Raw genomic sequence first — 72,089 nt, 5'->3', positions numbered from 1 at the left:
TCAAATCTAAGCTGTCTGAAGTGTTTTTACAAAGTTATCAACATTTTTATGTTTGACGTTCCGGAATCGACCTTATCTCAGGCTGAAAACGCGTTTTACGCATTGTGCCATAACTTTGCATAAAGCTTCAGCACATGAAATTTTCACCACCCACTATAACAGAAAGGGTCTTTGTAGTAGTTGCAGATCAAATCTAAGCTGTCTGAAGTGTTTTTCCAAAGTTATCAACATTTTTATGTTTCTCCTTCCTGAACCCACCATATATCAGGCTGAAAATGCGTTTTCTGCATTGTGCCATAACTTTGCAGGGAAGCTTCAGATCATGAAATGTTCATTTCCCACTATAGCAGAAAGGGTCTTTCTAGTAGTTGCACATCAAATCTAAGCTGTCTGTAGTATTTTTCCGAAGTTATCAACATTTTTATGTTTGGCGTTCCGGAATCGACCTTATCTCAGGCTGAAAACGCGTTTTCTGCATTGTGCCATAACTTTGCAGGGAAGCTTCAGAACAAAAATTTTCCACCTCCCACTATAGCAGAAAGGGTCTTTCTAGTAGTTGCACATCAAATCTAAGCTGTTTGAAGTGTTTTTCCAAAGTTATCAACATTTTTATGTTTGGCGTTCCGGAATCAACCTTATCTCAGGCTGAAAACGCGTTTTCTGCATTGTGCCATAACTTTGCAGGGAAGCTTCAGAACATGACATTTTCACATCCCACTATAGCATAAAGGGTCTCTCTAGTAGTTGCACATCAAATCTAAGCTGTCTGAAGTGTTTTTCCAAAGTTATCAACATTTTTATGTTTGGCGTTCTGAAATCAACCTCATCTCAGGCTGAAAACGAGTTTTACGCATTGTGCCATAACTTTGCAGCGAAGCTTCAGAACATGAAATTTTAACCTCCCACTATAGCAGAAAGGTTCTTTCTAGTAGTTGCACATCAAATCTAAGCTGTCTGAAGTGTTTTTCCAAAGTTATCAACATTTTTATGTTTGCCGTTCTGAAATCAACCTCATCTCAGGCTGAAAACGAGTTTTACGCATTGTGCCATAACTTTGCAGCGAAGCTTCAGAACATGAAATTTTCACCTCCCACTATAGCAGAAAGGGTCTTTCTCGTAGTTGCACATCAAATCTAAGCTGTCTGAAGTGTTTTTCGAAAGTTTTCAACAGTTTTATGTTTGGTGTTCCTGAATCGACCTTTTCTCAGGCTGAAAACGCGTTTTCTGAATTGTGCCATAACTTTGCAGGGAAGCTTCAGAACATGAAATTTTCACCTCCCACTATAGCAGAAAGGGTCTTTCTAGTAGTTGCACATCAAATCTAAGCAGTACGAAGTGTTTTTCCAAAGTTATCAACATTTTTATGTTTGGCGTACCAGAATCTATCTTATCTCAGGCTGAAGACGTGTTTTCTGCATTGTGCCGTAACTTTGAAGGGAAACCTCATAACATGAAATTTTCCACCTCCCGCTATAGTAGAAAGGGCCTTTCTAGTAGTTGCACATAAAATCTAAGCTGTCTGAAGTGTCTTTTCAAAGTTATCAACACTATTATGTTTGGTGTTCCGGAATCGACCTTATCTCAGGCTGAAAACGCGTTTTACGCATGGTGCCATAACTTTGCAGGGAAGCTTCAGAACATGACATTTTAAACTTCCACAATAGCAGAAAGGGTCTTTCTAGTAGTTTCACATCAAAGCTAAGCTGTCTGAAGTGTTTTCCCAAAGTTATCAACATTTTTATGTTTGGCGTTCCGGAATCGACCTTATCTCAGGCTGAAAACGCGTTTCCTGCATTGTCGCATAACTTTGCAGGGAAGCTTCAGATCATCGAATATTTACCACCCACTATATCAGAAAGGGTCTTTCTAGTAGTTGCACATCAAATCTAAGCTGTTTGAAGTGTTTTTCCAAAGTTATCAACATTTTTATGTTTGGCGTTCCGGAATCAACCTTATCTCAGGCTGAAAACGCGTTTTACGCATTGTGCCATAACTTTGCAGGAAAGCTTCAGAACATGAAATTTTCAGCTCCCACTATAGCAGAAATGGTCTTTCTAGTACTTGCACATCAAATCTAAGCTGTCTGAAGTGTTTTTCCGAAGTTATTAACATTTTTATGTTTGGCGTTCCGGAATTGACCTTATGTGAGGCTGAAAACCCGTTTTCTGCATTGTGACATAACTTTGCAGGGAAGCTTCAGAACATGAAATTTTCACCTCCCACGATTGCAGAAAGGGTCTTTCTAGTAGTTGCACATCAAATCGAAGCTGTTTGAATTGTTTTTCCAAAGTTATCAACATTTTTATGTTTGGCGTTCTGGAACCCACCTTATCTCAGGCTGAAAACGCGTTTTCTGCATTGTGCCATAACTTTGCAGGGAAGCTTCAGAACATGAAATTTCTACATCCCACTATAGCAGAAAGGGTCTTTCTAGTTGTTGCACATCATATCTAAGCTGTCTAAAGAGTTTTTCCAAAGTTATCAACATTTTTATGTTTGGCGTTCCGGAATCGACCTTATCTCAGGCAGAAAACGCGTTTTACGCATTGTGCCATAACTTTGGTGGGAAGCTTCAGATCATCGAATATTCACCACCCACTATAGCAGAAACGGTCTTTCTAGTAGTTGCACATCAAATCTAAGCTGTATGAAGTGTTTTTCCAGAATTATGAACATGTTTATGTTTGGTGTTCCGGAATCAACCTTATCTGAGGCTGAAAATGCGTTTGACGCATTGTGCCATAACTTTGCAGGAAAGCTTCAGATCATGAAATTTTCAACTCCCACTATAGCAGAAAGTGTCTTTCTAGTAGTTGCACATCAAATCTAAGCTGTCTGAAGTGTTTTTCCAGAATTATGAACATGTTTATGTTTGGCGTTACGGAATCGACCTTATCTCAGACTGAAAACGGATTTTACGCATTACGCCATAACTTTGGAGGGAAGCTTCAGAACATCGAATTTTCAATACCCACTATATCAGAAAGGGTCTTTCTAGTAGTTGCACATCAAATCTAAGCAGTCTGAAGTGTTTTTCCAAAGTTATCAACATTTTTATGTTTGGCGTACCGGAATCGACCTTATCTCAGGCTGAAAACGCGTTTTCTGCATTGTGCCATAACTTTGCAGGGAAGCTTCAGAACATGAAATTTTAAACTTGCGCTATAGCAGAAAAGGTCTTTCTAGTAGTTGTACATCAAATTTATGCTGTCTGAAGTGTTTTTCCAAAGTTATCCACATTTTAATGTTTGGCGTTCTGGAATCGACCTTATCTCAGGCTGAAAACGCGTTTTACGCATTGTGCCTCAAATTTGCATAAAGCTTCAGGACATGAAATTTTAACCTCCCACTATAGCAGTAAGGGTCTTTCTAGTAGTTGCACATCGAATGTAAGCTGTCTGAAGTGTCTTTTCAAAGTTATCAACATTCTTATGTTTGGCGTTCCGGAACCCACCTTATCTCAGGCTGAAAACGCGTTTTCTCCATTGTGCCATAACTTTGCAGGGAAGCTTCAGAACATGAAATTTTCACCTCCCACTATAGCAGAAAGGGTATTTCTAGTACTTGCACATCAAATCTAAGCTGTCTGAAGTGTATTTCAAAAGTTATCAACTTTTTTATGTTTGGCGTTCCGGAATCGACCTTATCTCAGGCTGAATACGCGTTTTCTGCATTGTGCCATAACTTTGCAGGAAAGCCTCAGAACATGAAATTTTCACCTCCCGCTATAGCAGAAAGGGTCTTTCTAGTAGTTGCACATCAAATCTAAGCTGTCTGAAGTGTATTTCCAAAGTTATCAACATTTTTATGTTTGGCGTTCTGGAATCGACCTTATCTCAGGCTGAAAACGCGTTTCCTGCATTGTGGCATAGCTTTGCAGGGAAGCTTCAGAACATGAAATTTTCATTTCCCACTGTAGCAGAAAGGGTCTTTCTAGTAGTTGCTCATCAAACCTTAGCTGTCTGAAGTGTTCTTCCAAAGTTCTCAACATTTTTATGTTTGGTGTTCTGAAATCAACCTCATCTCTGGCTGAAAACGCGTTTTACGCATTGTGCCATAACTTTGCAGGGAAGCTTCAGAACATGATATTTTCACCTCCCACTATAGCAGAAAGGGTCTTTCTCGTAGTTGCACATCAAATATAAGCTGTCTTGAAGTGTTTTTCTACAGTTATCAACATTTTTACGTTTGGCCTTCGGGAACCCACCTTATCTCAGGCTGAAAACGCGTTTTACGCATTGTGCAATAACTATGCAGGGAAGTTTCAGAACATGAAATTTTCACCTCCCACTATAGCAGAAAGGGTCTTTCTCGTACTTGCACATCAAATCTAAGCTGTCTGAAGTGTTTTTCGGACGTTTTCAAAATTTTTATGTTTGGCGTTCCGGAACCCACCTTATCTCAGGCTGTAAACGCGTTTTCTGCATTGCGCCATAACTTTGGAGGGAAGCTTCAGAACATGAAATTTTAACCTGCCACTATTGCAGAAAGGGTCCTTCTAGTAGTTGCACATCAAATCTAACCTGTCTGAAGTGTTTTTCCAAAGTTATCAACATTCTTATGTTTGGCGTTCCGGAAACAACCTTATCTCAGGGTGAAAACGCTTTTTCTGCATGGTGTCATCACTTTGCAGGAAAGCTGCAGAATATGAAATTTTCACCTCCCACTATAGCAGAAAGGGTCTTTCTCGTAGTTGCACAACAAATCTAAGCTGTCTGAAGTGCTTTTCGAAAGTTATCAACATTTTTTTGTTTGGCGTTCCGGATCGCACCTTATTGAAAACGCATTTTCTGCATTGTGCCATAACTTTGCAGGGAAACTTCAGAACATGAAATTTTCACCTCCCACTATAGCAGAAATGGTCTTTCTAGTAGTTGCACATCAAATCTAAGCGGTCTGATGTGTTGTTCCAAAGTTATCAACATTTTTATGTTTGGCGTTCCGGAACTCTCCTTATCTCACGCTTAAAACGTGTTTTCTGCATTGTGCCATAACTTTGCAGGGAAGCTTTAGAACATGAAATATTCACTTGCCGCTATAGTAGAAAGGGTCTTTCTAGTAGTTGCACATCAAATCTAAGCTGTCTGTAGAGTTTTTCCTGAGTTATCAACATTTTTATGTTTGGCGTTCCGGAATCGACCTTATCTCAGGCAGAAAACGTGTTTTCTGCATTGTGCCATAACTTTGCAGGGAAGCTTTAGAACATGAAATTTTCACCTCCCACTAGAGCAGAAAGGGTATTTCTAGTAGTTGCACAACAAATCTAAGCTGTCCGAAGTGTTTTTCGAAAGTTATCAACATTTTTATGTTTGGCGTTCCGGAATCGACCTTATCTCAGGATGAAAACGCGTTTTCTGCATTGTGCATAAACTTTTCAGGGAAGCTTCAGAATATGAAATTTTCACGTCCCACTATAGCAGAAAGGGTATTTCTAGTAGTTGCACATCAAATCTAAGCTGTCTGTAGAGTTTTTCCTGAGTTATCACCAATTTTATGTTTGGCGTTCCGGAAACAACCTTATCTCAGGCTGAAAACGCGTTTTCTGCATGGTGTCATCACTTTGCAGGAAAGCTGCAGAATATGAAATTTTCACCTCCCACTATAGCAGAACGGGTCTTTCTTGTAGTTGCACAACAAATCTAAGCTGTCTGAAGTGCTTTTCGAAAGTTATCAACATTTTTTTGTTTGGCGTTCCGGATCGCACCTTATTGAAAACGCATTTTCTACATTGTGCCATAACTTTGCAGGGAAACTTCAGAACATGAAATTTTCACCTCCCACTATAGCAGAAATGGTCTTTCTAGTAGTTGCACATCAAATCTAAGCGGTCTGATGTGTTGTTCCAAAGTTATCAACATTTTTATGTTTGGCGTTCCGGAACTCTCCTTATCTCACGCTTAAAACGTGTTTTCTGCATTGTGCCATAACTTTGCAGGGAAGCTTTAGAACAAGAAATATTCACTTGCCGCTATAGTAGAAAGGGTATTTCTAGTAGTTGCACATCAAATCTAAGCTGTCTGAAGTGTTTTTCCAAAGTTTTCAACATTTTTATGTTTGGCGTTCCGGAACCCACCTTATCTCAGGCTGTAAACGCGTTTTCTGCATTGCGCCATAACTTTGCAGGGAAGCTTTAGAACATGAAATTTTCACCTCCCACTATAGCAGAAAGGGTCTTTCTCGTAGTTGCACATCAAATCTAAGCTGCCTGATGTGTTTTTCGAAAGTTTTCAACATTTTTATGTTTGGTGTTCCTGAATCGACCTTATCTCAGGCCGAAAACGCGTTTTCTGCATTGTGCCATAACTTTGCAGGGAAGCTTCAGAACATGAAAGTTTCACCTCCCACTATAGCAGAAAGGGTCTTTCCAGTTGTTGCACATCAAATCTTAGCTGTCTGATGAGTTGTTCCAAAGTTATCAACATTTTTATATTTGGCGTTCCGGAACTCACCTTATCTCACGCTTTAAACGCGTTTTCTGCATTGTGCCATAACTTTGCAGGGAAGCTTCAGAACATGAAATTCTGACCAAACAATATAGCAGAAAGGGTCTTTCTAGTAGTTGCGCATCAAATCTAAGCTGTCTGAAGTGTTTTTCCAAAGTTATCAACATTTTTATGTTTGGCGTTCCGGAGCCCACCTTATCTCAGGCTTAAAACGCATTTTACGCATTGTGCCATAACTTTGCATAAAGCTTCAGAACATGAAATTTTCACCTCCCACTATAGCAGAAAGGGTCTGTCTTGTAGTTGCACATCAAATCTCAGCTGTCTGAAATGTTTTTCCAAAGTTATCAACATTTTTATTTTTGGCGTTCCGGAATCGACCTCATCTCAGGTTGAAAACGCGTTTTACGCATTGTGCCATAACTTTGGTGGGAAGCTTCAGATCATCGAATTTTCACCACCCACTATATCAGAAAGGGTCTTTCTAGTAGTTGCACATAAAATCGAAGCAGTCTGAAGTGTTTTTCCAAAGTTATCAACATTTTTATGTTTGGCGTACCGGAATCTATCTTATCTCAGGCTGAAGACGTGTTTTCTGCATTGTGCCATAACTTTGCAGGCAAGATTCAGAACATGAAATTTTCACATCCCACAATAGCAGAAATGGTCTTTCTAGGAGTTGCACATCAAATCTAAGCTGTCTGAAGTGTTTATCCAAAGTTATCAACATTTTTATGTTTGGCGTTCCGGAATCGACCTTATCTCAGCCTGAAAACGCGTTTTCTGCATTGTGCCATAACTTTGCAGGGAAGCTTCAGAACATGAAATTTTAAACTTGCGCTATAGCAGAAAAGGTCTTTCTCGTGGTTGTACATCAAATCTAAGCTGTCTGAATTTTTTTCCAAAGTTATCAACAATTTAATGTTTGGCGTTCCGGAATTGACCTTATCTCAGGCTGAAAACGCGTTTTACGCATTGTGCCATAACTTTGCATAAAGCTTCAGAACATGAAATTTTCACCTCCCACTATCACAGAAAGGGTCTTTCAAGTAGTTGCAGATCAAATCTAAGCTGTCTGAAATGTTTTTCCAAAGTTATCAACATTTTTATGTTTGCCGTTCTGGAACCCACCTTATCTCAGGCAGAAAACGTGTTTTCTGCATTGTGCCATAACTTTGCAGGGAAGCTTTAGAACATGAAATTTTCACCTCCCACTATAGCAGAAAGGGTCTTTCTCGTAGTTGCACATCAAATCTAAGCTGCCTGATGTGTTTTTCGAAAGTTTTCAACATTTTTATGTTTGGTGTTCCTGAATCGACCTTATCTCAGGCCGAAAACGCGTTTTCTGCATTGTGCCATAACTTTGCAGGGAAGCTTCAGAACATGAAAGTTTCACCTCCCACTATAGCAGAAAGGGTCTTTCCAGTTGTTGCACATCAAATCTTAGCTGTCTGATGAGTTGTTCCAAAGTTATCAACATTTTTATATTTGGCGTTCCGGAACTCACCTTATCTCACGCTTTAAACGCGTTTTCTGCATTGTGCCATAACTTTGCAGGGAAGCTTCAGAACATGAAATTCTGACCAAACAATATAGCAGAAAGGGTCTTTCTAGTAGTTGCGCATCAAATCTAAGCTGTCTGAAGTGTTTTTCCAAAGTTATCAACATTTTTATGTTTGGCGTTCCGGAGCCCACCTTATCTCAGGCTTAAAACGCATTTTACGCATTGTGCCATAACTTTGCATAAAGCTTCAGAACATGAAATTTTCACCTCCCACTATAGCAGAAAGGGTCTGTCTTGTAGTTGCACATCAAATCTCAGCTGTCTGAAATGTTTTTCCAAAGTTATCAACATTTTTATTTTTGGCGTTCCGGAATCGACCTCATCTCAGGTTGAAAACGCGTTTTACGCATTGTGCCATAACTTTGGTGGGAAGCTTCAGATCATCGAATTTTCACCACCCACTATATCAGAAAGGGTCTTTCTAGTAGTTGCACATAAAATCGAAGCAGTCTGAAGTGTTTTTCCAAAGTTATCAACATTTTTATGTTTGGCGTACCGGAATCTATCTTATCTCAGGCTGAAGACGTGTTTTCTGCATTGTGCCATAACTTTGCAGGCAAGATTCAGAACATGAAATTTTCACATCCCACAATAGCAGAAATGGTCTTTCTAGGAGTTGCACATCAAATCTAAGCTGTCTGAAGTGTTTATCCAAAGTTATCAACATTTTTATGTTTGGCGTTCCGGAATCGACCTTATCTCAGCCTGAAAACGCGTTTTCTGCATTGTGCCATAACTTTGCAGGGAAGCTTCAGAACATGAAATTTTAAACTTGCGCTATAGCAGAAAAGGTCTTTCTCGTGGTTGTACATCAAATCTAAGCTGTCTGAATTTTTTTCCAAAGTTATCAACAATTTAATGTTTGGCGTTCCGGAATTGACCTTATCTCAGGCTGAAAACGCGTTTTACGCATTGTGCCATAACTTTGCATAAAGCTTCAGAACATGAAATTTTCACCTCCCACTATCACAGAAAGGGTCTTTCAAGTAGTTGCAGATCAAATCTAAGCTGTCTGAAATGTTTTTCCAAAGTTATCAACATTTTTATGTTTGCCGTTCTGGAACCCACCTTATCTCAGTCTGAAAACGTGTTTTCTGCATTGTGCCATAACTTTGCAGGGAAGCTTCAGAACATCAAATTTTCACCTCCCACTATAGTAGAAACGGTCTTTCTAGTAGTTGCACATCAAATCTAAGCTGTCTGAAGTGTTTTTCCAAAGTTATCAACATTTTAATGTTTGTCGTTCCGGAATCGACCTTATCTCAGGCTGAAAACGCGTTTTACGCATTGTGCCATAACTTTGCATAAAGCTTCAGAACATGAAATTTTCACCTCCCACTATCACAGAAAGGGTCTTTCAAGTAGTTGCAGATCAAATCTAAGCTGTCCGAAGTGTTTTTCCAAACTTTTCAACATTTTTACGTTTGGCGTTCGGGAACCCACCTTATCTCAAGCTGAAAACGCGTTTTCTGCATTGTGCCATAACTTTGCAGGAAACTTCAGAATATGAAATTTTAACCTCCCACTATAGCAGAAAGGGTCTTTCTAGTAGTTGCACATCAAATCTAAGCAGTCTGAAGTGTCTTTCATAAGTTATCAACATTTTTTTGTTTGGCGTTCCAGAATCGACCTTATCTCAGGCTGAAAACGTCTTTTACACATTGTTTCATAACTTTGCAGGGAAGCTTCAGAACATCAAATTTTCTCCTCCCACTCTAGTAGAAAGGGTCTTTCTAGTAGTTGCACATCAAATCTAAGCTGTCTGAAGTGTTTTTCCAAAGTTATCAACATTTTTATGTTTGGCGTTCCGGAATCGACCTTATCTCAGGCTGAAAACGCGTTTTACGCATTGTGCCATAACTTTGCAGGGAAGCTTCAGAACATGAAATTTTCAAATCCCACTATAGCAGAAAGGGTCTTTCGAGTAGTTGCACATCAAATCTAAGCTGTCTGAAGTGTTCTTCCAAAGTATCAACATTTTTATGTTTGGCGTTCCGGAACCCACCTTATCTCAGGCTGTGAGCGCGTTTTCTGCATTGTGGCATAACTTTGGAGGAAAGCTTCAGAACATGAAATTTTAAACTTGCGCTATAGCAGAAAAGGTCTTTCTCGTGGTTGTACATCAAATCTAAGCTGTCTGAATTTTTTTCCAAAGTTATCAACAATTTAATGTTTGGCGTTCCGGAATTGACCTTATCTCAGGCTGAAAACGCGTTTTACGCATTGTGCCATAACTTTGCATAAAGCTTCAGAACATGAAATTTTCACCTCCCACTATCACAGAAAGGGTCTTTCAAGTAGTTGCAGATCAAATCTAAGCTGTCCGAAGTGTTTTTCCAAACTTTTCAACATTTTTACGTTTGGCGTTCGGGAACCCACCTTATCTCAAGCTGAAAACGCGTTTTCTGCATTGTGCCATAACTTTGCAGGAAACTTCAGAATATGAAATTTTAACCTCCCACTATAGCAGAAAGGGTCTTTCTAGTAGTTGCAGATCAAATCTAAGCTGTCTGAAATGTTTTTCCAAAGTTATCAACATTTTTATGTTTGCCGTTCTGGAACCCACCTTATCTCAGTCTGAAAACGTGTTTTCTGCATTGTGCCATAACTTTGCAGGGAAGCCTCAGAACATGAAATTTTCACCTACCGCTATAGTAGAAAGGGTCTTTCTAGTAGTTGCACATCAAATCTAAGCAGTCTGAAGTGTCTTTCATAAGTTATCAACATTTTTTTGTTTGGCGTTCCAGAATCGACCTTATCTCAGGCTGAAAACGTCTTTTACACATTGTTTCATAACTTTGCAGGGAAGCTTCAGAACATCAAATTTTCTCCTCCCACTCTAGTAGAAAGGGTCTTTCTAGTAGTTGCACATCAAATCTAAGCTGTCTGAAGTGTTTTTCCAAAGTTATCAACATTTTTATGTTTGGCGTTCCGGAATCGACCTTATCTCAGGCTGAAAACGCGTTTTACGCATTGTGCCATAACTTTGCAGGGAAGCTTCAGAACATGAAATTTTCAAATCCCACTATAGCAGAAAGGGTCTTTCGAGTAGTTGCACATCAAATCTAAGCTGTCTGAAGTGTTCTTCCAAAGTATCAACATTTTTATGTTTGGCGTTCCGGAACCCACCTTATCTCAGGCTGTGAGCGCGTTTTCTGCATTGTGGCATAACTTTGGAGGAAAGCTTCAGAACATGAAATTTTAAACTTGCGCTATAGCAGAAAAGGTCTTTCTCGTGGTTGTACATCAAATCTAAGCTGTCTGAATTTTTTTCCAAAGTTATCAACAATTTAATGTTTGGCGTTCCGGAATTGACCTTATCTCAGGCTGAAAACGCGTTTTACGCATTGTGCCATAACTTTGCATAAAGCTTCAGAACATGAAATTTTCACCTCCCACTATCACAGAAAGGGTCTTTCAAGTAGTTGCAGATCAAATCTAAGCTGTCCGAAGTGTTTTTCCAAACTTTTCAACATTTTTACGTTTGGCGTTCGGGAACCCACCTTATCTCAAGCTGAAAACGCGTTTTCTGCATTGTGCCATAACTTTGCAGGAAACTTCAGAATATGAAATTTTAACCTCCCACTATAGCAGAAAGGGTCTTTCTAGTAGTTGCAGATCAAATCTAAGCTGTCTGAAATGTTTTTCCAAAGTTATCAACATTTTTATGTTTGCCGTTCTGGAACCCACCTTATCTCAGTCTGAAAACGTGTTTTCTGCATTGTGCCATAACTTTGCAGGGAAGCCTCAGAACATGAAATTTTCACCTACCGCTATAGTAGAAAGGGTCTTTCTAGTAGTTGCACATCAAATCTAAGCAGTCTGAAGTGTCTTTCATAAGTTATCAACATTTTTTTGTTTGGCGTTCCAGAATCGACCTTATCTCAGGCTGAAAACGTCTTTTACACATTGTTTCATAACTTTGCAGGGAAGCTTCAGAACATCAAATTTTCACCTCCCACTATAGTAGAAAGGGTCTTTCTAGTAGTTGCACATCAAATCTAAGCTGTCTGAAGTGTTTTTCCAAAGTTATCAACATTTTTATGTTTGGCGTTCCGGAATCGACCTTATCTCAGGCTGAAAACGCGTTTTACGCATTGTGCCATAACTTTGCAGGGAAGCTTCAGGACATGAAATTTTCAAATCCCACTATAGCAGAAAGGGTCTTTCTAGTAGTTGCACATCAAATCTAAGCTGTCTGAAGTGTTCTTCCAAAGTATCAACATTTTTATGTTTGGCGTTCCGGAACCCACCTTATCTCAGGCTGTGAGCGCGTTTTCTGCATTGTGGCATAACTTTGGAGGAAAGCTTCAGAACATGAAATTTTCAATTCCCATTATAGCAGAAAGGGTCTTTATGCCGTCGATGGAATGAAGAGAGTCGTCAGCGTCTTCACTGATGTTTATTGCCACCGTAGAACTGAACAGACACAGTCATTAGCATTCGCTCGGTCAAAGAACAACTTCAATTGTCACGGAAAAATAACGCAAATATAGACAAACGAACCACTTTGGTCTCCTTTGCATCGACGGCAGACTTGGATCGTGAACAGCAACAGCAAAGTAAAAATACCTCAACAAAAAATGGATGACTGGAAACAAACTTTCTTTCGTCTTTTTCAAGCAACATCAATAAAAAACGTACTTTCCGGTAAAGACTTTCAAAATAAAATACAACAACAACAATGCACAACCAATTAACAAAGCACCCAAAACATTCACATTTACACTCCCACCATTCACAACTATTGTGAATCTCTAAGAACTTCAGGTGGTTAATTACAACTTATACAACTGATATTAATCGAAGTACTTGAAATAAAAACCCTTAATCAGCTTCTAGCAATAGCACGGTTTTGTGTATGGATCTTTCTAAATAAACTGGTTTTGTTGAACAAGTGCCTGCACTGTTTCGTGTAGTGACACCGACTAACAGCCTGAGTTTTCTGACCCTTCCAGGACAGACTTCAACAACCCTCGCCAACTTCCATTGATTTCTTGGCACAGTGTCATCACTCAACAGGACGATATCATTCACTTTTGCATTTCTTCTGTCTTTGGTCCATTTACTCCTCTGTTGAATATTTAACAAAAACTCCTTCCTCCACCTGTTCCAAAATTCATTTGACAAGAATTGAACCCTTTTCCATCTCTTCCGAAGGTAGAGGTCTTCTCTCACAAATTCTCCAGGAGGTGGTGCAATGATTGATGATTTCATTGTCAAAATGTGATTTGGAGTGAGGGGCTCTGGTCCCACTGGATCATTGAGATTTTCTGTCGTCAACGGTCGACTATTCACTATTGCCATGACTTCATTGAAGTAGGTTCTAAGTGATGAGCTGTCCAATCTTCCAGCAGACTGATCCAAAATGGATGTGAGTACTGCTCTGATCGTGCGTATCTGCCTCTCCCAGACACCACCCATGTGACTTGAAGCTGGTGGGTTCATGACGAATGTGCACCCGAATTCCTTCATGCAATCTTGATCCATTCTTTTCATCAGTTCATGGAACTCGTTACGTGCACCCACAAAGTTTGTGCCTTGGTCACTGTGAAGTTGACTTACTTTGCCTCTAATTGCGATAAAACAGCGCAATGCGTTGAGAAAGGCATCTGTGGAAAGGTCATCCAATAGCTCAATGTGGATTGCACGTGAGCACATGCAGGTGAACAGAAGCCCATATCGTTTGACTTCCTTTCTTCCGTCCTTCACATAAAAAGGCCCAAAACAATCCATACCACTATATGTAAATGGAGGAGTAGCTTCCATTCTTTCTAGTGGAAGATCAGCCATTTTTTGTTCCTGGTAGGATCTTCTGAGTTTCCTGCACTTAACACACTTGAAGATGAAGGAAGAAACCTCACTGCTACATCCCAAAATCCAAATACCATTGGAACGTATTTCATTGATAGTCATCCCACGACCTTGATGTTTGACCTTCTCATGGTAATGCTTTATTAGCAGTCGAGATATGTGATGTCCTTTTGGCAGAATAGCAGGGTGTTTGACATAGGGATGGATTGATGCTTGCGTCAATCTACCTCCTACCCTCATGGTGCCATGACTGTCCACAAATGGGTTTAGCCTTTGCAGCTCATTTGACTTGATCCTTTGAATCTGTAACCTTTGATTTAAACAGCGGATTTCTTGACTGAATGTTTCCTTCTGAACGACTTGGATTATGAACTCTTCAGCCTCCAGTCTTTCTTCAATAGTTGTAGATCTGTTGGATCTATGTTCAAGACCTTTCACCTTCTTTGCAAAGCGCTTCAATCTTGCAATGGCTCTTACAACTCTACTCCAATCAGAAAACCTTGGAAGACGGTCTGACAGAGATCTCTCCTGCGTCGCGCAAACATGTGTGGTTTTGACTTCTGGATATTCCTCAAAAGGCTCTCCCACCATAACCTCTTCCTCAGGGAGTTCCTTCTGCCACAGGAAGTCAGGCCCTGTTAGCCAGTTGGATTTAACAAGCTCTGTTATGGTGAGACCACGAGAGGCATGATCAGCCGGATTCTTTTCTGATGGAACATAATGCCACTGACTCGGCTCTGAGCTTGATTTAATCTGCTGGATTCGGTTGGCTACAAACACATGAAACCGCTTTTCATCGTTGCTAATGTAACCTAGAACAATCTTTGAGTCAGTCCAAAAATACTCCTTCAGATCTTTCATTTCCATTTCTCTTTTCAGCAGATCACCTGTTCTTGCAGCCACCACAGCAGCTGAGAGCTCTAGTCTGGGAATAGTTGTTATCTTTGTTGGCGCAACTCTCGTCTTCCCCATAACTAGAGAGCAATATGCTTCTCCTGATTTTGCAATAGCTCTAAGATAGGAACACACTCCATAACCAGAGACACTGGCATCAGAAAAATGATGAATCTCATATTGTTCAACTTCACTGGCAGTTAGAGGAATGTAGGCTCTGGGTATTTCCAGTGCGGACAGATTGTGGAGATCTTGTAGCCATTCTTCCCAACATTGCCTCAGGTTGTCTGGAAGTGGCTCATCCCAGCCAGCTTTGTCTTGACACATTCTTTGTAAAATCTGTTTGCCTTTCAAAATGAAGGGTGCAACAAACCCAAGTGGATCAAAAATTGAAGCCACTGTTGATAGTACACCTCTTCTGGTGAATGCATGATCTTTCACTACCACTCTGAACTGGAACTTATCTGAACGGATGCACCATTGAACACCAAGCGCTCGTTCAATTTTCGCTTCTCCCAATGCCATGTTCAGATCAGTTACACCTTGTACACACTCATTCTTCGGAATTGAGTCAAGCACAACATTGCTGTTGCTTATAAATTTGTGTAGATGGAGTCCACCACCTTTGCAGAGATCAACTGACTTTTGAATGAGCTGAATGGCTTCTACTTCACTATCCACACTTGTTAAGCCATCATCAACATAAAAGTTGCGGTGTATGAATGTCACTGTAGCTTGACTGAACTTGTCTGATCCTTTTGTAGCAATATGCTGAAGCCCAAAGTTTGCGCATCCAGGTGAGGATGCGGCACCAAACAGGTGAACTTTCATCCGAAATACACAAGGTGAACTTTCCATCCTGCCCTTTTCCCACCACAGAAATCTGAGGTAGTCTTGATCCTTCTTTGTCACATTAAACTGGTGAAACATTCTTTCTACATCACACATGAAGCCAATCCTCCCCTTCCGAAAGCGGCACAAGACACCCACAAGGGTATTTGTAAGGTCTGGTCCAGTGAGCAGATGTTCATTGAGTGAAGTATTCTGGAATCTGGCTGAGCAGTCGAACACCACACGAATCTTTCCTGGTTTTTGAGGATGATAAACCCCATGGTGTGGGATATACCATACATTCTCATTGTCAAGTTCTGTCTCTGGGACCCGTTCTGCATCACCTCTTGATATCATGTCCTCCATAAATGCCACATAGTCCTTGTGGTACTGATCATTTTTCTTCAGACGCCTCTCCAGGCATCTCAGTCGATGTTCGGCACACACTTTGTTATTTGGCAAATTTGGTCTTTTTTCCTTGAAAGGAAGTGGCATTTCATAATGTCCGTTTGGCATTTGCTTTATGCTGTCGTTCATTATTGTTAGAAAGTTAAGATCTTCCTGTGAGATTGAAATTTCTTCGTTGTATTTTTCAGTGAAGTCAGACTCAAAAGCTTTGAGTATGTCTGTAGGAGAGATGATTTCCTTTACTTGAGTTCTACAAACAAAGTGTACCTCCGACTTAAGCTCAGAGGTAGCTGTGGTCACTGGCAAAACTTGCTTTATAATGATGCGGTGACTGACACCAATTTCATCTTCCTCATCTTGATCAACGTTTGCGTTGCTGTAGCCAATGATGCTCCAACCTAACAAGGATTTTTGTGCATATGGCTGGTCTTCAGTGCCAGTGATGACGTCTCTTGGTTGCAAGGCTTGGGGACAGTTATAACCTATAAGCAATCCTACTTCGCAGTCAAGCTCTGGAGACATTTCACCTTCTAGATGTTGCAAGTGCGGCCAGGATCTTGCTGTAGTACTTGTAGGTATATGAGACCTATTCGCAGGTATATATTCTCTTGTGTAAGTTGTTGGGAGCTTGATTTTAATGTTCGACTTAATTCCTCTAACTTGCAGTCCTTGCACCCTCTGGCTACTCACCACTTTACTTCTGGAGGTTATTGTTGATACCTTGAGCTTGACCGGGTCACTTTCTGCATGCAGTACTTCCTTTAGCTACATCCTTCAAGATGAACGTTGTATCACTCTGACTGTCAAGCAGCGCATACATTAAAACTTCTTTGTTCGGTTCCTGTGTGGTAGAGACATAAACTGGAACAATAGATGATGTATGAGTACAACTCTTGCCTTGAATGACTCTGTTTGAGGTAGCAACATGTGTTTCATGAGATTCAGACTCTTGATCTGTATTTCTCATGTTAACTTCAAACCTTTCTTGTTGGCTTCCTTCTCTTTCTTCTTTCTTTACACGATCTTGGTGCAAGCAAGTTGGATGTTGTTTTCCACACAAGTTGCACTCACTTCTGGATGGACATGCCTTGGAGTTGTGACCAACCTTGAGGCAACCAAAACACAGTCTGGCCTGTTGTACAAACTTAACTCTTGCTTCAATGGGGGTTTTCATCATCTTGCGGCAGTATTGTATGGTATGACCTTTTTTATCGCAAAAGACACACATGAGACTCGTTTTCTCACGTGTACTTGTAGTAAATGTTTTAACACTGAAACTGGCATGTCTGTTAGACTTGGATGTCTCTTTGTCTGACACTCTTGGTTTTTCGAAGTCCTTTGACTTCATAGCCTGAAATGAAGTAATCGGATTGCATGCAATGCGAGCCTCCATGTTTAGAAATCTCACAAAATATTTGAAGTCAGGGAACATCTTGTGCTCATCCAAGAACACAGTGACTTCTCTATTCCATCGTGCAGTTAACCACTCTGGAAGCTTGGCTGCAATCCTTTGATTCTCCACACAATCGTCAAGCGTTTGTAGTCCTTGAAGATATGGCATGGCTGACTCAACACTGCTCAGAAAATCAGCAAACTCACGGAGATCTTCACTATCTCTGGGGTTGATTTTGTGCCATGAATGTATCTTGTCACGATACGACTTGGCAACTACAAACGGATGACCAAATCTGTCTTCAAGTGTATCCAAAGCAGCCCGATACGCTGCCTCCGTTCCGACCAGGAAATGTCCTTCGATAGCCCTCTTTGCTGAGCCTCCCACATACTTTCGTAAAAAGAAGAGCCTTTCTTGAGCGGGCAAGTTTTTTCGATCAATTAGAGTACTGAAGGAAAGTTTCCAATCATTGTACATTAAAGGATCTCCTTTGAAGATTTCAGGCTCTGCGATAGGGACTCTGTTAGCTGTGATTGCTTCAGCAAGTGCTCTCACCAGGTCATTAGCAGTCTCTTGAGTGTGAGTAGGAACATTTGCTTGAGTGTGAGCTTGAATCGGCTGAGCAAGTTGGACAGGAGTAGCTTCTACGTGTGCATCTTGTTGTGAGGGAAAGAAGGGTTCACATGAAGGGTCCAGTTTAAGTGACGGACGTAAAGAATCTGAATACACTTGTAGCCTTGCTTGTGCTGCATTGTGTCTTTTGAGTTCTTCCAGTCGTCCTAACTCTTTCCTTTTCCCATCCAACTTCATTTTTCGATCTGCACTTTCTGCTTCAGCTTCTCTCTCAGCCTGTAAGATGATATCCTCCTTTTCAAGTTTTTTAATTTCTTCTTCTTGCTGATGTTGAGCATCCATTATCTTTATCACCTCTTGTGTTGCTGCAACTTCAGCTGCTGCTTGTTTAGCACTTAATGACAGAACAGAAGCGTGTCTAGACAATACAGATGATGCCCTAGAGTTGCTTGTTTGATTTGTTGAGACGCTGGAGACAGAGCTTTCAAACACTGACTTGGAGTCAGGCCAAGGGATATCTTCTACACTCTCACCACTGCAGAGTTGTTGCACCTTTATATTAGCAATCTTTGTGAATGCATGGCACGTGTCATTTATCCTCCTAATGTCAGGTTCAGGACTTGAGATAGCTCTGATTTCCAGGTAAATGTTGTCTATGTCTACTTGGATACTGTTGATTACTGTCATAACTTCATCGACTAAATCGGTCGCATCCTTGTTCTTCATAGCTCTTTTCAGTCCATTAAGGTGATATTTCCATCTACTGTAGATCTTCAGAAAGTCCTGATATAAATATCTCAGCTTTCCATCCATCAAGGCTTGCCCTTTCTCAGTAGGTTTCCGTATGCGTGTGCTTCTTCTTATGTTAGGAGGTTACTGCGTGTTGTTCACATTCACCTGGGATTGCACATCTTCCTCACCTGATCTAGCTTGATGTGACAGTGAGGTAACCTCTTCAGTTAGCGCAGACGCACTTTCCTGAGTGTGTGACATGTTAAATTTGTCAGTGGGATGGTATTTGAACTAAACGTTCCTTTCCCTATTCTGTAATAACACATAAAATAGATCTATAGTTACACCCAAATGTAGTCACCACAAACAAAAGATACAATGAAACAATTAACATCAAATCAGACTGAGTGCTGTAGAACTTAAATACTAATTGTCTAGTTCAACTTTACTTTGCCGGATGATCACTGACTGGACACTGCCTCGTCCACGTATTACAGAAAAACAGACCTCCGTGGTCAGGGATTGCTTTGATACCTTCAGCACAACCCTCTCGATGTGTTTGCTTGTGTGGCCTTGCCCAGAGATCACCTTGGCTTCAGGATTCGGTCCCGATGTTGCACTTCGCTTGCTTGCTAGCGTCGTCAACTCGTGTTTCCTTTTCTGCACGAGTGTAGTACTTCTGCACCGGAGTCATCTGCTTCTGCACCGCAGTCGTCTACTTAAGCACCGGAGTGTTCTACTATGCCGTCGATGGAATGAAGAGAGTCGTCAGCGTCTTCACTGATGTTTATTGCATTTGAACAGACACAGTCATTAGCATTCGCTCGGTCAAAGAACAACTTCAATTGTCACGGAAAAATAACGCAAATATAGACAAACGAACCACTTTGGTCTCCTTTGCATCGACGGCAGACTTGGATCGTGAACAGCAACAGCAAAGTAAAAATACCTCAACAAAAAATGGATGACTGGAAACAAACTTTCTTTCGTCTTTTTCAAGCAACATCAATAAAAAACGTACTTTCCGGTAAAGACTTTCAAAATAAAATACAACAACAACAATGCACAACCAATTAACATTCACATTTACAGTCTTTCTGGTACTTGCACATCAAATTTAAGCTGTATGAAGTGTTTTTTGAAAGTTTTCAACATTTTTATGTTTGCCGTTCCTGAATCGACCTTATCTCAGGCTGAAATTGCGTTTTCTGCAATGTGCCATAACTATGCAGGGAAGTTTCAGAACATGAAATTTTCAACTCCCACTATAGCAGAATGGGTCTTTCTAGTAGTTGCACATCAAATCTAAGCTGTCTGAAGTGTTTTTCCAAAGTTATCAACATTTTTATGTTTGGCGTTCCGGAATCGACCTTATCTCAGGCTGAAAACGCGTTTTACGCATTGTGCCATAACTTTGCAGGAAACCTTCAGAACATGAAATTTTCAATTCCCACTAAAGCAGAAAGGGTTTTTCTCCTACTTGCACATCAAATCTAAGCTGTCTGAAGTGTTTTTCGATAGTTTTAAACATTTTTATATTTGGCGTTCCTGAACCCGCCTTATCTCTGGGTGAAAACGCGTTTTCTGCATTGTGCCATAACTTTGCAGGGAAACTTCAGAACATGAAATTTTCACCTCCCACTATAGCAGAAAGGGTCTTTCTAGTAGTTGCACATCAAATCTAAGCTGTCTGAAGTGTTTTTTCAAAGTTATCATATTTTTATGTTTGGCGTTCCGTAATTGACCTTGTCTCATGCTGAAAACGCGTTTTCTGCATTGTGCCATAACTTTGCAGGGAAGCTTCAGAACATGAAATTTTCAACTCCCACTACAGTAGAAAGGCTTTTTCCAGTAGTTGCACATCAAATCTAGGCTGTCTGAAGTGTTTTTCCAAAGTTATCAACATTTTTATTTTTGGCGTTCCGGAACCCACCTTGTCTCAGGCTGAAAACGCGTTTTCTGCATTGTGCCATAACTTTGCAGCGAAGCCTCAGAACATGAAATTTTCACCTCCCACTATAGCAGAAAGGGTTTTTCTAATAGTTGCACATCAAATCTAAGCTGTTTGAAGTGTTTTTCCAAAGTTATCAACATTTTTATGTTTGGCGTTCCGGAACCCACCTTATCTCAGGCTGTAAAAGCGTTTTCTGCATTGTGCCATAACTTTGGAGGGAAGCTTCAGAACATGAAATTTTGACCTAACACTCTAGCAGGAAGGGTCTTTCTTGTACTTGCACATCAAATCTAAGCTGTCTGAAGTGTTTTGCGAAAGTTATCAACATTTTTATGATTGGCGTTCCAGAATCGACCTTATCTCAGGCTGAAAACGCGTTGTCTGCATTGTGCCATAACTTTACATGGAAGCGTCCGAACATGAAATTTTTACCTCCCACTATAGCAGAAAGGGTCTTTCTAGTAGTTGCACATCAAATCTAAGCTGTCTGAAGTGTTGTTCCAAAGTTATCAACATTTTTACGTTTGGCGTTCCGGAATCGACCTTATCTCAGGCTGAAAACACGTTTTACGCATTGTGCCATAACTTTGCAGGGAAGCTTCAGAACATGAAATTTTCACCTCCCACTATAACAGAAAGGGTCTTCCTAGTAGTTGCACATCAAATCTAAGCTGTCTGAGGTGTTTTTCCAAAGTTATCAACATTTTTATGTTTGGCGTTCCGGAACCCACCTTATCTCAGGCTGAAAACGCATTTTCTGCATTGTGCCATAACTTCTCAGGGAAGCTTCAGAACATGAAATTTTAACCTCCCACTATAGCAGAGAGGGTCTTTCTAGTAGTTGCACATAAAATCTAAGCTGTCTGAAGTGTTTTTCCAAAGTTATCAATATTTTTATGTTTGGCGTTCCTGAATCGACCTTATCTGAGGATGAAAAATCGTTTTCTGCATTGTCCCATGACTTTCCAGGGAAGCTTCAGAACATGAATTTTCGACCTCCCAATATAGCAGAAAGGGTCTTTCTCATAGTTGCACATCAAATCTAAGCTGTCTGAAGTGTTTTTCCAAAGTTATCAACATTTTTATGTTTGGCGTTCCGGAACCCACCTTATCTCAGGCTGAAAACGCGTTTTCTGCATTGTGCCATATCTTTGCAGGGAAGCTTCAGAACATGAAATTTCGACCTCCCACTATAGCAGAAAGGGTCTTTGTAGTAGTTGCACATCAAATCTAAGCTGTTTGAAGTGTTTTTCCAAAGTTATCAACATTTTTATGTTTGGCGTTACAGAATCGACCGTATCTCAGGCTGAAAACGCATTTTCTGCATTGTGCCATAACTTTGCAAGGAAGATTCAGAACATGAAATTTTCACCTCCCACTATAGCAGAAAGGGTCTTTCTAGTAGTTGCACATCAAATCTAAGCTGTCTGATGTGTTTTTCCAAAGTTATCAACATTGTTATGTATGGCGTTCCGGAATCAACCTTATCTCAGGCTGAAAACGCGTTTTACGCATTGTGCCATAACTTTGCAAGGAAGCTTCAGAACATAAAAATTTCACATCCCACAATAGCAGAAAGGGTATTTCTAGTAGTTACACTTCAAATCTAAGCTGTCTGGTGTTTTTCCAAAGTTATCAACATTTTTATGTTTCTCGTTCCTGAACCCACCTTATATCAGGCTGAAAACGCGTTTTCTGCATTGTGCCATAATTTTGCAGGGAATCTTCAGAACATGAAATTTTCACCTCCCACTATAGCAGAAAGGGTATTTCTAGTAGTTACACTTCAAATCTAAGCTGTCTGAAGTGTTTTTTCGAAAGTTATCAACATTTTTATGTTTGGCGTTCCGGAATCGACCTTATCACAGGCTGAAAACGCATTTTACGCATTGTGCCATAACTTTGCAGGGAAGCTTCAGAACATGAAATTTTCACCTCCCAGTATAGTAGAAAGGGTCTTTCTAGTAGTTGCACATGATATCTAAGCTGTCTGAAGTGTTTTTCGAAAGTTATCAACATTTTTATGTTTGGCGTTCCGGAATTGACCGTATCTCAGGATGAAAAATCGTTTTCTGCATTGTCCCATAACTTCTCAGGGTAGCTTCAGAACATGAAATTTCGGCCTCCCACTATAGCAGAAAGGGTCTTTCTAGTTGTTGCACTTCAAATCTAAGCTGTCTGAAGTGTTTATCCAAAGTTATCAACATTTTAATGTTTGGCGTTACAGAATCGACCGTATCTCAGGATGAAAAATAGTTTTCTGCATTGTCCCATAACTTTCCAGGGAAGCTTCAGAACATGAAATTTTGAGCTAACACTATAGCAGAAAGGGTCTTTCTAGTAGTTGCACATCAAATCTAAGCTGTCTGAAGTGTTGTTCCAAAGTGATAAACATTTTTACGTTTGGCGTTTCGGAATCGACCATATCTCAGGCTGAAAACCCGTTTTCTCCATTGTGCCATAACTTTGGAGGGAAGCTTCAGAACATGAAATTTTCACCTCCCACTATCGCAGAAAGGGTCTTTCTAGTACTTGCACATCAAATCTAAGCTGTCTGAAGTGTATTTCAAAAGTTATCAACTTTTTTATGTTTGGCGTTCCGGAATCGACCTTATCTCAGGCTGAAAACGCGTTTTCGGAATTGTGCCATAACTTGGCAGGGAAGCTTCAGAACATGAAATTTCCACCTCCCACTATAGCAGAAAGGGTCTTTCTCGTAGTTGCACATCAAATCTAAGCTGTCTGATATGTTTTTCCAAAGTTATCTACTTTTTTCTGTTTGGCGTTCTGGAACCCACCTTATCACAGTCTGAAAACGCGTTTTCTGCATTGTGCCATAACTTTGCAGGGAAGCTTCAGAACATGAAATTTTCACATCCCACTATAGCAGAAAGGGTCTTTCTCGTAGTTGCACATCAAATCTAAACTGTTTGAAGTGTTTTTCCAAAGTAATCAACATTTTTAAGTTTGGCGTTCCGGAATCAACCTTATCTCAGGCTGAAAACGCATTTTACGCATTGTGCCATAACTTTGCAGGAAAGCTTCATAACATTAAATTTTCACCTCGCACTATAGCAGAAAGGGTCTTTCTCGTACTTGTACATCAAATCTAAGCTGTCTGAAGTGTTTTTCCGAAGTTATCAACATTTTTATGTTTGGCGTTCCGGAATTGACCTTATGTCAGGCTGAAAACGCGTTTTCTGCATAGTGACATAACTTTGCAGGGAAGCTTCAGAACATGAAATTTTAACCTCCCACGATAGCAGAAAGGGTCTTTCTAGTAGTTGCACATCAAATCGAAGCTGTTTGAATTATTTTTCCAAAGTTATCAACCCTTTTTTGTTTGGTGTTCCGGAATCAACCTTATCTGAGGCTGAAAACGCGTTTTACGCATTGTGCCATAACTTTGCAGGAAAGCTTCAGAACATGAAATTTTCAACTCCCACTATAGCAGAAAGGCTCTTTCTAGTAGTTGCACATCAAATCTAAGCTGTCTAAAGAGTTTTTCCAAAGTTATCAATATTTTTATGTTTGGCGTTCCGGAATCGACCTTATCTCAGGCTGAAAACGCGTTTCCTGCATTGTGGCATAACTTTGCAGGGAAGCTTCAGAACATGAAATTTTTACTTCCCACTATAGCAGAAAGGGTCTTTCTAGTAGTTGCACATCAAATCTAATCTGTCTGATGTGTTTTTCCAAAGTTTTCAAGATTTTTATGTATGGCGTTCCGGAATCGACCATATATCAGGCTGAAAACGCGTATTCTGCATTGTGCCTTAACTTTGCAGGGAAGCTTCAGAACATGAAATTTTCACCTCCCACTATAGCAGAAATGGTCTTTCTAGTAGTTGCTCGTCAAATCTAAGCTGTCTGAAGTGTTTTTCCAATGTTATCAATATTTTTATGTTTGGCGTTCCGGAATCGACCTTATCTCAGGCTGAAAACGCGTTTCCTGCATTGTGCCATAATTTTGCAGGGAAGCTTCAGAACATCGAATTTTCACCTCCCACAATGGCAGAAATTGTCTTTCTAGTAGTTGCACATCAAATCTAAGCTGTCTGAAGTGTTTTTCCAGAATTATGAACATGTTTATGTTTGGCGTTCCGGAATCGACCTTATCTCAGGCTGAAAACGCGTTTTACGCATGGTGCCATAACTTTGCAGGGAAGCTTCAGAACATCGAATCTTCACCTCCCACTATAGCAGAAACGGTCTTTCTTGTAGTTGCACATCAATTGTAAGCGGTCTGAAGTGTATTTCAAAAGTTTACAACTTTTTTATGTTTGACGTTCGTGAATCGACCTGCTCACAGGCTGAAAACGCGTTTCACGCATTGTTCCATAACTTTGCCGTGAAGCTTCAGAACATGAATTTTTCACCTCCCACAATGGCAGAAAGGGTCTTTCTAGTAGTTGCACGTGAAATCTAAGCTGTCTGAAGTGTTTTTCCAAAGTTATCAACATTTTTATGTTTGGCGTTCCGGAATCGACCTTATCTCAGGCTGAAAACGCGTTTTAAGCATTGTGCCACAACTATGCATAAAGCTTAAGAACATGAAATTTTGACCTAACACTATAGCAGAAAGGGTCTTTCTAGTAGTTTCACGTGAAATCTAAGCTGTCTGAAGTGTTTTTCCAAAGTTATCAACATTTTTATGTTTGGCGTTCCGGAATCGACTTTATCTCAGGCTGAAAACCTTTTTTTCCCCATTGTGCCATAACTTTGCAGGAAACTTCAGAATAAGAAATTTTAACCTCCCACTGTCGCAGAAAGGGTCTGTCTTGTAGTTGCACATCAAATCGAAGCTGTCTGAAGTGTTTTTCCAAAGTTATCAACATTTTCATGTTTGCCGTTCTGGAACCCACCTTATCTCAGGCTGAAAACGCATTTTCTGCATTGTGCCATAACTTTGCAGGCACGCTTCAGAACATGAAATTTTCATATGCCACTATAGCAGAAAGGGTCTTTCTAGTAGTTGCACATCAAATCTAATCTGTCTGATGTGTTTTTCCAAAGTTTTCAAGATTTTTATGTTTGGCGTTCCGGAATCGACCATATATCAGGCTGAAAACGCGTATTCTGCATTGTGCCTTAACTTTGCAGGGAAGCTTAAGAAGATGAAATTTTCACCTCCCACTATAGCAGAAATGGTCTTTCTAGTAGTTGCTCGTCAAATCTAAGCTGTCTGAAGTGTTTTTCCAAAGTTTTCAACATTTTTATGTTTGGCGTTCCGGAACCCACCTCATCTCAGGCTGAAAACGTGTTTTCTGCATTGTGCCATAACTTTGCAGGGAAGCTTCAGAACATGAAATTTTCACCTCCCACTATATCAGAAAGGATCTTTCTAGTAGTTGCACATCACATCTAAGCTGTCTGAAGTGTTTTTCCAAAGTTCTCAACATTCTTATGTTTGGCGTTCTGGAACCCACCTTATCTCAGGCTGAAAACGCGTTATCTGCATTGTGCCATAACTTTGCAGGAAAGCTGCAGAATATGAAATTTTCACCTCCAACTATAGCAGAAAGGGTCTTTCTATTAGTTACACATCAAATCTAAGCTGTTTGAAGTGTTTTTCCAAAGTTATCAACATTTTTATGTTTGGCGTTCCGGAATCAACCTTATCTCAGGCTGAAAACGCGTTTTCTGCATTGTGCCATAACTTTGCAGGGAAGAATCAGAACATGAAATGTTCACCTCCCACTATAGCTGAAAGGGTCTTTCTCGTACTTACACATCAAATCTAAGCTGTCTGAAGTGTTTTTCCGAAGTTATCAACATTTTTATGTTTGGCGTTCCGGAATCGACCATATCTCAGGCTGAAAACGCGTTTCCTGCATTGTGGCATAACTTTGCAGGGAAGCTTCGGAACATGAAATTTTCATTTCCCACTGTAGCAGAAAGGGTCTTTCTAGTAGTTGCTCATCAAATCTTAGCTGTCTGAAGTGTTCTTCCAACGTTCTCAACATTTTTATGTTTGGTGTTCTGAAATCAACCTCATCTCAGGCTGAAAACGCGTTTTACGCATTGTGCCATAACTTTGCAGGGAAGCTTCACAACATGATATTTTCACCTCCCACTGTAGCAGAAAAGGTCTTTCTCGTAGTTGCACATCAAATCTGAGCTGTCTGAAGTGTTTTTCAACAGTTATCAACATTTTTATGTTTGGCGTTCCGGAACCCACCTTTTCTCAGGCTGAAAACGCGTTTCCTGCATTGTGGCATAACTTTGCAGGGAAGCTTCAGAACATGAAATTTTCACCTCCCACTATAGCAGAAAGGGTCTTTCCAGTAGTTGCACATCAAATCTAAGCTGTCTGAAGTGGCTTTCCAACGTTATCAACATTTTTATGTTTGACGTTCCGGAATCAACCTTATCTCAGGCTGAACACCCCGTTTTCTGCATTGTGCCATAACTTTGCAGGGATGCATCAGAAAATGACATTTTAAAGTTCCACAATAGCAGAAAAGGTCTTTATAGTACTTGCACATCAAATCTAAGCTGTCTGAAGTGTTTTTCCAAAGTTATTAACACTTTCATGTTTGGCGTTCCGGAACCCACCTTATCTCAGGCTGAAAACGCGTTTTCTGCATTGTGCCATGCCTTTGCAGGGAAGCTTCAGAACATGAAATGTTCACCTCCCACTATAGCAGAAAGGGTCTTTCTAGTACTTGCAAATCTAAGCTGTCTGAATTGTATTTCAAAAGTTATCATATTTTTTATGTTTGGCGTTCCTGAATCGACCTTATCTCAGGCTGAAAACGCGTTTAACGCATTGTTCCATAACTTTGCAGGGAAGCTTCAGAACATGAAATTTTCACCTCCCACAATCGCAGAAAAGGTCTTTCTCGTAGTTGTACATCAAATCTAAGCTGTCTGAAGTGTTTTTCCAAAGTTATCTACTTTTTTATGTTTGGCGTTCCGGAATCGACCTTATCTCAGGCTGAAAACGCGTTTTCGGAATTGTGCCATAACTTGGCAGGGAAGCTTCAGAACATGAAATTTCCACCTCCCACTATAGCAAAAAGGGTCTTTCTCGTAGTTGCACATCAAATCTAAGCTGTCTGATATGTTTTTCCAAAGTTATCTACTTTTTTCTGTTTGGCGTTCTGAAATCAACCTCATCTCAGGCTGAAAATGCATTTTACGCATTGTGACATAACTTTGCAGGGAAGCTTCTGAACATGATATTTTCACCTCCCACTATAGCAGAAAGGGTCTTTCTAGTAGTTGCACATCAAATCTAAGCTGTCTGTAGAGTTTTTCCTGAGTTATCAACATTTTTATGTTTGGCGTTCCGGAATCGACCTTATCTCACGCAGAAAACGTGTTTTCTGCATTGTGCCATAACTTTGCAGGGAAGCTTTAGAACATGAAATTTTCACCTCCCACTAGAGCAGAAAGGGTATTTCTAGTAGTTGCACAACAAATCTAAGCTGTCTGAAGTGTTTTTCGAAAGTTATCAACATTTTTATGGTTGGCGTTCCGGAACCCACCTTATCACAGTCTGAAAACGCGTTTTCTTAATTGTGCCATAACTTTACAGGGAAGCTTCAGAACATGAAATTTTCACATCCCACTATAGCAGAAAGGGTTTTTCTAGTAGTTGCACATCAGAGCTAAGCTGTCTGAAGTGTTTTTCCAAAGTTATCAACATTTTTATGTTTGGCGTTCCGGAATCGACGTTATCTCAGACTGAAAACGCGTTTTACGCATTGTGCCATATCTTTGGAGGGAAGCATCAGAACATGAAATTTTCATCTCCCACTATAGCAGAAAGGGTCTTTCTAGTAGTTGCACATAAAATCTAAGCTGTCTGTTGAGTTTTTCCTGAGTTATCAACATTTTTATGTTTGGCGTTCTGAAATCAACCTCATCTCATGCTGAAAATGCATTTTACGCATTGTGCCATAACTTTGCAGGGAAGCTTCAGAACATGATATTTTCACCTCCCACTATAGCAGAAAGGGTCTTTCTTGTAGTTGCACATCAAATCTAAGCTGTCTGTAGAGTTTTTCCAAAGTTATCAACATTTTTATGTTTGGCGTTCCGGAACTCTCCTTATCTCACGCTTAAAACTCGTTTTCTGCATTGTGCCATAACTTTGCAGGAAAGCTTTAGAACATGAAATTTTCACCTCCCACTTCAGCAGAAAGGGTCTTTCTTGTAGTTGCACATCAAATCTAAGCTGTCTGTAGAGTTTTCCTGAGTTATCAACATTTTTATGTTTGGCGTTCCGGAATCGACCTTATCTCAGGATGAAAACGCGTTTTCTGCATTGTGCCAAAACTTTTCAGGGAAGCTTCAGAATATGAAATTTTCACGTCCCACTATAGCAGAAAGGGTATTTCTAGTAGTTGCACATCAAATCTAAGCTGTCTGTAGAGTTTTTCCTGAGTTATCAACATTTTTATGTTTGGCGTTCTGAAATCAACCTCATCTCAGGCTGAAAACGCGTTTTACGCATTGTGCCATAACTTTGCAGGGAAGCTTCAGAACATGATATTTTCACCTCCCACTAGAGCAGAAAGGGTATTTCTAGTAGTTGCACAACAAATCTAAGCTGTCTGAAGTGTTTTTCGAAAGTTAGCAACATTTTTATGTTTGGCGTTCCGGAATCGACCTTATCTCAGGATGAAAAATCGTTTTCTGCATTGTCCCATAACTTTGTAGGGAAGCTTCAGAACATGAAATTCTGACCTCCCAATATAGCAGAAAGGGTCTTTCTAGTAGTTGCACATCAAATCTAAGCGGTCTGATGTGTTGTTCCAAAGTTATCAACATTTTTATGTTTGGCGTACCGGAACTCTCCTTATCTCACGCTTAAAACGCGTTTTCTGCATTGTGCCATAACTTTGCAGGGAAGCTTTAGAACATGAAATTTTCACCTCCCACTTCAGCAGAAAGGGTCATTCTCGTAGTTGCACATCAAATCTAAGCTGTCTGAAGTGTTTTTCCAAGGTTATCAACATTTTTATCTTTGGCGTTCCTGAATCGACCTTATCACAGGCCGAAAACGCGTTTTCTGCATTGTGCCATAACTTTGCAGGGAAGCTTCAGAACATGAAATTTTCACCTCCCACTTCAGCAGAAAGGGTATTTCTAGTAGTTGCGCATCAAATCTAAGCTGTCTGAAGTGTATTTCCAAAGTTATCAACATTTTTATGTTTGGCGTTGTGGAACCCACCTTATCTCAGGCTGAAAACGCGTTTTCTGCATTGTGCCATAACTTTGCAGGGAAGCTTCAGAACATGAAATTTTCACCTCCCACTATAGCAGAAAGGGTCTTTCTAGTAGTAGCACATCAAATCTAAGCTGTTTGAAGTGTTTTTCCAAAGTTATCAACATTCTTATGTTTGGCGTTCCGGAATCGACCTTTTCTCAGGCTGAAAACGCGTTTTCTGCATTGTGCCATAACTTTGCAGGGAGACTTCAGAACATGAAATTTTCTCCTCCCACCATATCAGAAAGGGTATTTCTAGTAGTTGCACATCAAATCTAAGTTGTCTGAAGTGTTTTTCCAAAGTTATCAACATTCTTATGTTTGGCGTTCCGGAATCAACCTTATCTCAAGCTGAAAACGCGTTTTACGCAATTTGCCATAACTTTGCAGGAAAGCCTCAGAACATGATATATTCACCTCCCACTATAGCAGAAAGGGTCATTCTCGTAGTTGCACATCAAATCTAAGCTGTCTAAAGTGTTTTTCCAAGGTTATCAACATTTTTATCTTTGGCGTTTCTGAATCGACCTTATCTCAGGCCGAAAACGCGTTTTCTGCATTGTGCCATAACTTTGCAGGGAAGCTTCAGAACATGATATTTTCACCTCCCACTTCAGCAGAAAGGGTATATCTAGTAGTTGCACATCAAATCTAAGCTGTCTGTCGAGTTTTTCCTGAGTTATCAACATTTTTATGTTTGGCGTTCCGGAATCGACCTTATCTCACGCAGAAAACGTGTTTTCTGCATTGTGCCATAACTTTGCAGGGAAGCTTTAGAACATGAAATTTTCACCTCCCACTAGAGCAGAAAGGGTATTTCTAGTAGTTGCACAACAAATCTAAGCTGTCTGAAGTGTTTTTCGAAAGTTATCAACATTTTTATGTTTGGCGTTCCGGAATCGACCTTATCTCAGGATGAAAACGCGTTTTCTGCATTGTGCCAAAACTTTTCAGGGAAGCTTCAGAATATGAAATTTTCACGTCCCACTATAGCAGAAAGGGTATTTCTAGTAGTTGCACATCAAATCTAAGCTGTCTGTAGAGTTTTTCCTGAGTTATCAACATTTTTATGTTTGGCGTTCCGGAATCGACCTTATCTCACGCAGAAAACGTGATTTCTGCATTGTGCCATAACTTTGCAGGGAAGCTTTAGAACATGAAATTTTCACCTCCCACTAGAGCAGAAAGGGTATTTCTAGTAGTTGCACAACAAATCTAAGCTGTCTGAAGTGTTTTTCGAAAGTTATCAACATTTTTATGTTTGGCGTTCCGGAATCGACCTTATCTCAGGATGAAAACGCGTTTTCTGCATTGTGCCAAAACTTTTCAGGGAAGCTTCAGAATATGAAATTTTCACGTCCCACTATAGCAGAAAGGGTCTTTCTAGTAGTTGCACATCAAATCTAATCTGTCTGAAGTGTTTTTCCAAAGTTATCAACATTTTTATGTTTGGCGTTCTGGAACCCACCTTATCGCAGGCTGAAAACGCGTTTTCTGCATTGTGCCATAACTTTGCAGGGAGACTTCAGAACATGAAATTTTCTCCTCCCACTATAGCAGAAAGGGTCATTCTCGTAGTTGCACATCAAATCTAAGCTGTCTGAAGTGTTTTTCCAAGGTTATCAACATTTTTATCTTTGGCGTTCCTGAATCGACCTTATCACAGGCCGAAAACGCGTTTTCTGCATTGTGCCATAACTTTGCAGGGAAGCTTCAGAACATGAAATTTTCACCTCCCACTTCAGCAGAAAGGGTATTTCTAGTAGTTGCGCATCAAATCTAAGCTGTCTGAAGTGTATTTCCAAAGTTATCAACATTTTTATGTTTGGCGTTGTGGAACCCACCTTATCTCAGGCTGAAAACGCGTTTTCTGCATTGTGCCATAACTTTGCAGGGAAGCTTCAGAACATGAAATTTTCACCTCCCACTATAGCAGAAAGGGTCTTTCTAGTAGTAGCACATCAAATCTAAGCTGTTTGAAGTGTTTTTCCAAAGTTATCAACATTCTTATGTTTGGCGTTCCGGAATCGACCTTTTCTCAGGCTGAAAACGCGTTTTCTGCATTGTGCCATAACTTTGCAGGGAGACTTCAGAACATGAAATTTTCTCCTCCCACCATATCAGAAAGGGTATTTCTAGTAGTTGCACATCAAATCTAAGTTGTCTGAAGTGTTTTTCCAAAGTTATCAACATTCTTATGTTTGGCGTTCCGGAATCAACCTTATCTCAAGCTGAAAACGCGTTTTACGCAATTTGCCATAACTTTGCAGGAAAGCCTCAGAACATGATATATTCACCTCCCACTATAGCAGAAAGGGTCATTCTCGTAGTTGCACATCAAATCTAAGCTGTCTGAAGTGTTTTTCCAAGGTTATCAACATTTTTATCACTGGCGTTTCTGAATCGACCTTATCTCAGGCCGAAAACGCGTTTTCTGCATTGTGCCATAACTTTGCAGGGAAGCTTCAGAACATGAAATTTTCACCTCCCACTTCAGCAGAAAGGGTATTTCTAGTAGTTGCGCATCAAATCTAAGCTGTCTGAAGTGTATTTCCAAAGTTATCAACATTTTTATGTTTGGCGTTCCGGAACTCTCCTTATCTCACGCTTAGAACGCGTTTTCTGCATTGTGCCATAACTTTGCAGGGAAGCTTTAGAACATGAAATTTTCACCTCCCACTTCAGCAGAAAGGGTATATCTAGTAGTTGCACATCAAATCTAAGCTGTCTGTCGAGTTTTTCCTGAGTTATCAACATTTTTATGTTTGGCGTTCCGGAATCGACCTTATCTCACGCAGAAAACGTGTTTTCTGCATTGTGCCATAACTTTGCAGGGAAGCTTTAGAACATGAAATTTTCACCTCCCACTAGAGCAGAAAGGGTATTTCTAGTAGTTGCACAACAAATCTAAGCTGTCTGAAGTGTTTTTCGAAAGTTATCAACATTTTTATGTTTGGCGTTCCGGAATCGACCTTATCTCAGGATGAAAACGCGTTTTCTGCATTGTGCCAAAACTTTTCAGGGAAGCTTCAGAATATGAAATTTTCACGTCCCACTATAGCAGAAAGGGTATTTCTAGTAGTTGCACATCAAATCTAAGCTGTCTGAAGTGTTTTTCCAAGGTTATCAACATTTTTATCACTGGCGTTTCTGAATCGACCTTATCTCAGGCCGAAAACGCGTTTTCTGCATTGTGCCATAACTTTGCAGGGAAGCTTCAGAACATGAAATTTTCACCTCCCACTTCAGCAGAAAGGGTATTTCTAGTAGTTGCGCATCAAATCTAAGCTGTCTGAAGTGTATTTCCAAAGTTATCAACATTTTTATGTTTGGCGTTCCGGAACTCTCCTTATCTCACGCTTAGAACGCGTTTTCTGCATTGTGCCATAACTTTGCAGGGAAGCTTTAGAACATGAAATTTTCACCTCCCACTTCAGCAGAAAGGGTATATCTAGTAGTTGCACATCAAATCTAAGCTGTCTGTCGAGTTTTTCCTGAGTTATCAACATTTTTATGTTTGGCGTTCCGGAATCGACCTTATCTCACGCAGAAAACGTGTTTTCTGCATTGTGCCATAACTTTGCAGGGAAGCTTTAGAACATGAAATTTTCACCTCCCACTAGAGCAGAAAGGGTATTTCTAGTAGTTGCACAACAAATCTAAGCTGTCTGAAGTGTTTTTCGAAAGTTATCAACATTTTTATGTTTGGCGTTCCGGAATCGACCTTATCTCAGGATGAAAACGCGTTTTCTGCATTGTGCCAAAACTTTTCAGGGAAGCTTCAGAATATGAAATTTTCACGTCCCACTATAGCAGAAAGGGTATTTCTAGTAGTTGCACATCAAATCTAAGCTGTCTGTAGAGTTTTTCCTGAGTTATCAACATTTTTATGTTTGGCGTTCTGAAATCAACCTCATCTCAGGCTGAAAACGCGTTTTACGCATTGTGCCATAACTTTGCAGGGAAGCTTCAGAACATGATATTTTCACCTCCCACTAGAGCAGAAAGGGTATTTCTAGTAGTTGCACAACAAATCTAAGCTGTCTGAAGTGTTTTTCGAAAGTTATCAACATTTTTATGTTTGGCGTTCCGGAATCGACCTTATCTCAGGATGAAAAATCGTTTTCTGCATTGTCCCATAACTTTGCAGGGAAGCTTCAGAACATGAAATTTTCACTTCCCACTACAGCAGAAAGGGTCTTTCTAGTAGTTGCACATCAAATCTAAGCTGTTTGAAGCGTTTTTCCAAAGTTATCAACATTCTTATGTTTGGCGTTCCGGAATCGACCTTTTCTCAGGCTGAAAACGCGTTTTCTGCATTGTGCCATAACTTTGCAGGGAAGCTTTAGAACATGAAATTTTCACGTCCCACTAGAGCTGAAAGGGTATTTCTAGTAGTTGCACATCAAATCTAAGTTGTCTGAAGTGTTTTTCGAAAGTTATCAACATTCTTATGTTTGGAGTTCCGGAATCAACCTTATCTCAAGCTGAAAACGTGTTTTACGCAATTTGCCATAACTTTGCAGGAAAGCCTCAGAACATGATATATTCACCTCCCACTATAGCAGAAAGGATCATTCTCGTAGTTGCACATCAAATCTAAGCTGTCTGAAGTGTTTTTCCAAGGTTATCAACATTTTTATCTTTGGCGTTCCTGAATCGACCTTATCTCAGGCCGAAAACGCGTTTTCTGCATTGTGCCATAACTTTGCAGGGAAGCTTCAGTACATGAAATTTTCACCTCCCACTTCAGCAGAAAGGGTATTTCTAGTAGTTGCGCATCAAATCTAAGCAGTCTGAAGTGTATTTCCAAAGTTATCAACATTTTTATGTTTGGCGTTGTGGAACCCACCTTATCTCAGGCTGAAAACGCGTTTTCTGCATTGTGCCATAACTTTGCAGGGAAGCTTCAGAACATGAAATTTTCACGTCCCACTAGAGCAGAAAGGGTATTTCTAGTAGTTGTACATCAAATCTAAGCTGTCTGAAGTGTTTTTCGAAAGTTATCAACATTTTTATGTTTGGCGTTCCGGAATCGACCTTATCTCAGGCTGAAAACGCGTTTTACGAAATTTGCCATAACTTTGCAGGAAAGCCTCAGAACATGATATTTTCACCTCCCACTATAGCAGAAATGGTCTTTCTCGTAGTTGCACATCAAATCTAAGCTGTCTGAAGTGTTTTTCCAAAGTTATCAACATTTTTATGTTTGGCGTTCTGGAACCCACCTTATCGCAGGCTGAAAACGCGTTTTCTGCATTGTGCCATAACTTTGCAGGGAGACTTCAGAACATGAAATTTTCTCCTCCCACCATATCAGAAAGGGTATTTCTAGTAGTTGCACATCAAATCTAAGTTGTCTGAAGTGTTTTTCCAAAGTTATCAACATTCTTATGTTTGGCGTTCCGGAATCAACCTTATCTCAAGCTGAAAACGCGTTTTACGCAATTTGCCATAACTTTGCAGGAAAGCCTCAGAACATGATATATTCACCTCCCACTATAGCAGAAAGGGTCATTCTCGTAGTTGCACATCAAATCAAAGCTGTCTGAAGTGTTTTTCCAAGGTTATCAACATTTTTATCTTTGGCGTTCCTGAATCGACCTTATCTCAGGCCGAAAACGCGTTTTCTGCATTGTGCCATAACTTTGCAGGGAAGCTTCAGAACATGAAATTTTCACCTCCCACGTCAGCAGAAAGTGTATTTCTAGTAGTTGCGCATCAAATCTAAGCTGTCTGAAGTGTATTTCCAAAGTTATCAACATTTTTATGTTTGGCGTTGTGGAACCCACCTTATCTCAGGCTGAAAACGCGTTTTCTGCATTGTGCCATAACTTTGCAGGGAAGCTTCAGAACATGAAATTTTCACCTCCCACTATAGCAGAAAGGGTCTTTCTAGTAGTAGCACATCAAATCTAAGCTGTTTGAAGTGTTTTTCCAAAGTTATCAACATTCTTATGTTTGGCGTTCCGGAATCGACCATTTCTCAGGCTGAAAACGCGTTTTCTGCATTGTGCCATAACTTTGCAAGGAAGCTTTAGAACATGAAATTTTCACGTCCCACTAGAGTAGAAAGGGTATTTCTAGTAGTTGTACATCAAATCTAAGCTGTCTGAAGTGTTTTTCGAAAGTTATCAACATTTTTATCTTTGGCGTTCCTGAATCGACCTTATCTCAGGTCGAAAACGCGTTTTCTGCATTGTGCCATAACTTTGCAGGGAAGCTTCAGAACATGAAAATTTCACCTCCCACTTCAGCAGAAAGGGTATTTCTAGTAGTTGCACATCAAATCTAAGCTGTCTGTAGAGTTTTTCCTGAGTTATCAACATTCTTATGTTTGCCGTTCCGGAATCAACCTTATCTCAGGCTGAAAACGCGTTTTCTGCTTGGTGTCATCACTTTGCAGGAAAGCTGCAGAATATGAAATTTTCACCTCCCACTATAGCAGAAAGGGTCTTTCTAGTAGTTGCACAACAAATCGAAGCTGTCTGAAGTGCTTTTCGAAAGTTATCAACATTTTTATGTTTGGCGTTCCGGATCGCACCTTATTGAAAACGCATTTTCTGCATTGTGCCATAACTTTGCAGGGAAACTTCAGAACATGAAATTTTCACCTCCCACTGTAGCAGAAAGGTTCTTTCTAGTAGTTGCACATCAAATCTAAGCTGTCTGAAGTGTTTTTCCAAAGTTATCAACATTTTTATGTTTGACGTTCTGGAACCCACCTCATCTCAGGCTGAAAACGCGTTTTACGCATTGTGCCATAACTTTGCAGGGAAGCTTCAGAACATGAAATTTTAATCTCCCACTATAGCAGAAAGGGTCTTTCTAGTAGTTGCACATCAAATCTAAGCTGTCTGAAGTGTTTTTCCAAAGTTATCAATATTTTTATGTTTGGCGTTCCGGAATCGACCTTATCTCAGGCTGAAAACGCGTTTCCTGCATTGTGGCATAACTTTGCAGTGAAGCTTCAGAACATGAAATTTTCACCTCCCACTGTAGCAGATAGGGTCTTTCTAGTAGTTGCACATCAAATCTAAGCTGTCTGTAGAGTTTTTCCTGAGTTATCAACATTTTTATGTTAGGGGTTCTGAAATCAACCTCATCTCAGGCTGAAAACGCGTTTTCTGCATTGTGCCATTACTTTGCAAGGAAGCTTTAGAACATGAAAATTTCACCTCCCACTATAGCAGAAAGGGTCTTTCTAGTAGGTGCACATCAAATCAAAGCTGTTTGAAGTGTTTTTCCAAAGTTATCAACACTTTTATGTTTGGCGTTCCGGAATCGACCTTATCTCTGGCTGAAAACACGATTCACGCATTCTGCCATAACTTTGCAGGGAAGCTTCAGAACATGAAATATTCGCCTCCCACTATAGCAGAGAGGGTCTTTCTAGTAGTTGCACATAAAATCTAAGCTGTCTGAAGTGTTTTTCCAAAGTTATCAACATTTTTATGTTTGGCGTTCTGGAACCCACCTTATCTCAGGCTGAAAACGCGTTTTCTGCATTGTGCCATAACTTTGCAGGGAAGCTTCAGAACATGAAAATTTCACCTCCCACTATAGCAGAGAGGGTCTTTCTAGTAGTTGCACATCAAATCTAAGCTGTCTGAAGTGTTTTTCGAAAGTTATCAACACTTTTATGTTTGGCGTTCCGAAACCCACCTTATCTCAGGCTGAAAAGCGTTTTTGTGCATTGTGCCATAACTTTTCAGGGAAGCTTCAGAACATAAAATTTTAACCTCCCACTATAGCAGAGAGGGTCTTTCTAGTAGTTGCACATAAAATCTAAGCTGTCTGAAGTGTTTTTCCAAAGTTATCAATATTTTTATGTTTGGCGTTCCTGAATCGACCTTATCTCAGGCTGAAAACGCGTTTCTTGCATTGTGGCATAACTTTGCAGGGAAGCTTCAGAACATGAAATTTTCACCTCCCACTGTAGCAGAAAGGGTCTTTCTAGTAGTTGCACATCAAATCTAAGCTGTCTGAAGTGTTTTTCCAAAGTTATCAACATTTTTATGTTTGGCGTTCTGGAACCCACCTTATCTCAGGCTGAAAACGCGTTTTCTGCATTGTGCCAAAACTTTGTAGGTAAGCTCCAGAACATGAAATTTTCACCTCCCACTATAGCAGAAGGGGTCTTTCTAGTAGTTGCACATCAAATCTAAGCTGTCTGAAGTGTTTTTCCAAAGTTATCAATATTTTTATGTTTGGCATTCCTGAATCGACCTTATCTCAGCCTGAAAACGCGCTTTACATATTTTGCCATAACTTTGCAGGGAAGCTTCAGAACATGACATTTTCACCTCCCACTATAGCAGAAAGGGTCTTTCTAGTAGTTGCACATCAAATCTAAGCTGTCTGAAGTGTTTTTCCAAAGTTATCAATATTTTTATGTTTGGCGTTCTGGAACCCACCTTATCTCAGGCTGAAAACGCGTTTTCTGGATAGTGCCATAACTTTGCAGGGAAGCTTCAGAACATGAAATTTTCACCTTCCACTATAGCAGAAAGGGTCTTTCTAGTAGTTGCACATCAAATCTAACCTGTCTGAAGTGTTTTTCCAAAGTTATCAACATTTTTATGTTTGGCGTTCCGGATTCGACCTTATCTCACGCAGAAAACGTGTTTTCTGCATTGTGCCATAACTTTGCAGGGAAGCTTTAGAACATGAAATTTTCACCTCCCACTAGAGCAGAAAGGGTATTTCTAGTAGTTGCACAACAAATCTAAGCTGTCTGAAGTGTTTTTCGAAAGTTATCAACATTTTTATGTTTGGCGTTCCGGAATCGACCTTATCTCAGAATGAAAACGCGTTTTCTGCATTGTGCCAAAACTTTTCAGGGAAGCTTCAGAATATGAAATTTTCACGTCCCACTATAGCAGAAAGGGTATTTCTAGTAGTTGCACATCAAATCTAAGCTGTCTGTAGAGTTTTTCCTGAGTTATCAACATTTTTATGTTTGGCGTTCTGAAATCAACCTCATCTAAGGCTGAAAACGCGTTTTACGCATTGTGCCATAACTTTGCAGGGAAGCTTCAGAACATGATATTTTCACGTCCCACTACAGCAGAAAGGGTATTTCTAGTAGTTGCACAACAAATCTAAGCTGTCTGAAGTGTTTTTCGAAAGTTATCAACATTTTTATGTTTGGCGTTCCGGAATCGACCTTATCTCAGGATGAAAAATCGTTTTCTGCATTGTCCCATAACTTTGCAGGGAAGCTTCAGAACATGAAATTCTGACCTTCCAATATAGCAGAAAGGGTCTTTCTAGTAGTTGCGCATCAAATCTAAGCTGTCTGAAGTGTATTTCCAAAGTTATCAACATTTTCATGTTTGGCGTTGTGGAACCCACCTTATCTCAGGTTGAAAACGCGTTTTCTGCATTGTGCCATAACTTTGCAGGGAAGCTTCAGAACATGAAATTTTCACCTCCCACTACAGCAAAAAGGGTCTTTCTAGTAGTTGCACATCAAATCTAAGCTGGTTGAAGTGTTTTTCCAAAGTTATCAACATTCTTATGTTTGGCGTTCCGGAATCGACCTTTTCTCAGGCTGAAAACGCGTTTTCTGCATTGTGCCATAACTTTGCAGGGAAGCTTTAGAACATGAAATTTTCACCTCCCACTGTAGCAGAAAGGGTCTTTCTAGTAGTTCCACATCAAATCTAAGCTGTCTGAAGTGTTTTTCCAAAGTTATCAACATTTTTATGTTTGACGTTCTGGAACCCACCTTATCTCAGGCTGAAAACGCGTTTTCTGCATTGTGCCAAAACTTTGAAGGTAAACTCCAGAACATGAAAATTTCACTTCCCACTATAGCAGAAAGGGTCTTTCTAGTAGTTGCACATCAAATCTTAGCTGTCTCAAGTGTTTTTCCAAAGTTCTCAACATTTTTATGTTTGGCGTTCTGAAATCAACCTCATCTCAGGCTGAAAACGCGTTTTATGCATTGTGCCATAACTTTGCAGGGAAGCTTCAGAACATGAAATTTTAACCTCCCACTATAGCAGAAAGGGTCTTTCTAGTAGTTGCACATCAAATCTAAGCTGTCGAAAGTGTTTTTCCAAAGTTATCAACATTTTTATGTTTGGCGTTTCGGAATCGACCTTATCTCAGCCTGAAAACGCGCTTTACATATTTTGCCATAACTTTGCAGGGAAGCTTCAGAACATGACATTTTCACCTCCCACTATAGCAGAAAGGGTCTTTCTAGTAGTTGCACATCAAATCTAAGCTGTCTGAAGTGTTTTTCCAAAGTTATCAACATTCTTATGTTTGGCGTTCCGGAATCAACCTTATCTCAAGCTGAAAACGCGTTTTACGCAATTTGCCATAACTTTGCAGGAACGCCTCAGAACATGATATTTTCACCTCCCACTATAGCAGAAAGGGTCATTCTCGTAGTTGCACATCAAATCTAAGCTGTCTGAAGTGTTTTTCCAAGGTTATCAACATTTTTATCTTTGGCGTTCCTGAATCGACCATATCTCAGGCCGAAAACGCGTTTTCTGCATTGTGCCATAACTTTGCAGGGAAGCTTCAGAACATGATATTTTCACCTCCCACTATAGCAGAAAGGGTATTTCTAGTAGTTGCACATCAAATCTAAGCTGTCTGTAGAGTTTTTCCTGAGTTATCAACATTTTTATGTTTGGCGTTCCGGAATCGACCTTTTCTCAGGCTGTAAACGCGTTTTCTGCATTGTGCCATAACTTTGGAGGGAAGCTTCAGAACATGAAATTTTAACCTGCCACTATTGCAGAAAGGGTCCTTCTAGTAGTTGCACATCAAATCTAACCTGTCTGAAGTGTTTTTTCAAAGTTATCAACATTCTTATGTTTGGCGTTCCGGAATCAACCTTATCTCAGGCTGAAAACGCGTTTTCTGCTTGGTGTCATCACTTTGCAGGAAAGCTTCAGAACATGAAATTTTCTACTCCCACTGTAGCAGAAAGGGTCTTTCTAGTAGTTGCATATCAAATCTAAGCTGTCTGAAGTGTTTTTCCAAAGTTATCAACACTTTTATGTTTGGCGTTCCTGAATCGACCTTATCTCAGGCTGAAAACGCGTTTCTTGCATTGTGGCATAACTTTGCTGGGAAGCTTCAGAACATGAAATTTTCACCTCCCACTGTAGCAGAAAGGGTCTTTCTAGTAGTTCCACATCAAATCTAAGCTGTCTGAAGTGTTTTTCCAAAGTTATCAACATTTTTATGTTTGACGTTCTGGAACCCACCTTATCTCAGGCTGAAAACGCGTTTTCTGCATTGTGCCAAAACTTTGAAGGTAAACTCCAGAACATGAAAATTTCACTTCCCACTATAGCAGAAAGGGTCTTTCTAGTAGTTGCACATCAAATCTTAGCTGTCTGAAGTGTTTTTCCAAAGTTCTCAACATTTTTATGTTTGGCGTTCTGAAATCAACCTCATCTCAGGCTGAAAACGCGTTTTATGCATTGTGCCATAACTTTGCAGGGAAGCTTCAGAACATGAAATTTTAACCTCCCACTATAGCAGAAAGGGTCTTTCTAGTAGTTGCACATCAAATCTAAGCTGTCGAAAGTGTTTTTCCAAAGTTATCAACATTTTTATGTTTGGCGTTTCGGAATCGACCTTATCTCAGCCTGAAAACGCGCTTTACATATTTTGCCATAACTTTGCAGGGAAGCTTCAGAACATGACATTTTCACCTCCCACTATAGCAGAAAGGGTCTTTCTAGTAGTTGCACATCAAATCTAAGCTGTCTGAAGTGTTTTTCCAAAGTTATCAATATTTTTATGTTTGGCGTTCCGGAATCGACCTTACCTTAGGCTGAAAACGCGTTTCCTGCATTGTGGCATAACTTTGCAGTGAAGCTTCAGAACATGAAATTTTCAACTCCCACTATAGCAGAAAGGGTCTTTCTAGTAGTTGCACATCAAATCTAACCTGTCTGAAGTGTTTTTCCAAAGTTATCAATATTTTTATGTTTGGCGTTCCGGAATCGACCTTATCTCAGGCTGAAAACGCGTTTCCTGCATTGTGGCATAACTTTGCAGTGAAGCTTCAGAACATGAAATTTTCACCTCCCACTGTAGCAGATAGGGTCTTTCTAGTAGTTGCACATCAAATCTAAGCTGTCTGTAGAGTTTTTCCAAAGTTATCAACATTTTTATGTTTGGGGTTCTGAAATCAACCTCATCTCAGGCTGAAAACGCGTTTTACGCATTGTGCCATAACTTTGCAGGGAAGCTTCAGAGCATGATATTTTCAACTCCCACTATAGCAGAAAGGGTCCTTCTCGTAGTTGCACATCAAATCTAAGCTGTCTGAAGTGTTTTTCGAAAGTTTTCAACATTTTTATGTTTGGTGTTCCTGAATCGACCTTATCTCAGGCCGAAAACGCGTTTTCTGCATTGTGCCATTACTTTGCAGGGAAGCTTCAGAACATGAAATATTCGCCTCCCACTATAGCAGAGAGGGTCTTTCTAGTAGTTGCACATAAAATCTAAGCTGCCTGAAATGTTTTTCCAAAGTTATCAACATTTTTATGTTTGGCGTTCTGGAACCCACTTTATCTCCGGCTGAAAACGCGTTTTCTGCATTGTGCCATAACTTTGCAGGGAAGCTTCAGAACATGAAATTTTCACCTCCCACTATAGCAGAAAGGGTCTTTCTAGTAGTTGCACATCAAATCTAACCTGTCTGAAGTGTTTTTCCAAAGTTATCAATATTTTTATGTTTGGCGTTCCGGAATCGACCTTATCTCAGGCTGAAAACGCGTTTCCTGCATTGTGGCACAACTTTGCAGGGAAGCTTCAGAACATGAAATTTTCACATCCCACTGTAGCAGAAAGGGTCTTTCTAGTAGTTGCACATCAAATCTAAGCTGTCTGAAGTGTTTTTCCAAAGTTATCAATATTTTTATGTTTGGCTTTCCGGAATCGACCTTATCTCAGGCTGAAAACGCGTTTTCTGCATTGTGCCATAACTTTGCAGGGAAGCTTCAGAACATGACATTTTCACCTCCCACTATAGCAGAAAGGGTCTTTCTCGTAGTTGCACATCAAATCTAAGCTGTCTGTAGAGTTTTTCCTGAGTTATCAACATTTTTATGTTTGGGGTTCTGAAATCAACCTCATCTCAGGCTGAAAACGCGTTTTACGCATTGTGCCATAACTTTGCAGGGAAGCTTCAGAACATGAAATTTTCACCTCCCTCTATTGCAGAAAGGGTCTTTCGAGTAGTTGCACATCAAATCGAAGCTGTCTGAAGTGTTTTTCCAAAGTTATCAACACTTTTATGTTTGGCGTTCCGGAATCGACCTTATCTCAGGCTGAAAACACGATTTACGCATTCTGCCATAACTTTGCAGGGAAGCTTCAGAACATGAAATTTTCATATCCCACTATAGCAGAAAGGGTCTTTCTAGTAGTTGCACATCAAATCTAAGCTGTCTGAAGTGTTTTTCCAAAGTTATCAATATTTTTATGTTTGGCGTTCCGGAATCGACCTTATCTTAGGCTGAAAACGCGTTTCCTGCATTGTGGCATAACTTTGCAGTGAAGCTTCAGAACATGAAATTTTCAACTCCCACTATAGCAGAAAGGGTTTTTCTAGTAGTTGCACATCAAATCTAAGCTGTCTGAAGTGTTTTTCCAAAGTTATCAATATTTTTATGTTTGGCGTTCCGGAATCGACCTTATCTCAGGCTGAAAACGCGTTTCCTGCATTTTGGCATAACTTTGCAGTGAAGCTTCAGAACATGACATTTTCACCTCCCACTGTAGCAGATAGGGTCTTTCTAGTAGTTGCACATCAAATCTAAGCTGTCTGTAGAGTTTTTCCAAAGTTATCAACATTTTTATGTTTGGGGTTCTGAAATCAACCTCATCTCAGGCTGAAAACGCGTTTTACGCATTCTGCCATAACTTTGCAGGGAAGCTTCAGAGCATGATATTTTCAACTCCCACTATAGCAGAAAGGGTCCTTCTCGTAGTTGCACATCAAATCTAAGCTGTCTGAAGTGTTTTTCCAAAGTTATCAATATTTTTATGTTTGGCGTTCCGGAATCGACCTTATCTCAGGCCGAAAACGCGTTTTCTGCGTTGTGCCATTACTTTGCAGGGAAGCTTTAGAACATGAAAATTTCACCTCCCACTATAGCAGAAAGGGTCTTTCTAGTAGGTGCACATCAAATCAAAGCTGTTTGAAGTGTTTTTCCAAAGTTATCAACACTTTTATGTTTGGCGTTCCGGAATCGACCTTATCTCAGGCTGAAAACACGATTTACGCATTCTGCCATAACTTTGCAGGGAAGCTTCAGAACATGAAATATTCGCCTCCCACTATAGAAGAGAGGGTCTTTCTAGTAGTTGCACATAAAATCTAAGCTGCCTGAAATGTTTTTCCAAAGTTATCAACATTTTTATGTTTGGCGTTCTGGAACCCACCTTATCTCCGGCTGAAAACGCGTTTTCTGCATTGTGCCATAACTTTGCAGGGTAGCTTCAGAACATGAAATTTTCACCTCCCACTATAGCAGAAAGGGTCTTTCTAGTAGTTGCACATCAAATCTAACCTGTCTGAAGTGTTTTTCCAAAGTTATCAATATTTTTATGTTTGGCGTTCCGGAATCGACCTTATCTCAGGCTGAAAACGCGTTTCCTGCATGGTGGCACAACTTTGCAGGGAAGCTTCAGAACATGAAATTTTCACCTCCCACTGTAGCAGAAAGGGTCTTTCGAGTAGTTGCACATCAAATCTAAGCTGTCTGAAGTGTTTTTCCAAAGTTATCAATATTTTTATGTTTGGCGTTCCGGAATCGACCTTATCTCAGGCTGAAAACGCGTTTTCTGCATTGTGCCATAACTTTGCAGGGAAGCTTCAGAACATGAAATTTTCACCTCCCACTATAGCAGAAAGGGTCTTTCTAGTAGTTGCGCATCAAATCTAAGCTGTCTGTAGAGTTTTTCCTGAGTTATCAACATTTTTATGTTTGGGGTTCTGAAATCAACCTCATCTCAGGCTGAAAACGCGTTTTACGCATTGTGCCATAACTTTGCAGGGAAGCTTCAGAACATGAAATTTTCACCTCCCTCTATTGCAGAAAGGGTCTTTCGAGTAGTTGCACATCAAATCGAAGCTGTCTGAAGTGTTTTTCCAAAGTTATCAACACTTTTATGTTTGGCGTTCCGGAATCGACCTTATCTCAGGCTGAAAACACGATTTACGCATTCTGCCATAACTTTGCAGGGAAGCTTCAGAACATGAAATTTTCATATCCCACTATAGCAGAAAGGGTCTTTCTAGTAGTTGCACATCAAATCTAAGCTGTCTGAAGTGTTTTTCCAAAGTTATCAAATTTTTATGTTTGGCGTTCCGGAATCGACCTTATCTCAGGCTGAAAACGCGTTTTCTGCATTGTTCCATAACTTTGCAGGGAAGCTTCAGAACATGAAATTTTAACCTCCCACTATAGCAGAATGCGTCTTTCTAGTAGTTGCACATCAAATCTTAGCTGTCTGAAGTGTTTTTCCAAAGTTCTCAACATTTTTATGTTTGGCGTTCTGGAAACCACCTTATCTCAGGCTGAAAACAGGTTTTCTGCATTGTGCCATGACTTTGCAGGGAAGCTTCAGAACATGAAATTTTCACCTCCCACTATAGCAGAAAGGGTCTTTCTCGTAGTTGCACATCAAATCTAAGCTGTCTGAAGTGTTTTTCCAAAGTTATCAACATTTTTATGTTTGGCGTTCTGAAATCAACCTCATCTCAGGATGAAAACGAGTTTTACGCATTGTGCCATAACTTTGCAGCTAAGCTTCAGAACATGAAATTTTCACCTCCCACTATAGCAGAAAGGGTCTTTCTAGTAGTTGCACATCAAATCTAAGCTGTCTGAAGTGTTTTTCGAAAGTTTTCAACATTTTTATGTTTGGTGTTCCTGAATCGACCTTATCTCAGGCTGAAAACGCGTTTTCTGCATTGTGCCATAACTTTGCAGGTAACCTTCAGATCATGAAATGTTCATTTCCCACTATAGCAGAAAGGGTCTTTCGAGTAGTTGCACATCAAATCTAAGCTGTCTGAAGTGTTTTTCCAAAGTTATCAACATTCTTATGTTTGGCGTTCCGGAATCAACCATATCTCAGGCTGAAAACATGTTTTCTGCATTGTGCCATAACTTTGTAGGCAAGCTTCAGAACATGAAATTTCCACATCCCACTATAGCAGAAAGGGTCTTTCTAGTAGTTGCACATCAAATCTAAGCTGTTTGAAGTGTTTTTCCAAAGTTATCAACATTTTTATGTTTGGCGTTCCGGAATCGACCTTATGTGAGGCTGAAAACGCATTTTCTGCATTGTGCCATAACTTTGCAGGGAAGCTTCAGAACATGAAATTTTCACCTGCCACGACAGCAGAAAGGGTCTTTCGAGTAGTTGCACATCAAATCTAAGCTGTCTGAAGTGTTTTTCCAAAGTTATCAACATGTTGATGTTTGGCGTTCCAGAATCGACCTTATCTGACGATGAAAACGCGTTTTCTGCATTGTGCCAAAACTTTGCAGGTAAGCTCCAGAACATGAAATTTTCACCTCCCACTATGCCAGAAAGGGTCTTTCTAGTACTTGCACATCAAATCTAAGCTGTCTGAAGTGTTTTTCCGAAGTTATTAACATTTTTATGTTTGGCGTTCCGGAATTGACCTTATGTGAGGCTGAACACGAGTTTTCTGCATTGTGCCATAACTTTGCAGGGAAGCATCAGAACATGAAATTTTAACCTCCCACTATAGCAGAATGCGTCTTTCTAGTAGTTGCACATCAAATCTAAGCTGTCGAAAGCGTTTTTCCAAAGTTATCAACATTTTTATGTTTGGCGTTTCGGAATCGACCTTATCTTAGCCTGAAAACGCGCTTTACATATTTTGCCATAACTTTGCAGGGAAGCTTCAGAACATGACATTTTCACCTCCCACTATAGCAGAAAGGGTCTTTCTAGTAGTTGCACATCAAATCTAAGCTGTCTGTAGATTTTTTCCTGAGTTATCAACATTTTTATGTTTGGCGTTCTGAAATCAACCTCATCTCAGGCTGAAAACGCGTTTTACGCATTGTGCCATAACTTTGCAGGGAAGCTTCAGAACATGATATTTTCACCTCCCACTACAGCAGAAAGCGTCTTTCTCGCAGTTGCACATCAAATCTAAGCTGTCTGAAGTTTTTTTCGAAAGTTTTCAACATTTTTATGTTTGGTGTTCCTGAATCGACCTTATCTCAGGCCGAAAACTCGTTTTCTGCATTGTGCCATAACTTTGCAGGGAAGCTTCAGAACATGAAAATTTCACCTCCCACTATAGCAGAAAGGGTCTTTCGAGTAGGTGTACATCAAATCTAAGCTGTCTGAAGTGTTTTTCCAAAGTTATCAACATTTTTATGTTTGGCGTTCTGAAATCAACCTCATCTCAGGCTGAAAACGCGTTTTACGCATTGTGCCATAACTTTGCAGGGAAGCCTCCGAACATGAAATTTTTACTTCCCACTATAGCAGAAAGGGTCTTTCTAGTAGTTGCACATCAAATCTAAGCTGTCTGAAGTGTTTTTCTAAAGTTATCAACATTCTTATGTTTGGCGTTACGCAATCAACCTTATCTCAGGCTGAAAACGCGTTTTACGCATTGTGCCATAACTTTGCAGGGAAGCTTCAGAACATGAAATTTTTACCTCCCACTATAGCAGAATGCGTCTTTCTAGTAGTTGCACATCAAATCTAAGCTGTCTGAAGTGTTTTTCCAAAGTTATCAACATTTTTATGTTTGGCGTTCCGGAATCGACCTTATCTCAGGCTGAAAACACGATTTACGCATTCTGCCATAACTTTGCAGGGAAGCTTCAGAACATGAAATTTTTACCTCCCACTATAGCAGAATGCGTCTTTCTAGTAGTTGCACATCAAATCTAAGCTGTCTGAAGTGTTTTTCCAAAGTTATCAACATTTTTATGTTTGGCGTTCCGGAATCGACCTTATCTCAGGCTGAAAACACGATTTACGCATTCTGCCATAACTTTGCAGGGAAGCTTCAGAACATGAAATTTTCATATCCCACTATAGCAGAAAGGGTCTTTCCAGTAGTCTCACATCAAATCTAAGCTGTCTAAAGTGTTTTTCCAAAGTTATCACCATTTTTATGTTTGGCGTTCTGGAAACCACCTTATTTCAGGCTGAAAACAGGTTTTCTGCATTGTGCCATAACTTTGCAGGGAAGCTTCAGAACATGAAATTTTCTCCTCCCACTATAGCAGAAAGGGTATTTCTAGTAGCTGCACATCAAATCTAAGCTGTCTGTAGAATTTTTCCTGAGTTATCAACATTTTTATGTTTGGCGTTCTGAAATCAACCTCATCTCAGGCTGAAAACGCGTTTTACGCATTGTGCCATAACTTTGCAGGGAAGCTTCAGAACATGATATTTTCACCTCCCACTACAGCAGAATGGGTCTTTCTAGTAGTCTCACATCAAATCTAAGTTGTCTGAAGTGTTTTTCCAAAGTTATCAACATTTTTATGTTTGGCGTTTCGGAATCGACCTTATCTCCGGTTGAAAACGCGTTTTCTGCATTGTGCCATAACTTTGCAGGGAAGCTTTAGAACATGACATTTTCACCTCCCACTAGAGCAGAATGGGTCTTTCTAGTAGTTGCACATCAAATCTAAGCTGTCTGAAGTGTTTCTCCAAAGTTATCAATATTTTTATGTTTGGCGTTCTGGAACCCACCTTATCTCAGGCTGAAAACGTGTTTTCTGCATTGTGCCATAACTTTGCAGGGAAGCTTCAGAACATGAAATTTTCACCTCCCACTATAGCAGAAAGGGTCTTTCTAGTAGTTGCACATCAAATCTAAGCGGTCTGAAGTGTTTTTCCAAAGTTGTCAACATTTTTATGTTTGGCGTTCTGGAACCCACCTTATCTCATGCTGAAAACTCGTTTTCTGCATTGTGCCATAACTTTGCAGGGAGACTTCAGAACATGAAATTTTCTCCTCCCACTATAGCAGAAAGGGTATTTCTAGTAGTTGCACATCAAATCTAAGCTGTCTGAAGTGTTTTTCCAAAGTTATCAATATTTTTATGTTTGGCGTTCCTGAATCGACCTTATCTCAGGCTGAAAACGCGTTTCTTGCATTGTGGCATAATTTTGCAGCGAAGCTTCAGAACATGAAATTTTCACCTCCCACTGTAGCAGAAAGGGTCTTTCTAGTAGTTGCACATCAACTCTAAGCTGTCTGAAGTGTTTTTCCAAAGTTATCAACATTTTTATGTTTGGCGTTCTGGAACCCACCTTATCTCACGCAGAAAACGCGTTTTCTGCATTGTGCCATAACTTTGCAGGGAAGCTTTAGAACATGAAATTTTCACCTCCCACTAGAGCAGAAAGGGTATTTCTAGTAGTTGCACAACAAATCTAAGCTGTCTGAAGTGTTTTTCGAAAGTTATCAACATTTTTATGTTTGGCGTTCCGGAATCGACCTTATCTCAGGATGAAAACGCGTTTTCTGCATTGTGCCAAAACTTTTCAGGGAAGCTTCAGAACATGATATTTTCACCTCCTACTAGAGCAGAAAGGGTATTTCTAGTAGTTGCACAACAAATCTAAGCTGTCTGAAGTGTTTTTCGAAAGTTATCAACATTTTTATGTTTGGCGTTCCGGAATCGACCTTATCTCAGGATGAAAAATCGTTTTCTGCATTGTCCCATAACTTTGCAGGGAAGCTTCAGAACATGAAATTCTGACCTCCCAATATAGCAGAAAGGGTATTTCTAGTAGTTGCGCATCAAATCTAAGCTGTTTGAAGTGTTTTTCCAAAGTTATCAACATTCTTATGTTTGGCGTTCCGGAATCGACCTTTTCTCAGGCTGAAAACGCGTTTTCTGCATTGTGCCATAACTTTGCAAGGAAGCTTTAGAACACGAAATTTTCAAGTCCCACTAGAGCAAAAAGGGTATTTCTAGTAGTTGTACATCAAATCTAAGCTGTCTGAAGTGTTTTTCGAAAGTTATCAACATTTTTATGTTTGGCGTTCCGGAATCGACCTTATCACTGGATGAAAAATCGTTTTCTGCATTGTCCCACAACTTTGCAGGGAAGCTTCAGAACATGAAATTTTGACCTCCCAATATAGCAGAAAGGGTCTTTCTAGTAGTTGCACATCAAATCTAAGCTGTCTGATGTGTTTTTCAAAAGTTATCAACATTTTTATGTTTGGCGTTCCGGAATCGACCTTATCTCTGGCTGAAAACGCGTTTTACGCAATTTGCCATAACTTTGCAGGAAAGCCTCAGAACATGATATTTTCACCTCCCACTATAGCAGAAAGGGTCTTTCTCGTAGTTCCACATCAAATCTAAGCTGTCTGAAGTGTTTTTCCAAGGTTATCAACATTTTTATCTTTGGCGTTCCTGAATCGACCTTATCTCAGGTCGAAAACGCGTTTTCTGCATTGTGCCATAACTTCTCAGGGAAGCTTCAGAAAATGAAATGTTCACCTCCCACTATAGCAGAAAGGGTCTTTCTAGTACTTGCACATCAAATCTAAGCTGTCTGAAGTATTGTTCCAAAGTGATCAATATTTTTACGTTTGGCGTTTCGGAACCCACCTTATCTCACGCTGAAAACGCGTTTTCTGCATTGTGCCATAATTCTCAGGGAAGCTTCAGAACATGAAATGTTCACCTCCCACTATAGCAGAAAGGGTCTTTCTAGTCGTTGCACATCAAATCTAAGCTGTCTGAAGTGTTTTTCCATAGATATCAACATTTTCATGTTTGGCGTTCCTAAATCGACCTTATCTCAGGCTGAAAACGCGTTTTCTGCATTGTGCCATAACTTCTCAGGGACGCTTCAGAACATGAAATGTTCACCTCCCACTATAGCACAAAGGGTCTTTCTAGAAGTTCCACATCAAATCTAAGCTGTCTGAAGTGTTTTTCCAAAGTTATAAACATTTTTATGTTTGGCGTTACAGAATCGACCTTATCTCAGGATGAAAAATTGTTTTCTGCATTGTTCCATAACTTTCCAGGGAAGCTTCAGAACATGAAATTTTGACCTAACACTATAGCAGAAAGGGTATTTCTAGTAGTTGCACATCAAATCTAAGCTGTCTGAAGTGTTTTTTGGAAATTTATCAACATTTTTATGTTTGGCGTTCCAGAATCGACCTTGTTTCAAGCTGAAAACGCGTTGTCTGCATTGTGCCATAACTTTGCAGGGAAGCTTCAGAACATGAAATTTTCACCTCCCACTTCAGCAGAAAGGGTATTTCTAGTAGTTGCACATCAAATCTAAGCTGTCTGTAGAGTTTTTCCAAAGTTATCAACATTCTTATGTTTGGCGTTCCGGAATCAACCTTATCTCAGGCTGAAAACGCGTTTTCTGCTTGGCGTCATCACTTTGCAGGAAAGCTGCAGAATATGAAATTTTCACCTCCCACTATAGCAGAAAGGGTCTTTCTAGTAGTTGCACAACAAATCTAAGCTGTCTGAAGTGCTTTTCGAAAGTTATCAACATTTTTATGTTTGGCGTTCCGGATCGCACCTTATTGAAAACGCATTTTCTGCATTATGCCATAACTTTGCAGGGAAACTTCAGAACATGAAATTTTAACATCCCACTATAGCAGAAAGGGTCTTTCTAGTAGTTGCACATCAAATGTAAGCTGTCTGAAGTGTTTTTCCAAAGTTATCAACATTCTTATGTTTGGCGTTCCGGAATCAACTTTATCTCAGGCTGAAAACGCGTTTTACGCATTGTGCCATAACTTTGCAGGAAAGCTTCAGAACATGAAATTTTCTACTCCCACTATAGCTGAAAGGGTCTTTCTAGTGGTTGCACATCAAATCTAAGCTGTCTGAAGTGTTTTTCCAAAGTTATCAACACTTTTATGTTTGGCGTTCCTGAATCGACCTTATCTCAGGCTGAAAACGCCTTTCTTGCATTGTGGCATAACTTTGCAGGGAAGCTTCAGAACATGACATTTTCACCTCCCACTGTAGCAGAAAGGGTCTTTCTAGTAGTTGCACATCAAATCTAAGCTGTCTGAAGTGTTTTTCCAAAGTTATCAACATTTTTTTGTTTGACGTTCTGGAACCCACCTTATCTCAGGCTGAAAACGCGTTTTCTGCATTGTGCCAAAACTTTGAAGGTAAGCTCCAGAACATGAAATTTTGACCTCCCACTATAGCAGAAAGGGTCTTTCTCGTAGTTGCACATCAAATCTTCGCTGTCTGAAGTGTTTTTCCAAAGTTCTCAACGTTTTTATGTTTGGCGTTCTGAAATCAACCTCATCTCAGCCTGAAAACGCGCTTTACATATTTTGCCATAACTTTGCAGGGAAGCTTCAGAACATGACATTTTCACCTCCCACTATAGCAGAAAGGGTCTTTCTAGTAGTTGCACATCAAATCTAAGCTGTATGAAGTGTTTTTCCAAAGTTATCAATATTTTTATGTTTGGCGTTCCGGAATCGACCTTATCTTAGGCTGAAAACGCGTTTCCTGCATTGTGGCATAACTTTGCAGTGAAGCTTCAGAACATGAAATTTTCAACTCCCACTATAGCAGAAAGGGTCTTTCTAGTAGTTGCACATCAAATCTAAGCTGTCTGAAGTGTTTTTCCAAAGTTATCAATATTTTTATGTTTGGCGTTCCGGAATCGACCTTATCTCAGGCTGAAAACGCGTTTCCTGCATTGTGGCAAAACTTTGCAGTGAAGCTTCAGAACATGAAATTTTCACCTCCCACTGTAGCAGATAGGGTCTTTCTAGTAGTTGCACATCAAATCTAAGCTGTCTGTAGAGTTTTTCCAAAGTTATCAACATTTTTACGTTTGGGGTTCTGAAATCAACCTCATCTCAGGCTGAAAACGCGTTTTACGCATTGTGCCATAACTTTGCAGGGAAGCTTCAGAGCATGATATTTTCAACTCCCACTATAGCAGAAAGGGTCCTTCTCGTAGTTGCACATCAAATCTAAGCTGTGTGAAGTGTTTTTCGAAAGTTTTCAACATTTTTATGTTTGGTGTTCCTGAATCGACCTTGTCTCAGGCCGAAAACGCGTTTTCTGCATTGTGCCATTACTTTGCAGGGAAGCTTTAGAACATGAAAATTTCACCTCCCACTATAGCAGAAAGGGTCTTTCTAGTAGGTGCACATCAAATCAAAGTTGTTTGAAGTGTTTTTCCAAAGTTACCAACACTTTTATGTTTGGCGTTCCGGAATCGACCTTATCTCAGGCTGAAAACACGATTTACGCATTCTGCCATAACTTTGCAGGGAAGCTTCAGAACATGAAATATTCGCCTCCAACTATAGCAGAGAGGGTCTTTCTAGTAGTTGCACATAAAATCTAAGCTGTCTGAAGTGTTTTTCCAAAGTTATCAACATTTTTATGTTGGGCGTTCTGGAACCCACCTTATCTCAGGCTGAAAACGCGTTTTCTGCATTGTGCCATAACTTTGCAGGGAAGCTTCAGAACATCAAATTTTCACCTCCCACTATAGCAGAAAGGGTCTTTCTAGTAGTTGCACATAAATCTAACCTGTCTGAAGTGTTTTTCCAAAGTTATCAATATTTTTATGTTTGGCGTTCCGGAATCGACCTTATCTCAGGCTGAAAACGCGTTTCCTGCATTGTGGCACAACTTTGCAGGGAAGCTTCAGAACATGAAATGTTCACCTCCCACTGCAGCAGAAAGGGTCTTTCTAGTAGTTGCACATCAAATCTAAGCTGTCTGAAGTGTTTTTCCAAAGTTATCAATATTTTTATGTTTGGCGTTCCGGAATCGACCTTATCTCAGGCTGAAAACGCGTTTTCTGCATTGTGCCATAACTTTGCAGGGAAGCTTCAGAACATGAAATTTTCACCTCCCACTATAGCAGAAAGGGTCTTTCTAGTAGTTGCACATCAAATCTAAGCTGTCTGAAGTGTTTTTCCAAAGTTATCAACATTGTTATGTTTGGCGTTCTGGAAACCACCTTATCTCAGGCTGAAAACAGGTTTTCTGCATTGTGCCATGACTTTGCAGGGAAGCTTCAGATCATGAAATGTTCATTTCCCACTATAGCAGAAAGGGTCTTTCTAGTAGTTGCACATCAAATCTAAGCTGTCTGAAGTGTTTTTCCAAAGTTATCAACATTCTTATGTTTGGCGTTCCGGAATCAACCATATCTCAGGCTGAAAACATGTTTTCTGCATTGTGCCATAACTTTGTAGGCAACCTTCAGAACATGAAATTTCCACATCCCACTATAGCAGAATGGGTCTTTCTCGTAGTTGCACATCAAATCTAAGCTGTTTGAAGTGTTTTTCCAAAGTTATCAACATTTTTATGTTTGGCGTTCCGGAATCGACCTTATGTGAGGCTGAAAATGCGTTTTCTGCATTGTGCCATAACTTTGCAGGGAAGCTTCAGAACATGAAATTTTCACCTGCCACGACAGCAGAAAGGGTCTTTCTCGTAGTTGCACATCAAATCTAAGCTGTCTGAAGTGTTTTTCCAAAGTTATCAACATTTTTATGTTTGGCGTTCTGAAATCAACCTCATCTCAGGCTGAAAACGAGTTTTACGCATTGTGCAATAACTTTGCAGCGAAGCTTCAGAACATGAAACTTTCACCTCCCACTATAGCAGAAAGGGTCTTTCTCGTAGTTGCACATCAAATCTAAGCTGTCTGAAGTGTTTTTCGAAAGTTTTCAACATTTTTATGTTTGGTGTTCCTGAATCGACCTTATCTCAGGCTGAAAACGCATTTTCTGCATTGTGCCATAACTTTGCAGGTAACCTTCAGATCATGAAATGTTCATTTCCCACTATAGCAGAAAGGGTCTTTCTAGTAGTTGCACATCAAATCTAAGCTGTCTGAAGTGTTTTTCCAAAGTTATCAACATTCTTATGTTTGGCGTTCCGGAATCAACCATATCTCAGGCTGAAAACATGTTTTCTGCATTGTGCCATAACTTTGTAGGCAAGCTTCAGAACATGAAATTTCCACATCCCACTATTGCAGAAAGGGTCTTTCTAGTAGTTGCACATCAAATCTAAGCTGTTTGAAGTGATTTTCCAAAGTTATCAACATTTTTATGTTTGGCGTTCCGGAATCGACCTTATGTGAGACTGAAAACGCGTTTTCTGCATTGTGCCATAACTTTGCAGGGAAGCTTCAGAACATGAAATTTTCGCCTCCCACTATACCAGAAAGGGTCTTTCTCGTAGTTGCACATCAAATCTAAGCTGTCTGAAGTGTTTTTCCAAAGTTATCAACATTTTGATGTTTGGCGTTCTGGAATCGACCTTATCTGACGATGAAAACGCGTTTTCTGCATTGTGCCAAAACTTTGCAGGTAAGCTCCAGAACATGAAATTTTCACCTCCCACTATACCAGAAAGGGTCTTTCTAGTACTTGCACATCAAATCTAAGCTGTCTGAAGTGTTTTTCGGAAGTTATTAACATTTTTATGTTTGGCGTTCCGGAATTGACCTTATGTGAGGCTGAAAACGCGTTTTCTGCATTGTGCCATAACTTTGCAGGGAAGCTTCAGAACATGAAATTTTCACCTCCCACTATAGCAGAAAGGGTCTTTCTAGTAGTTGCACATCAAATCTAAGCTGTCTGAAGTGTTTTTCCAAAGTTATCAACATTGTTATGTTTGGCGTTCTGGAAACCACCTTATCTCAGGCTGAAAACAGGTTTTCTGCATTGTGCCATGACTTTGCAGGGAAGCTTCAGATCATGAAATGTTCATTTCCCACGATAGCAGAAAGGGTCTTTCTAGTAGTTGCACATCAAATCTAAGCTGTCTGAAGTGTTTTTCCAAAGTTATCAACATTCTTATGTTTGGCGTTCCGGAATCAACCTTATCTCAGGCTGAAAACATGTTTTCTGCATTGTGCCATAACTTTGTAGGCAAGCTTCAGAACATGAAATTTCCACATCCCACTATAGCAGAAAGGGTCTTTCTCGTAGTTGCACATCAAATCTAAGCAGTTTGAAGTGTTTTTCCAAAGTTATCAACATTTTTATGTTTGGCGTTCCGGAATCGACCTTATGTGAGGCTGAAAATGCGTTTTCTGCATTGTGCCATAACTTTGCAGGGAAGCTTCAGAACATGAAATTTTCACCTGCCACGACAGCAGAAAGGGTCTTTCGAGTAGTTACACATCAAATCTAAGCTGTCTGAAGTGATTTTCCAAAGTTATCAACATTTTTGATGTTTGGCGTTCTGGAAACCACCTTATCTCAGGCTGAAAACAGGTTTTCTGCATTGTGCCATGACTTTGCAGGGAAGCTTCAGAACATGAAATTTTCACCTCCCACTATAGCAGAAAGGGTCTTTCTCGTAGTTGCACATCAAATCTAAGCTGTCTGAAGTGTTTTTCCAAAGTTATCAACATTTTTATGTTTGGCGTTCTGAAATCAACCTCATCTCAGGCTGAAAACGAGTTTTACGCATTGTGCAATAACTTTGCAGCGAAGCTTCAGAACATGAAATTTTCACCTCCCACTATAGCAGAAAGGGTCGTTCTCGTAGTTGCACATCAAATCTAAGCTGTCTGAAGTGTTTTTCGAAAGTTTTCAACATTTTTATGTTTGGTGTTCCTGAATCGACCTTATCTCAGGCTGAAAACGCGTTTTCTGCATTGTGCCATAACTTTGCAGGTAACCTTCAGATCATGAAATGTTCATTTCCCACTATAGCAGAAAGGGTCTTTCTAGTAGTTGCACATCAAATCTAAGCTGTCTGAAGTGTTTTTCCAAAGTTATCAACATTCTTATGTTTGGCGTTCCGAAATCAACCTCATCTCAGGCTGAAAACATGTTTTCTGCATTGTGCCATAACTTTGTAGGCAAGCTTCAGAACATGAAATTTCCACATCCCACTATTGCAGAAAGGGTCTTTCTAGTAGTTGCACATCAAATCTAAGCTGTTTGAAGTGATTTTCCAAAGTTATCAACATTTTTATGTTTGGCGTTCCGGAATCGACCTTATGTGAGACTGAAAACGCGTTTTCTGCATTGTGCCATAACTTTGCAGGGAAGCTTCAGAACATGAAATTTTCGCCTCCCACTATACCAGAAAGGGTCTTTCTCGTAGTTGCACATCAAATCTAAGCTGTCTGAAGTGTTTTTCCAAAGTTATCAACATTTTGATGTTTGGCGTTCCGGAATCGACCTTATCTGACGATGAAAACGCGTTTTCTGCATTGTGCCAAAACTTTGCAGGTAAGCTCCAGAACATGAAATTTTCACCTCCCACTATACCAGAAAGGGTCTTTCTAGTACTTGCACATCAAATCTAAGCTGTCTGAAGTGTTTTTCGGAAGTTATTAACATTTTTATGTTTGGCGTTCCGGAATTGACCTTATGTGGGGCTGAACACGAGTTTTCTGCATTGTGCCATAACTTTGCAGGGAAGCTTCAGAACATGAAAATTTCACCTCCCACTATAGCAGAAAGGGTCTTTCTTGTAGGTGCACATCAAATCGAAGCTGTCTGAAGTGTTTTTCCAAAATTATCAACACTTTTATGTTTGCCGTTCCGGAATCGACCTTATCTCAGGCTGAAAACACGATTTACGCATTGTGCCATAACTTTGCAGGGAAGCTTCAGAACATGAAATTGTAACCTCCCACTATAGCAGAATGCGTCTTTCTAGTAGTTGCACATCAAATCTAAGCTGTCGAAAGTGTTTTTCCAAAGTTATCAACATTTTTATGTTTGGCGTTTCGGAATCGACCTTATCTCAGCCTGAAAACGCGCTTTACATATTTTGCCATAACTTTGCAGGGAAACTTCAGAACATGACATTTTCACCTCCCACTATAGCAGAAAGGGTCTTTCTAGTAGTTACACATCAAATCTAAGCTGTCTGAAGTGTTTTTCCAAAGTTATCAACACTTTTATGTTTGGCGTTCCGGAATCGACCTTATCTCAGGCTGAAAACACGATTTACGCATTCTGCCATAACTTTCCAGGGAAACTTCAGAACATGAAATTTTCATATCCCACTATAGCAGAAAGGGTCTTTCTAGTAGTCTCACATCAAATCTAAGCTGTCTGAAGTGTTTTTCCAAAGTTATCAACATTTTTATGTTTGGCGTTCTGAAATCAACCTCATCTCAGGCTGAAAACGCGTTTTACGCATTGTGCCATAACTTTGCAGGAAAGCTTCAGAACATGAAATTTTCACCTCCCACTGTAGCAGAAAGGGTCTTTCCCGTAGTTGCACATCAAATCTAAGCTGTCTGAAGTGTTTTTCCAAAGTTATCAACATTTTTACGTTTGGCGTTCCGGAATCAACCTTATCTCCGGCTGAAAACGCGTTTTCTGCATTGTGCCTTAACTTTGCAGGGAAGCTTCAGAACATGAAATTTTCGCCTCCCACTATACCAGAAAGGGTCTTTCTCGTAGTTGCACATCAAATCTAAGCTGTCTGAAGTGTTTTTCCAAAGTTATCAACATTTTGATGTTTGGCGTTCCGGAATCGACCTTATCTGACGATGAAAACGCGTTTTCTGCGTTGTGCCAAAACTTTGCAGGTAAGCTCCAGAACATGAAATTTTCACCTCCCACTATACCAGAAAGGGTCTTTCTAGTACTTGCACATCAAATCTAAGCTGTCTGAAGTGTTTTTCGGAAGTTATTAACATTTTTATGTTTGGCGTTCCGGAATCAACCTTATCTCAGGCTGAAAACGCGTTTTACGCATTGTTCCATAACTTTGTATGAAAGCTTCAGAACATGAAATTTTCACCTCCCACTGTAGCAGAAAGGGTCTTTCTCGTAGTTGCACATCAAATCTAAGCTGTCTGAAGTGTTTTTCCAAAGTTATCAACATTTTTACGTTTGGCGTTCCGGAATCGACCTTATCTCAGGCTGAAAACACAATTTAGGCATTCTGCCATAACTTTGCAGGGAAGCTTCAGAACATGAAATTTTCATATCCCACTATAGCAGAAAGGGCCTTTCCAGTAGTCTCACATCAAATCTAAGCTGTCTGAAGTGTTTTTCCAAAGTTATCAACATTTTTATGTTTGGCGTTCTGGAAACCACGTTATTTCAGGCTGAAAACAGGTTTTCTGCATTGTGCCATAACTTTGCAGGGAAGCTTGAGAACATGAAATTTTCTCCTCCCACTATAGCAGAAAGGGTATTTCTAGTAGTTGCACATCAAATCTAAGCTGTCTGAAGTGTATTTGCAAAGTTATCAACATTTTTATGTTTGGCGTTCTGGTACCCACCTTATCTCAGGCTGAAAACGCGTTTTCTGCATTGTCCCATAACTTTGCAGGGAAGCTTTAGAACATGAAATTTTCAGCTCCCACTAGAGCAGAAAGGGTATTTCTAGTAGCTGCACATCAAATCTAAGCTGTCTGAAGTGTTTCTCCAAAGTTATCAATATTTTTATGTTTGGCGTTCCGGAATTGACCTTATCTCAGGCTGAAAACGCGTTTCCTACATTGTGGCATAACTTTGCAGGGAAGCTCTCAAAAGTTTTCAACATTTTTTTGTTTGGTGTTCCTGAATCGACCTTATCTCAGGCCGAAAACTCGTTTTCTGCATTGTGCCATAACTTTGCAGGTAAGCTTCAGTACATGAAATTTTCACCTCCCACTGTAGCAGAAAGGGTCTTTCTAGTAGTTGCACATCAAATCTAAGCTGTCTGAAGTGTTTTTCCAAAGTTATCAACATTTTTATGTTTGGCGTTCTGGAACCCACCTTATCTCAGGCTGAAAACGTGTTTTCTGCATTGTGCCATAACTTTGCAGGGAAGCTTCAGAACATGAAATTTTCACCTCCCACTATAGCAGAAAGGGTCTTTCTACTAGTTGCACATCAAATCTAAGCTGTCTGAAGTGTTTTTCCAAAGTTATCAACATTTTTATGTTTGGCGTTCTGGAACCCACCTTATCTCAGGCTGAAAACGCGTTTTCTGCATTGTGCCATAACTTTGCAGGGAGTCTTCAGAACATGAAATTTTCTCCTCCCACTATAGCAGAAAGGGTATTTATAGTAGTTGCACATCAAATCTAAGCTGTCTGAAGTGTATTTCCAAAGTTTTCAACATTTTTATGTTTGCCGTTCTGGTACCCACCTTATCTCAGGCTGAAAACGCGTTTTCTGCATTGTGCCATAACTTTGCAGGGAAGCTCTCAAAAGTTTTCAACATTTTTATGTTTGGTGTTCCTGAATCGACCTTATCTCAGGCCGAAAACTCGTTTTCTGCATTGTGCCATAACTTTGCAGGGAAGCTTCAGAACATGAAAATTTCACCTCCCACTAGAGCAGAAAGGGTGTTTCTAGTAGCTGCACATCAAATCTAAGCTGTCTGAAGTGTTTTTCTAAAGTTATCAACATTCTTATGTTTGGCGTTCCGGAATCAACCTTATCTCAGGCTCAAAACGCGTTTTACGCATTGTGCCATAACTTTGCAGGAAAGCTTCAGAACATGAAATTTTCAACTCCCACTGTAGCAGAAAGGGTCTTTCTAGTAGTTGCACATCAAATCTAAGCTGTCTGAAGTGTTTTTCCAAAGTTATCAACATTTTTATGTTTGGCGTTCTGGAACCCACCTTATCTCAGGCTGAAAACGCGTTTTCTGCGTTGTGCCATAACTTTGCAGGGAAGCTTCAGAACATGAAATTATCACCACCCACTATAGCAGAAAGGGTCTTTCTAGTAGTTGTACATCAAATCTAAGCTGTCTGAAGTGTTTTTCCAAAGTTATCAACGTTTTTATGTTTGGCGTTCTGGAACCCACCTTATCTCAGGCTGAAAACGCGTTTTCTGCATTGTGCCATAACTTTGCAGGGAGACTTCAGAACATGAAATTTTCACCTCCCACGAGAGCAGAAAGGGTCTTTCTAGTAGTTGCACATCAAATCTAAGCTGTCTGAAGTGATTTTCCAAAGTTATCAACATTTTTATATTTGGCATTCCAGAACCTGCCTTGTCTCAGGCTGAAAACTTGTTTCTTTCTTTGTGCCATAACTTCTCAGGGAAGCTTCAGAACATGACATTTTCACCTCCGACTATAGCAGAAAGGGTCTTTTTCGTAGTTGCACATCAAATGTAAGCTGTCTGAAGGGTTTTTCCAAAGTTATCAACATTTTTATGTTTGGTGTTCCGGAACCCACCTTATCTCAGGCTGAAAACGCGTTTCCTACTTTGTGTCATAACTTTGCAGGGAAGCTTCAGAACATCGAGTTTTAACCCCCCACTAAAGCAGAAAGCGTCGTTCTAGTAGTTGCACATCAAATCTAAGCTGTCTGAAGTGTTTTTCCAAAGTTATCTACATTTTTATGTTTGGCATTCCGGAATCGACCTTATCTCAGGCTGAAAACGCATTTTCTGCATTGTGCCATAACTTTGCAGGGAAGCTTCAGAACATGAATTTTGCACATCCCACTATAGCAGAAAGGGTATTTATAGTAGTTGCACATCAAATCTAAGCTGTCTGAAGTGTATTTCCAAAGTTTTCAACATTTTTATGTTTGCCGTTCTGGTACCCACCTTATCTCAGGCTGAAAACGCGTTTTCTGCATTGTGCCATAACTTTGCAGGGAAGCTCTCAAAAGTTTTCAACATTTTTATGTTTGGTGTTCCTGAATCGACCTTATCTCAGGCCGAAAACTCGTTTTCTGCATTGTGCCATAACTTTGCAGGGAAGCTTCAGAACATGAAAATTTCACCTCCCACTAGAGCAGAAAGGGTATTTCTAGTAGCTGCACATCAAATCAAAGCTGTTTGAAGTGTTTTTCCAAAGTTATCAACACTTTTATGTTTGGCGTTCCGGAATCGACCTTATCTCAGGCTGAAAACACGATTTTCGCATTCTGCCATAACTTTGCAGGGAAGCTTCAGAACATGAAATTTTCATATCCCACTATAGCAGAAAGGGTCTTTCTAGTAGTCTCAAATCAAATCTAAGCTGTCTGAAGTCTTTTTCCAAAGTTATCAACATTTTTATGTTTGGCGTTCTGGAACCCACCTTATCTCAGGCTGAAAACGTGTTTTCTGTATTGTGCCATAACTTTGCAGGGAAGCTTCAGAACATGAAATTTTCACCTCCCACTATAGCAGAAAGGGTCTTTCTAGTAGTTGCACATCAAATCTAAGCTGTCTGAAGTGTTTTTCCAAAGTTATCAACGTTTTTATGTTTGGCGTTCTGGAACCCACCTTATCTCAGCCTGAAAACTCGTTTTACATATTTTGCCATAACTTTGCAGGGAAGCTTCAGAACATGAAATTTTAACATCCCACTATAGCAGAAAGGGTCTTTCTAGTAGTTGCCCATCAAATCTAAGCTGTCTGAAGTGTTTTTCAAAAGTTATCAACATTCTTATGTTTGGCGTTCCGGAATCAACCTTATCTCAGGCTCAAAACGCGTTTTACGCATTGTGCCATAACTTTGCAGGAAAGCTTCAGAACATGACATTTTCACCTCCGACTATAGCAGAAAGGGTCTTTTTCGAAGTTGCACATCAAATGTAAGCTGTCTGAAGGGTTTTTCCAAAGTTATCAACATTTTTATGTTTGGTGTTCCGGAACCCACCTTATCTCAGGCTGAAAACGCGTTTCCTGCTTTGTGTCATAACTTTGCAGGGAAGCTTCAGAACAACGAGTTTTAACCCCCCACTATAGCAGAAAGCGTCGTTCTAGTAGTTGCACATCAAATCTAAGCTGTCTGAAGTGTTTTTCCAAAGTTATCTACATTTTTATGTTTGGCATTCCGGAATCGACCTTATCTCAGGCTGAAAACGCATTTTCTGCATTGTGCCATAACTTTGCAGGGAAGCTTCAGAACATGAATTTTGCACATCCCACTATAGCAGAAAGGGTTTTTCTAGTAGTTGCACATAAAATCTAAGCTGTCTAAAGAGTTTTTCCAAAGTTATCAACATTTTTATGTTTGGCCTTCCGGAATCCACATTATCTCAGGCTGACAACGCGTTTTCTGCGTTGTGCCATAACTTTGCAGGGAAGCTTCAGAACATGACATTTTCAGATCCCACTATCGCAGAAAGGGTCTTTCTGGTAGTTGCACATCAAATCGAAGCTGTCTGAAGTGTTTTTCCAAAGTTATCAACATTTTTATGTTTGGCGTTCCGGAACCCACCTCATCTCAAGCTGAAAATGCGTTTTCTGCATTGTGCCTTAACTTTGCAGGGAAGCTTCAGAACATGAAATTTTCACCTCCCACTATAGCAGAATGCGTCTTTCTAGTAGTTGCAAATCAAATCTAAGCTGTCTGAAGTGTTTTTCTAAAGTTATCAACATTCTTATGTTTGGCGTTCCGGAATCAACCTTATCTTAGGCTGAAAACGCGTTTTACGCATTGTGCCATAACTTTGTAGGAAAGCTTCAGAACATGAAATTTTCACCTCCCACTGTAGCAGAAAGGGTCTTTCTCGTAGTTGCACATCAAATCTAAGCTGTCTGAAGTGTTTTTCCAAAGTTATCAACATTTTTACGTTTGGCGTTCCGGAATCGACCTTATCTCAGGCTGAAAACACAATTTAGGCATTCTGCCATAACTTTGCAGGGAAGCTTCAGAACATGAAATTTTCATATCCCACTATAGCAGAAAGGGTCTTTCCAGTAGTCTCACATCAAATCTTAGCTGTCTGAAGTGTTTTTCCAAAGTTATCAACATTTTTATGTTTGGCGTTCTGGAAACCACGTTATTTCAGGCTGAAAACAGGTTTTCTGCATTGTGCCATAACTTTGCAGGGAAGCTTGAGAACATGAAATTTTCTCCTCCCACTATAGCAGAAAGGGTATTTCTAGTAGTTGCACATCAAATCTAAGCTGTCTGAAGTGTATTTGAAAAGTTATCACCATTTTTATGTTTGGCGTTCTGGTACCCACCTTATCTCAGGCTGAAAACGCGTTTTCTGCATTGTCCCATAACTTTGCAGGGAAGCTTTAGAACATGAAATTTTCAGCTCCCACTAGAGCAGAAAGGGTATTTCTAGTAGCTGCACATCAAATCTAAGCTGTCTGTAGAGTTTTTCCTGAGTTATCAACATTTTTATGTTTGGCGTTCTGAAATCAACCTCATCTCAGGCTGAAAACGCGTTTTACGCATTGTGCCATAACTGTGCAGGGAAGCTTCACAACATGATATTTTCACCTCCCACTACAGCAGAATGGGTCTTTCTAGTAGTCTCACATCAAATCTAAGTTGTCTGAAGTGTTTTTCCAAAGTTATCAACATTTTTATGTTTGGCGTTTCGGAATCGACCTTATCTCCGGCTGAAAACGCGTTTTCTGCATTGTGCCATAACTTTGCAGGGAAGCTTTAGAACATGAAATTTTCACCTCCCACTAGAGCAGAATGGGTCTTTCTAGTAGTTGCACATCAAATCTAAGCTGTCTGAAGTGTTTCTCCAAAGTTATCAATATTTTTATGTTTGGCGTTCCGGAATTGACCTTATCTCAGGCTGAAAACGCGTTTCCTACATTGTGGCATAACTTTGCAGGTAAGCTTCAGTACATGAAATTTTCACCTCCCACTGTAGCAGAAAGGGTCTTTCTAGTAGTTGCACATCAAATCTAAGCTGTCTGAAGTGTTTTTCCAAAGTTATCAACATTTTTATGTTTGGCGTTCTGGAACCCACCTTATCTCAGGCTGAAAACGCGTTTTCTGCATTGTGCCATAACTTTGCAGGGAGACTTCAGAACATTAAATTTTCACCTCCCACTATAGCAGAAAGGGTCTTTCTACTAGTTGCACATCAAATCTAAGCTGTCTGAAGTGTTTTTCCAAAGTTATCAACATTTTTATGTTTGGCGTTCTGGAACCCACCTTATCTCAGGCTGAAAACGCGTTTTCTGCATTGTGCCATAACTTTGCAGGGAGACTTCAGAACATGAAATTTTCACCTCCCACGAGAGCAGAAAGGGTCTTTCTAGTAGTTGCACATCAAATCTAAGCTGTCTGAAGTGATTTTCCAAAGTTATCAACATTTTTATATTTGGCATTCCAGAACCTGCCTTGTCTCAGGCTGAAAACTTGTTTCTTTCTTTGTGCCATAACTTCTCAGGGAAGCTTCAGAACATGACATTTTCACCTCCGACTATAGCAGAAAGGGTCTTTTTCGTAGTTGCACATCAAATGTAAGCTGTCTGAAGGGTTTTTCCAAAGTTATCAACATTTTTATGTTTGGTGTTCCGGAACCCACCTTATCTCAGGCTGAAAACGCGTTTCCTGCTTTGTGTCATAACTTTGCAGGGAAGCTTCAGAACATCGAGTTTTAACCTCCCACTATAGCAGAAAGCGTCGTTCTAGTAGTTGCACATCAAATCTAAGCTGTCTGAAGTGTTTTTCCAAAGTTATCTACATTTTTATGTTTGGCATTCCGGAATCGACCTTATCTCAGGCTGAAAATGCGAATTCTGCATTGTGCCATATTTTTGCAGGGAAGCTTCAGTACATTAAATTATCACCACCCACTATAACAGAAAGGGTGTTTCTAGTAGTTGCACATCAAATCTAAGCTGTCTGAAGTGTTTTTCCAAAGTTATCTACATTTTTATGTTTGGCATTCCGGAATCGACCTTATCTCAGGCTGAAAACGCATTTTCTGCATTGTGCCATAACTTTGCAGGGAAGCTTCAGAACATGAATTTTGCACATCCCACTATAGCAGAAAGGGTTTTTCTAGTAGTTGCACATAAAATCTAAGCTGTCTAAAGAGTTTTTCCAAAGTTATCAACATTTTTATGTTTGGCCTTCCGGAATCCACATTATCTCAGGCTGACAACGCGTTTTCTGCGTTGTGCCATAACTTTGCAGGGAAGCTTCAGAACATGACATTTTCAGATCCCACTATCGCAGAAAGGGTCTTTCTGGTAGTTGCACATCAAATCAAAGCTGTCTGAATTGTTTTTCCAAAGTTATCAACATTTTTATGTTTGGCGTTCCGGAACCCACCTTATCTCACTCTGAAAACGCGTTTTCTGCATTGTGCCATAACTTAGCAGGGAAGCTTCAGAACATGAAAATTTCACCTCCCACTATAGCAGAAAGGGTCTTTCTATAAATTGCACATCAAATCTAAGCTGTCTGAAGTGTTTTACCAAAGCTATCAACATTTTTATGTTTGGCGTTCCGAAACGCACCTTATCTCAGGCTGAAAACGCGTTTTCTGCATTGTGCCATAACTTTGCAGGTAAGCTTCAGAACATGAAATTATCACCACCCACTATAGCAGAAAGGGTCTTTCTAGTAGTTGCACATCAAATCTAAGTTGTCCGAATTGTTTTTCCAAAGTTATCAACATTTTTATGTTTGGTGTTCCGGAACCCACCTTATCTCAGGCTGAAAACGCATTTTCTGCATTGTGCCATGACTTTGCAGGGAAGCTTCAGAACATGAAATTTTCACCTCCCACTATAGCAGAAAGGGTCTTTCTAGTAGTTGCACATCAAACGTAAACTGTCTGAAGTGTTTTTCCAAAGTTGTCAACTTTTTTATGTTTGGCGTTCCGGAATCGACCTTATCTCAGGCTGAAAACGCGTTTTCTGCATTGTGCCATAACTTTGCAGGGAAGCTTCAGAACATGAAAGTTTCACCTCCCACTATAGCAGAAAGGGTCTTTCTAGAAATTGCACATCAAATCTAAGCTGTCTGAATTGTTTTTCCAAAGTTATTAACATTTTTATGTTTGGCGTTCCGGAACCCACCTTATCGCACGATGAAAACACGTTTTCTGCATTGTGCCATAACTTTGCAGGGAAGCTTCAGAACATGAAAATTTCACATCCCACTATAACAGAAAGGGTCTTTCTAGTAGTTGCACATCAAATCTAAGCTGTCTGAATTGTTTTTCCAAAGTTATCATCATTTTTATGTTTGGCGTTCTGGAATCGACCTTATCTCAGGCTGAAAACGCGAATTCTGCATTGTGCCATAACTTCGGAGGGAAGCTTCAGAACATGAAATTATCACCACCCACTATAGCAGAAAGGGTCTTTCTAGAAATTGCACATCAAATCTAAGATGTCTGAAGTGTTTTTCCAAAGTCATCAACATTTTTATGTTGGGCGTTCTGGAATCGACCTTATCTCAGGCTGAAAACGCGTTTTCTGCAATGTGCCATAACTTTGCAGGTAAGCTTCAGAACATGAAATTATCACCACCCACTATAGCAGAAAGGGTCTTTCTAGTAGTTGCACATCAAATCTAAGCTGTCTGAATTGTTTTTCCAAAGTTATCAACATTTTTATGTTTGGCGTTCCGGAACCCACCTTATCACAGGCTGAAAACGCATTTTCAGCATTGTGACATGACTTTGCAGGGAAGCTTCAGAACATGAAATTTTCACCTCCCACTATAGCAGAAAGGGTCTTTCTAGTAGTTGCACATCAAACGTAAGCTGTCTGAAGTGTTTTTCCAAAGTTGTCAACTTTTTTATGTTTGGTGTTCCGGAATCGACCTTATCTCAGGCTGAAAACGCGTTTTCTGCGTTGTGCCATGACTTTGCAGGGAAGCTTCAGAACATGAAATTTTCACATCCCACTATAGCAGAAAGGGTCTTTCTAGTAGTTGCACATCAAATCTAAGCTGTCTGAAGTGTTTTTCCAAAGTTATCAACATTTTTATGTTTGGCGTTCTGGAATCGACCTTATCTCAGGCTGAAAACGTGTTTTACACATTGTGCCATAACTTTGCAGGAAGCTTCAGAACATGAAATTATCACCACCCACTATAGCAGAAAGGGTCTTTCTAGTAGTTGCACATCAAATCTAAGCTGTCTGAATTGCTTTTCCAAAGTTATCAACATTTTTATGTTTGGCGTTCCGGAACCCACCTTATCTCACGCTGAAAACGCGTTTTCTGCACTGTGCCATAACTTTGCAGGGAAGCTTCAGAACATGAAATTTTCACCCCCACTATAGCAGAAATGGTCTTTCTAGAAATTGCACATCAAATCTAAGCTGTCTGAATTGTTTTTCCAAAGTTATTAACATTTTTATGTTTGACATTCCGGAACCCACCTTATCTCACGCTGAAAACGCGTTTTCTGCATTGTGCCATAACTTTGCAGGGAAGCTTCAGAACATGAAATTTTCACCTCCCACTATCGCAGAAAGGGTCTTTCTAGTAGTTGCACATCAAATCTAAGCTGTCTGAAGTGTTTTTCCTAAGTTATCAACTTTTTTTATTTTTGGCGTTCTGGAATCGACCTTATCTCAGTCCGAAAATGCGAATTCTGCATTGTGCCATATTTTTGCAGGGAAGCTTCAGTACATTAAATTATCACCACCCACTATAACAGAAAGGGTGTTTCTAGTAGTTGCACATCAAATCTAAGCTGTCTGAAGTGTTTTTCCAAACTTATCAATATTTTTGTGTTAGGCGTTCCGGAATCGACCTTATCTCAGGCTGAAAACGCGTTTTCTGCATTGTGCCATAACTTTGCAGGGAAGCTTCAGAACATGAAATTTTCACATCCCACTATCGCAGAAAGGGTCTTTCTCGTAGTTGCACATCAAATCTAAGCTGTCTGAAGTGTTTTACCAAAGCTATCAACATTTTTATGTTTGGCGTTCCGAAACTCACCCTATCTCAGGCTGAAAAAGCGTTTTGTGCGTTGTGCCATAACTTCTCAGGGAAGCTTCAGAACATGAAATTTTCACCTACCATTATAGCAGAAAGGGTCTTTCGAGTAGTTGCACATCAAATCTAAGCTGTCTGAACCGTTTTTAGAGGGTTATCAACAATTTTATCTTTGGACGAAAACAGGTTTTACGGACATTTCACTCACTGCTCAGCGATGCCCCAGAAGATGAAGTTTTCACCTGCCACTATAGCAGAAAAGGTATTTCTACAAGGTGCAGAACTAACTCAACTTGTCTAAAGTGATTTAAGAGAGTTATCAACATTTTTATTTGTGTCGGTCTGTAAACCATCTTTGCTTTGGCTGAAAACGTGTTTTCTGCTCTCTTCACTCACTGCTCAGGCATTACTCACAACATGAAAATTTCACCTGCAACGATAGGATAAACACTCTTTCTCATATATTCAACATTAAACCTACATTTCTGAACGGTATTTCAGGTGGTTAACTTTTTTTTTCTGGTCTGAATACCAGCTTTTGACGGGCTGAAAAGGCGTTTTCTGCACTGTTCACTGACTGAATGGAAAAGCTTCTGAACATGAAAATATCACATACAACTATAGGAAAAACAGCCTTTCTAGTGTGACGCCCACTCATGTGTGGTCACAGAGTGTGTGTTAGATGTCATTTAATTGTTCAGCATGGAGTTGATTAACCGGCAGGTATATGATTAGGTCAGTAGAGGGCAGGATAGGACAGAGGTTGGGCATTGAAGATGCGTGGGTGACTAAAACCCTCACTGCAGCTGCTCAGTAAATGATTTATCTCCAGGTATGGAGGATTGTTAATGCCACATTCTATTTCAGCCGTATCGTGGCTAAAAGAGGGCAACGCAGTTCCTGCTGATTCAGAGTGTAAGTTTCACTCTATATATGAGGGGTTGTTAACGCCACCCTCTATTTCAGCTTACGGTGGTAAAGGCGAGGCGGCAGCTCCTGCCACCTTGAGTGTAAAATTACACTCTATGTATGAGGGGTTGTTAATGCTACATCTTCACAACCCATTCATTCAATCAGGCTGGACAGACAGGCTGGTGGCGTAGGGACTATCATAAGATGGCCCATCCGAGATATCGACAGGACTCTGGCCTCACCTCCGTCCGTCATACCGAAGCAACATCGCTGGTGACATTGCAGGCGGTTCAGTGCAGCAAAACGTGCATCTCATTGACAGCAGTCTGGCAAAAGAGCCAGCTGTGCCAGTCAGACTTCCGGTCTGGACGGCCCATGGTTCTCAGGTCAGGCCATGTTGCAAGGCTGGGGGTTAAGCTTTGTGGTCAAGATGACCTCTTGGGTGATTCAGAGTTCCGGATGGGTTCCGGATTGCTCACCTGAGCTCCCCCTTCATCCTGGCTACACTCGGATTCCAGTCACTGCAGGATGGACGAGATTAACTCATCGCCTCCTGGCCCCGGAGTGGCCAAGGACTGCGTTGCTTCTTGCACTTTTTGTGCCATGCTGTGCTTTAGTGTTTGGATCACTTGTCTCCTTCGGTTCATTCAAACAAAGACAACGTTAATAAGCATATAGGTTGTTCTACGATCTCAAATCCAGCACAGTTATGAGGCTAGTTTCTTTTGAAACATTGGGAGTGATTTGTAAAGCCATCACAACACTTCTCTCTCCATCTTACTTCAACGGGGTGGGATGAGAGTGTGAATCGTGCCTATATTCCGGCGGCGCATGTGACCGGTAACAATTTACAGGCAGATGGCGACCATCCAGTTTACCCGATCAAGTCCGACATGCCTCTGTGCTTGGCTGAAGCTAAACGGCGTTGCTCCCTTAAATAGGAGGATGTCGGCATCACGAGCTATGAAATACCGGTGCGTCATGGCGTGCGGCAATCGTTCTCCCATGACTGCGATGAGACGTCAGTCTCTGCTGAAGTTTCCGTGGTCCAGATGAGGCACTCCGCTCATCTTCATTTCTCAAGCTTCCTCGCTTGATGTGCCAGGTGCATCGGCTCCGGCGGCGCATTTGAGGGGTAAGAAGAAAGTGCAACGTCCATCACCGACGTAATGAGAGCCACGCTGATGCCGGGGTTCGGCCAAAACCTGGCTGGGACGGAACCCTCTCAGTGTCCGGAGATCGTACGACGGCTCCCCTCTACTACCGGACCTGCATGGGGGGAAGGGAGCTGCACAGATCAGAGCGATGGCCAACAGTTTGGGCTTTTTGTGCTCTCAAGACAACTCTGTCCGGGGGATGAGGTGACCCAGGTGCAGCTGACTGCCAACATCGGACCATCCTCTGCTCCAGGGTCCAGTGCGCCTCTCGGAGGAGTCAGCGCATGAGTCCTCAGAATGCCTCAGGCCTCATATTCAGACTGCACAGCAAACCGGAAAAGAAGTTCTTCAATGGACGTGTTGTGATGTGTCATGGGATTATTTGGGGTCACAACTTGGGGGCGCTCTTGTTATGTTGCCGTGTCACCATCCGGTTTGTTGGAAGTTGGAATCGTGAATAAAACCTGCTGTGTTGATACCTCCTGTGAGTCCTTTCAGTTTCGGCCATCACTGTTAGCGACGAGGATAAAGAACGAGACTTTTTGCAAACCGGTCACTGTGGTAACTGACGGCGTTTTTGTGTAGTTTGTTCATCATAGCGATAATCATGGCGGCTACTGTGGGTACAGTGACGCCTTTCGAAGCTAGTTAGCATTCATGGGAGGACTATTGTGAAATTTTGGAACATTTTTTTATTGCAAACATCATTGAAGATGAGGATATACAGCGCGCAGTGTTGCTCAGCAGTGTCGGGGCCCAGGCATATGCGGAGCATTTGAGGAACCTGTTGAGACCGGAAAAACCAGGGGATCGTTTGTATGCTGAAATGGTCATCCTTTTGAGGAATCATTTCCATCTGAAACCGAGTGAGATTATGCAATGATGGAAGAAGAATAGAAGGACTGAAGAGACCGTTTGTGACTACGTGGCGGAGTTGAGGAACTGGCTCATGATTGTAACTATGGTGAGACACTGACTGTGATGCTGAGAGACCGCTTGGTGTGTGGGTTCAACGACGACAGGATACAGAGGAAGCTGCTGTCGCAGGATGGACTGACATTTGACAGAGCGTTCAAAGTGGCCTTAGCGATGGAAGCTGCAGATAGAGACTTGATGAACCCACGAGGTGTGAAGGACTCACTCCAAGGAAGTGGATCATCACCGGTCAACAAAGTGGAAGAGACGAGGGCAGTAGTGTCCATGGAGTCGAGAAGGTGCTATAGATGTGGTGGAGAGACTCACTTGGCCAGTGATTGCCGGTTTGCTGAGGTCAAATGTCATAACTGTGGAAAAGTGGATCACTTAAAGACAGTACGTAAAAGTATGACAGAGGTGAGGGAGACAAAACAAACAAGAAAAAGGGGGAAAGGTACAACGCCGTCGAACAAATTTCATGCAGGAGAAGGATGACAGTGAAAATGAAGAGATGTTTACAGTGACAGATAAAAGAAGATGCAGCAGTGAGGAACTGGACATTCCTAGAGTAGAGCCGTTGAGGGTAAATGGAAAGAAGGTGGTTTTTGAGGTAGACACCGGCTGCAGTTACACTATTATGGCTCAACAGATGGTTGACAAAACAGAACCTACACTA

This window comes from Synchiropus splendidus, chromosome 4 (assembly GCF_027744825.2).
Source record: "Synchiropus splendidus isolate RoL2022-P1 chromosome 4, RoL_Sspl_1.0, whole genome shotgun sequence".
NCBI classification, from domain to species: Eukaryota; Metazoa; Chordata; class Actinopteri; order Syngnathiformes; family Callionymidae; genus Synchiropus; species Synchiropus splendidus.
Note: the sequence above shows the minus strand (reverse complement) of the source record.